The sequence below is a fragment of the Prunus mume genome, linkage group LG2 (assembly GCF_029339155.1).
Source record: "Prunus mume cultivar Tortuosa linkage group LG2, ASM2933915v1, whole genome shotgun sequence".
Taxonomy (NCBI): Eukaryota; Viridiplantae; Streptophyta; class Magnoliopsida; order Rosales; family Rosaceae; genus Prunus; species Prunus mume.
Window position 1 is genome coordinate 38,046,876 of NC_142699.1, and position 70,941 is coordinate 38,117,816.

Here is a 70,941-nt window from a genome sequence, read left to right on the forward strand (position 1 = left end):
AATGTGCACCCAAGAAAAATAACAATTATAGTAAAAAGTTAAGTATATTTGGATTGAAAGAGGAAACAGAACAAAGCTTCCCATTACTACTTGGATTATTTTGTTTTGGTGTGATTAATATCAAACGTTTGTATTGCAATGAGAATTTTTTATTTTTTTATTTGGTGGCATTTTACAAGTCAAAATATGGAGGGCAAACATATAGAATAAGAAAAATGTTTGAGGAAGATTTCAAAAACCTAAAAACAGAAACAGACTCCATGAATCGAAGAAGTCGATTCGGTCTTTCTATGTTCTGATTTTTTTTTCTTTTCTCAAACATGAGTTAACCACGTATGGGCCTGTTAAATCAATAATCACATGCCAACAAATTAGGAAAGAAGACATGGATGGCACGGACAATTTGGGTATTTGACTTGGTAGCTTTCCTTGATCATATAGGAACCCTATTCCTTCTAGCCTAAGGTAAGGGCTTGTGCTGTATATAAAGGCGTGTACCCATTATCAAATTCTATACAATTACTACCTCACAATTACACACACTTGCAGAAACCCTCACTAGCGCTGAAGTCGTCCAGGTTTGATTGCTAGCCAGCCATGTCTTGGACAGGTTGGTTTTGGGTTCAATATTCATACGCTCTCACAAGACTAAGGAATAATAAGAATGACACTCGAGTGTCAGATCAATGGGCAAGTCTTCCCATTCATTTTTTAATTCTGGATAACTTGCGGGATCCCACTGACCATATTCGGGTTGCTGCCGTTTGCAAGCAATGGCGTGTTGCTGCAAAAGAATACAATCGCTTAACGCAGCGTTGGCAGCGTGAGCTTCTTCCTATGCTCCTGGTTCCAACTGCAACAGGATCCAAAGGAAAGCTGGAACTGTACAGCTTTCCTGGAGGAGAAACCTCCGACATTGAGTTATCAGTGCCCTGTAATATGATTAGTACGTGCCATGGCCATGGTTGGTTAGCCACAATGGATGTATTGGAAAAACAACTGATAGTCCGTACATCGAAATTTTTTTGGAACCAACAACTAGAACTGCGCAAACAAGAACTATGGACTATAACTCTGGTGAACCCTTTCAGAAAAGCAGCGGCGCCCATTCGTCTCCCTCACTTGGATTTCTGTTACCACCACACGTATGCGAGTCAAGGTTTGGATGAGTTCCGAAAGTACGGGCTTATACCGAAGCACATCCCGAAGGTTATCTTATCTGAGGATCCCACATTGAATCCAGACAGTTACATGGTTGTAGCAGTTTGCAGACGTCTTTCTACGTTGGCTTTCACCAAAGGAGGAAGAAAATATTGGACTCAATTATTCACACCGCGGCGTGTTATGGATGCTATATTTCATAAAAGTCTAGTCCTTGCAGTTTTAGAGTGCGGAAACATTCTTTCCGTTGATATCAATAGGTGGTCAATGAAAACAAAGTATTTTAACCAGGAAAAACGTCGGTTCCAAAGTGAGGCTGATGAAGCTTATCTCGTGGAATCAACCAAGGGAGACTTGTTGCACGTTCGAAGATTGCCGAAAGATGATCATTGTGATAGTGGAAAGAGATTCATGGTTTACAAGTTGGTGTTCAATGAGAGGGATGGATCCGTGCAGCATGTTGAAATGAAAAGTATTGGAGATGAGGTTATGTTCCTGAGTGAAAATTGTAGTATCTCGGTTTTGGCTAATTTTCCTCAGTGCCAACCCAATTCCATATATTACATGGATTTTCGTTGGCCGACTGAAATAAGCAATTTCAATTTAGAGGATGAAACCATTACACGATATCATTACTCTTCGGACATCTCACAAGCGCTTTGGATTGTGGACATGTTTAATGGGCTCCGCTAGCAGCTTGTTCTAGCTAGTTCATCTAATTACATTTTGTTTCTGCACTTACAGAATTTTCTTTTTCACTCGCATTTTGATTGCCTCATTTGAAATATACGTACTGTGCCTATTTATATAGTGATTGCTCGATGTTTATCAATGGTCAACTTAGAAGCTTAGGTAAGTTCAGGAAACAATCTGGGTATCGACTCACCTTTCTATTTTGACATCTTTGGCCTCCGTCTTCTAGAGGCTTTGTTTTGTAATTTCTATTCTCCGCATTAAAAATAAAATATAATATAAATTTTTTAAAATTTTTTTTTTAAAAAAACTCATTTTCCTTTTGTATTCTTAATTGAAATTCGAAAAAAAAGACAACAAAGTCTAGCCAAGAAAAAAGATCTTTGACTTGCAAATCATGTTTAAAAAACCTCCCTTCCCCATCTGTTATTAAAAATATTTAAAAAATTGAATAAAGAACAGCCCATATTTAGAGTTTTTATTTATTTATTTATTTTTATACAAACGATATTCTACTTTAATCTAATCTAAACTATATAGAGGGGATTCGAACTCCAATACAGAGTGAGAAGCACAACTGCTTCTAGCCAACTTGGTTACGCCAAACTAGATCTATAGTTTTATTTTATTTTATTTAAATGCAGGCATTCAACAAACGGAGTGGAGATTAATGTCATTAAACCAAATGGTGATCTATAATTAGAGTTTAATCATCGCATTAGAAACAACATTCTTCAAGAACAGTCTTAAGTGTGTTAATCACATCAAGTAGTTAACTTAGACACGTCACACATGTATTTAAGAAAGTTGCAATCATGCTCCTAGAGTTTAATTAAGTTTATAATTAAGGAAAATAAATAAATAAAACACTCAACTCAACAAAACTGTATTTAACTCTTTTTATTAACATGAAAACTAGCTGCAGCAACGCGGCATCTTACGATTGGTCCGTCAAGAAGTCAAAGCACACACCTCAGCTCAATCAATATCTCTCTCCGTCTCTGTCAAGCCTGTCTTCCGCTCGGAGACTCGTGGCGAGAAATTAAGAAAGAAGAAGAAGAAGAGGAAGAAACTGCGTCAGCTCAGAAACACACAGGAACCCTAGAAATTCAATCGATTTCTAGAATTTCATGTTTCACTCACCTCAAATGGTGAAGAAACGAGTCCCAGAATGGCTCAACAGCTCGCTCTGGTCTTCTACGCCTTCTCCTTCTCTCGACGACGATCGCGTTCAACCCTACACCTCCAAGCCCACCACAATCACCAGTTCTTCTTCCACCTCTGACTACGAGCCACCGTCCATGGTTGACCCACCAATCCCCGTGCCCCCTCCCAAACCCACCAGGGAAGACAAGCCCCCTCCGCAGCCCCAATCCACAGATTCACTTCCTAATCACGAAGACAAGAACAACACCACTCCTTCCCCCGAAGACATCTCCAGGCAGGCTCAGCTCTTGGTCGAGGTTAGATTTTCTTTTTCTCTCTCCCTCTCTCTCTCTGTGTGCATGTAGAGATGTTGAATTCTGGTTTGTTTTTTTTTTAATTTTTTAATTTTGTGTTTGTAGCTATCAAGAAAGACGATTAATTTGCGCGATTTGCGTAGAATTGCGTCGCAGGGCATACCAGATGGTGCCGGCATACGTTCTACTGTGTGGAAGGTGATTATGATTCGTTTTTGTATTTGATTTCATTTTGTGTTAATGTTGTGTTTGGTTCTAGAGAAAATGCGGTAATAGTTTTAGCTTATTATGGATGGAATGATAATTTGAGGGCCTCAAAAGTTACTAGACTAGCCAATAAAGCTTGACAGTGTGAATAAAGTGTGCAATTTTGAGTTTTCTTGTTGCATTTGAGGGACTTGGTTTAATTTTAAGCGTTGATAATTATTGCTTGCAGCTTTTACTTGGATATCTACCACCAGATCGGGGGCTTTGGTCATCTGAGTTAGCTAAAAAGAGGTCACAGTACAAGCATTTTAAAGATGAGCTTTTGATGAATCCTGTAAGTCATGTTTATTGTTTTCTCTTTCCATTTTTATGTTCATGTTTGGGATTTGAAGATGAAACTGAAAAAACTAGACTAATTATACAGGGTATAAGAACAGCACAGTTTGTTTTGATTTGAAGGACTTCTGCTAACTATTTTCTTTAATGGGCTAACGCTGTTCTCAAAATTTGCTACAAGTTTTAGTCACAATTGTTCAAATCGATGGAGATTTTGAAGAGCAAATAAATTGATGCCATTGAATGATCAGCTGGTAATGCTGATAGTGCAAAGAGTGTTAGCAGACATTTTCTATAGGAAAGAATAGCTCATTGATTTTTATTCCTGAAAATTGAGCGGAGGGTAACCCACAAAATTTTACTGTAGATGTTCCAGCCTTTTCATCCAGTTTAGCAATGCAGTTATCTTCACTTCTCCTTGTAGTGTTTCATATTGGGTGTTGGTCAACAGCTTTAGCCAGCTTTGTAGGGTCTTAATGAAAAGTGAAGATAAAATGAAAAATGAAAGGTTGGCACAATATGCTTATGTGATTCGTGCATTTTTGCAATTCTTAACTTCTGTTAAAGTATGAGTTTCTGAATGTTTCCTTTGGCTAGTCAGTCAGAAATCACAAGGAAGATGGATAACTGTACAAATTGTGACACTGATGAATCAAAAGGTCAAGGCAAAGGGTTGCTATCAAGATCAGAAATAACTCATGGCGAGCATCCATTGAGTCTTGGGCAGTCCAGCGTCTGGAATCAGTTCTTCCAGGTAGTTACTGGGTGAAATTACTTGCTTAACTTATTTAAGGCCCATAGTTGATGCTTTGTTAAATTCTTCCTTAACTCAACTAAGATCTTTTTAAAGAGAAAAAATAATAATAAAAAGAGGACCCCCATAAACTAAATAAATCCTGTTTCAAACTACTTTGCTGTTCAACACTAACTCTTCTTTTGCCACTGGAATATATCGAAGATCATATTTCGCAATGCATCCTTAAAAGTCATGCCTTACCTAATTAGTTCCGATGTACCATGATTTTTTATTTACTTTTTTGCTCTGGGACCCTCCTTCAGCCGGATAAACACAAGACACAGTTGTGATGCAATACAACATCTTCACTCTTAAAGAGAAGAATTCTCCGCTTTGAAAATATTAGTTCCTTGTCCTGTTGTACCATTATAGAATGGTGGTAGCAGTTACTGGCGCAAAAACTTCTTATGAAATATCTAACTCAAACTTTTGATCATGTAGGACACAGAGATCATAGAGCAGATTGACCGAGATGTAAAGCGTACTCATCCAGATTTGCACTTTTTCTCTGGGGACTCTTCAGATGCTAAATCTAATCAGGTTTGCGCTTGACCCTTGGTTCAAACTATGGTACAAGCCATCTGTAAGATTTGCCAAATACTAGAAATCTGGCTGACTTAAATGTATATAACAATTTCAGGATGCTTTGAAGAACATCCTGATTGTATTTGCCAAGCTAAATCCCGGTATAAGATATGTTCAAGGGATGAACGAAATTTTGGCACCACTGTTCTATGTATTCAAGACTGATCCAAATGAGGAAGATGCGGTAAGAATGCCATATATTTTTTGTATTCGATTTCAACTTTTTCTATAAAAATTTAATCTAGAAGCTGTCTTCAGATTTTGATGTTTGTCTTTGGACCATAAGATGTTCTTATATGTTGTTATCTGAATGTGAGGTTCAAAATTTAGGTACTCTGCTGTACTAGGGAGCTGATGTTGACTTTCTGATTGTCCTTAACTTTATTTGAATTGCATGTTCTTCTGGTCAATATCACCATATGATCATGCTTCTTAGGATGTGCAGGCTTAATTATGACCAATAGGGGTGTTAATTGTAACATGCAGAAAAAGAAGGGGCAAATGTTGATCACAACTCACAAGTGGTACAATTTAAGTCACCTGAAAAAAGAATTGAGAGCAATTTGTTACGAAAACTATTCAGCAATGCCTATGTTTTATCTATAACAAAATAAAATGTTTAGTGATTGATTTGGATGTTGGCTTTGAACAAAAAATTGTGTTAATTCATGAAAAGGGATAACAGTAATGGACACAGTGATATAAATCAGTTTATTGTCATTATACTTTTTGTGCGTAACACTTCTTCACTGCCATTTTATTTATTGTTATTGGTTAATTTTGCTCATTGTTTCCTAATGTCAAGTTTTGTAGGCCTCTGCTGAAGCAGACACATTCTTTTGTTTTGTTGAATTATTGAGTGGCTTCCGGGATCATTTCTGTCAGCAACTTGATAATAGTGTTGTGGGAATTCGTTCCACTATAACAAAATTGTCACAGCTTTTGAAGGAACATGATGAAGAGCTATGGCGTCATCTTGAGATCACAACCAAAGTAAGACATTTTTAACATATATCTTTTTTCATATTACATCCTGATGGTTGAGTAAAAGAACTGTAAAATAATATTGAACTGAGTTTTGATGATGGTGAGTAAAAAGAACCTGGTTAAACATATTCTGAAACAAATTTTGTCCAAATAATGATAACAATGTTAACTATAAATTCAGACAAAAGAAGTGTAGATCATAAATCAAATGAAGACAAAAGTCACATTATGACAAGAGAGAGAGAGCATTATGTGAGTAGCAGTGTAGCACACTCATTAAATCTTTATAAATTCACACTAGACTAGACTTCAAGTTTGGCTTTTGCAAACTGTAATAACCAAATGTTTTGATGTGCCCCAATTTTAACTCAATCTGATCTTAAAAATAAATAAATAGAAAACTCAATGGACATGTGGCCTAGTACAACACAAGCCCAATTGAGGCGGGCAGGGGCACAACAGGAACCTGCCTGTGCTAACCACTGTATATTTTACATCTCTACGTGCAGTTCTCATTAGCTTAGCATTCATGATTTGCCAATTCTTTTTAAAATACTATTTAGGTCACAAAATACTTGGTATAAATGTCTGACTGGGTTCTACTTTAAAATGTCAGGTCAATCCCCAATTTTATGCATTTAGGTGGATCACCCTTCTCTTAACCCAGGAATTCAATTTCGCAGACAGCCTTCACATTTGGGATACACTTTTAAGTGACCCAGAAGGTCCTCAGGTAGTGTTATACTCTTTCTGACTTTACATTACTTTTGCTTTCACGGTGTGTTACACCACCCTTTAGATTGTCGGTAATATGCAACTCAATTCAGATAGAATTTTTTGCCTATGGTTTGAGGTTCTGAGGACTAAGCCTGCCTTTGTTGTGTCCAGAAAAGTAGTGCTCTGCACTTTCGGGTTTGCTTTTGGCTTTGTCTTTTGTTTGTTTGTATTTAGGCTAACGACGTAGCTGACTAACAATTGTAGGAAACCCTTCTTCGAGTATGCTGTGCAATGTTGATTCTCATTCGGAGGCGCTTACTAGCAGGTGATTTTACCTCTAATCTCAAACTACTGCAGAACTATCCTCCAACAAACATCAGACATCTGCTGTATGTTGCCAACAAGTTGCGTGTACAATCCTCAGGCTAATTTACCTTACACTGTCATTCCTTTTTCCTTTTTTATCCATTTTGTGATTCGAATGTCCATGTTTGTAAATGACTGGATGTATATGCTCTTAGAGTAACAACTACTAATGCCTTGAATTGATTATCTTTGATAGAATAGACTTCATCCTTTATTTATTTCGCTTTCCCACCAATTCTGGAATGGTGAAATTGTTTACTGAGGGTTATTGTTTCGGAACACTAGTCGTACATGTTGATTCCTTGGTTTGACAAATGGATTGCAGTTATTTAATTATTTTATATAATTCGTTTTAGTTTGGCCCTGTTTGTACTTAGCTCATTGTTTATTTGTTCATATGGCTATAAATCCTTCAACCTATTGAATTGTTAGGCTTGGACATGACTGGTAGCCAAGCTAGTAGGACTTTGATTCTGATGTGGCTATATGGATAATGGGTAGAACAAAAGATTATTGGGGAGGACAAGGGAATAAGAATAACTAGTAGACGAATTTGATAAAAACATGAGATGCCTTGTCTGAATCTCATTAGAGAAAGGAAAGTAGAAGAAAATAAAGACCATGCTAGTTCATTACTGATACTTTACGTTCTTACAGAAATAGACAGCTTTAACTGGGCAATTTTCAAATGTAATGCAGACTATTTAAGTATTAATGTACCATCTTTCCTCCTGTTACGAGGGAATTGAATTTGAACCAGGGAAGGGTATTCTGGAGTAATTTTTTGGTGCGACTCTGATCATATGTGCATGACATGAATTTCATCGTTCACTCATATTTTAATACGTGAATACCTAGAACACTCAAAAATTTAAGTATTTAATTACTGAAAGGTTTTACAAAGCTTATGTTTTGGATTATGTCAAAATATTGAGAAAATACACCAACACCCAGGCCCTGACCAAAACAAAACAAAGAGAATAGGCTCGGGACAAGGAAGCTGAACGTTAAGAAGCGGAAATAAAATCCAAGAAGAAAAGCAACAAAACTACAACAGGCAGCATTAGAACCACTGACAAGACCAGCTGGCCTAAGCAACTACCCAAAAGAGAGGCCAGACAAGAGTAGTAATCACCAACAGCCACAGGCCGAGGGAGCTAACAAAGCACCAAAAACCAGGTACGCCCAAAGGAACACAAACCACATCGATGCAAACAGGCAGCAACAATAGCAAATATATGTTTTCAATAACAAGACTGATTTTCTGGGGAAGAGTAAAATGAAGTAAAATATATGTTGATATTGCAGAAGACACAGAATAAACTGGAGGCTAGGGTCAGATAATTTATTTTTAATTTTTCCCAATCCTTGATTCAAATCGCACATCAGATGCATGTAATGAAGCTACAGTTCATTTACGAGCTCACTCAAAAGTCAAAGTTAGAGCCTTTCAAAATGGATCAAAACCAGAATGAGCTTACCGAGTAATTTAATACTTAATGTAGCATTTTTGTAAGGTAAGACTGAAAATCTTATATGATTAGTCACACATGTGACATGGCAGAAACATATAAGGGAGTCAATCAAATATAATACAATATCACTAATCAGAAGTAAATTTTTAGATCACAGCATAACAAATCTGAAACTATCAACATGGCTTGGCTCATGCGTCCTCCAGCAGTGTCAACTTCTTTTTCGATATACTGAATCACCATGGCGTGAACCCCAAGATAACATGAACCTGCCCCCAATACCCAACATGGATCCTGTCTCAAATCACCACAAGACCAGAGTCACCGAAAAACCATCAACTTGTATGATCAAAAGGAACACGAAATATCCATAAATATCCAAATGATGAATAAAACAATATGGGATTGTTTGTGAAAGAGGACAAGCAAGGAAATTTCTTTATTAAAAAACAAATTAAACACAACAGAAGTACAGATAATGATTACCTGAAGGCAGAGTATTATTATGGAAAGCCATTCCTTGTCAATTACACGGACAGGGATTCATCAGTATTGGCGTGGAACAATCACCCGCTATAAATCCTGAGACTACTTTTCATCTTTCTGCCACAGATATTGTTGAATTTGATTGGGGCACGGATTCCAGGTCATCAGTGGCTTCACCCAACTGGCTGTTAAGAATTTCCAAAACATTATCTGGTGGACATTTATGCACTGGATCCTTTGGAGATGTTAGGCAGAAACATTCGGGCCAAGAATTTGTATAGAAAGAATCAGGCGGAATCCGCTTGTGGGGCCCGCCAAGGTTAGTATTGAGCATGGCTTGCCTAACAGCTTCTTCAAAACCAGTTGTCCGTCCCTTCTCTAGATCAACGAAGATTGGAGCAAGAGCTTTCCTATCGGGTCTAATTGTGGTCCGAAAGCCATAATATAGGCGGTGTCCAAGGAGATTGTTGGCAAAGTTGCTAGGGCCATCATATGTAGGCATAAAAATATCAGAGAGGAGGCAAACCATGTAGTCCACCGCAGACCCTAACAATCCCTGGGCATTTTCTGCTAGCTCGTCTGCAGGATCTACAGAACTGTGGTTCTCAAGGTGAGGGAACAAAGCCCGGAACGGTTTCATGAATCTCTCTCCACCAAATAGTTCACCAGCAGCTAGGTATATCCTGGTAGAATTGTTAAACCCCATTGCACGTAAAATAAGACCAACCTGCATAGAAAGAGGGACATAACTTTGTTAGTGTTTTATATAGGAAATGAGTGTTATCACCTGGTAAGCAAAACATAACAAGATACTGATGCAAGGTAACAGCCATCCAGGGTAATGTCACCATTCACCGGCAGTATAAAACAACACTTTCCAACGACAAATAAAAAAAACATTAACAAGACAGATAATGTTACCTCTTCTGGAGTTAATGGGCATTTTCCAATGGCTCTTCTTTCCTCATACACAAGCTTCTTTGGTGCAAAATTTTCTTTCCGATACTTCTTCAAAATATCTTGCTCTTTGGGGTTGAAAATATCAAAACAGCTGCAGAATAATCATACCAGATTTTAAGAAGTCTTCAGATAACATTACTTTTCAAAATCTTAATCATGAACTATTCCAGTCATGAAACAAACAGATTGTACCCCTTACATAGCTAGTGGCTATGAAATAGGAGAATTCTTGGCATGATATAAAGGAGAACAGTCCAGTCATTCCTCATTTTATATAAGGATTTCACCAAGAAATTAACTCATATTAGAGAGACTATATAGACAGGCCACACTTGTGCTGGGAATCTTAGTTTTGACCAATTGATACTAAAGTTAACAAATTAAGTTCAAGCTGTTGTGTTAAATTACTATCCGAGTTTATATTTTACCTTATTTCTCTCCTTGTTCTACATCAATTAGTATCACACTGATCTACATCCTACGACACTCATGGCATTAGTTATGCTTGAAACTACGGCATTAGTTACCTTATTTCTCTCCTTGTTCCACATCAAATCTTTGATTTAATTTAACCCAATGTATGCATTGTACACAAGTGTCTTTCTCCATGTGACTCTGTGAGGTTTGGTTGGATTTTTCACTCCTATCACATTCTTGTCTTTTAAGCAGATTTTTCCCCATATGCAATGATGTCAACCATTTGTTCTACATCTGACCCTCCACCATCATGCAGATGCAAACGTGAATTTAGAAAAGATAATCAGATAAGAACGTACCCAGCAAATGCCAGCATATCCATTTCAAAACGAAGATGTATGGACATGAAGTGACCTTGTGAGCGAAGCTTATCAACTATTGACTGACTTAGCTTCATTATATTTGTCTTAAATCTCAGAGCATGATAGTTCACTCTGCACCTCAACCGTTGATACTCAGGGTTGTCAATTTCTTCTGCCAAACGATGTGAAAAGGGAGTAAGATAAATAGCACCATGCTCCTTCATTTTCGCAAGAGCATCCGTAGTATACCAACTGATAGGAGCATCTCTAGGGGGGCGAAGCTGAGACAAGGTTTAGAGGAAGGAGTAAATATTTCAAACCTATTGAACAACTCAAATTTTATTTCTGAATGTGATCAAAACAAATACATATGCTTTACCTGTACAGCTTTTATCTTCTTTGTCTTCCCATTTTTGCGAATTTCTGGTATTTTTTCTACAATTTTTACATCATACCTCAATGACATGATAAAATGCTCAACATCATAGATACCGCGGAAACCACTGCACATGTTAAAGATAACATGCTGCAGTTAAAAGCATTTAAAACTTTATAGAGTTTACAGAAACAAGCATTCAACTAATCAACGAGAGCAGTGGACACATTACTCAAAGTTCCACAAAACAAATTCCTTTGTTTTCCGAAGCAAATATAAGATTAATTAAAATATGGAGGGAGATATTCCTATGAAAATATGCAAAAAGATCTACAGAAAAATGCATTCATGCAGTTATCTTAAAGCTGTAACTTTCCTCACAGTTGTTTTTATTAACATATTACTTTCCTATCAATGAGAAAAAGATATCCAAAGCAACAAAGTTGACCTTCCTTAAACTTACTTATCCTAATTCTTAACTAAACCTGTAAGTATAAAAATTGCAGACTCAGAGAATCCTCAATCGGAGGATCCACATGTGTCAACAAAATCAGAAAATTGTTAAATAGAGAAACTCAAGATTGGTCTGTAACTATTGAAACCCTTAAGCAAGTCCCCAAGAGAAGAGTCGTCCTAGATCAGCTAATGAATAAACTTGAAAATTGAAGGCCTTTCCAATGAAATCTCTTATTATGTAGGTTTTAAGTACATGTGATGAAAGAAGAAGAGAAGTAATGTCTTACAGCAACAAGTTCTATCTGAAAACATCTTCCAATTCCTCTGTGTGACACATCTATCATGTAGCTACATGTTTGTCACAATTCTATCTACCCTACCTCGTCTCTCTTGGTTTAATAGCCTCAATCAGAAAATAAAATTTAATAATTCTATATTAAAAGTGAAATTTGAATAGGTGAAAAAAAATCTATATATGTGAAATAAGGGTCAGACAACCATTGAAAATAGATACCTGTCATCATGCCAAAAAGAGTTTGCATCCAATTCAGGCAGCACAAGTGTAGCATTCATGATTCTTGCTGCAAGAACAGCATTACATATCTAAAACATCCAAGAGAGTAACAGAAGGTAAATATTCCCCTCGTAAGATCATGGGTGAAAATATGCAATTACAGATCATACAGAAAAAGAGAAAGTTACGGACCGCTGTACGTTGTTGATTGAGACCACCATTACAGCGCACTCGTAGGTAGCCGTTAGTCTCCCTAGGTGGAGCTGCCACAAAGTAGAAGCACCAGAACAACTTTAAAATGAATTTTACAAAAACCAAAGCACAATTCATTGAGAAAAAAGGAAACACATACGAGGCCAATTAGATCGTGGAGCTGATGATGGTCTCCAACCACCAGAATCAGCACTTCTCCAAAGTTTATCCAAGTTCAACTGCATATGCGTGGTAAGAAAATTCAGAGTCAAAGTTTCAACAAATACATAACAAGCAGTTCCGCTGTTACATTTTTTTGAGCAAGAGACAATTTTATTGTACGAAAACATTAAACTCCACCTCAGCTTCCTTCTTACAACCCTTTTTTTTACTGGGCCATTACAAAATACACCACAGGAAACTCCTAGTGACGTTGAGATGTTGATTCATTATCATCAAAAGCATCTCAGAAGGGTGATTTCGAATGTGCTTTTTTTTCTTTTTAAAAAAAATGTAAAATTGGATATGGCATGAGTACTTTATGCTTGATCGCTTGATGTTTTATACCAATTTTTTTTTTCCCAATAACCAGTCATAGTATCTTCTTCACTGATCATAGACAAAATATCAATTTTCAGTTATTATCAATACCATTTACCTTGGCATTACAAATTTTGAATTTTCAGCGATCTCATTCATATCAAAGATAATGTTCAGTCAATAGGTAGCAACAGAAAAGTAAAGGTATTTAATTTCCAGGGGACATTTGACTGCATCCTAAAATCTTAATTAGCACTAAATCACTGCTACAACCTGATATACATACCCAGTAACCTCCCCGAAGATACTGATTTATTGAGATAAAATTCCTAATTCCAATGTATCCAAGAATCAGTAGCATTTACCTAGTAATTAGCATAGTTGAAGTAAATCATCATTCAAGAGAAAGCGCCTTTTCATCGTTATCACTAATTCGGGCAAACAAATAGAAAGCGAACACTGAACTAATGTGCCAATCTATACTAACTAAAATTGAACAGGATGATTCTAAACCCAGCTTCAGACTAACCTCAGGGCGAGAGCCGGATGGACCACCGCCATTGCTCGTCCACAAAACCAGGAACGAAATGGTGCAGATGACAACCACAACAGCGATCAATAGCCTCCCAATCATGCCCTTCACCGCTCCTGCTTGCTTCGCATGCTGCCGATTATAAAGCCCCGGTCTGCATCAAATCAACCAAAGAAAATTATGACCACTTGTGTTTCGTTATCGGGAAAGTTCTGAATCGGAGCGAGAAAATGGTAGTTGATTTACCTTCGCATTGTTTGAGAAATTGAGCTTCTTTCTTACACAGTCCACTTCAACCGCCACTCTCTTTCTTTAATTCCGGTGATTGAATCTCTCTCTATGTATGAAGGAAAAATACATTGGTGGCCTCTATTTATACCCAACTTTTTTATTAATTAACCAGCTTAATATCTATGCAGGAATGGTGAACATTCAAAATATCATAAAATACTCTTAATCAATTCAAACATTAAGAATTGAATTATTAATTAAATGAGGATAATATGGTAATTTCACATTTTTATATTAAAACATTAAAAATTAAAAACAAAAGCAAATAATATGACCTACTTTTATGGAACATAAATACCCATGTTATCTTTTTTAATTCTAAAAATAAAATATAAAATAAAACCAATTGGCACATGCTCACCGGTTTAGGGGCTAATGGTTTAGAATAGCTCAACTAGTTTAGGGCTGTACGTTGGATTGGAAATTCCGAATTCGATCCTGTAATTTTCAATTTTGGCAAGTTCAAATCAATTTTAATATCCGAAAGTATGAATTTATGTCTCACAAAAATTCTATACAAATAAAAATAAAACAAAAAACAAATATGAAAGAAGCATTTTGAACATGCATATCAGCACAAAAATTATTATTATGGGCTTTTTATCACAAAATGCTTTTTAAGTTAACCAAACTATCATGTTACATCTTATTTTTTTTGTCATTTGTGATCTCAAGATTAATGGTGCTCACAAATAATCCATGCCATAAGTTTGTGTTAAAAAATATGTTAGATTGTTGATGTGACATATTAAGTAGGACTCATATATCTAATGATATCACCAAGTGAATTAAATAAAAAAAATATTCTAAAAATATGATTTATAGCTTTGTCTTTTAGTCATGTTTTGATTTTATTGGATATGCGAGTACCATCTTTGTGCCACGTCAGCAATCTAACATATTTTTGGACGAAAGCTTATGATAGGGCTATTCGTGAGCGCCCATGTTAAACTTTGAAAACCAAAAAAACGCAATCTGATAGTTTCATTAACCTTAGAGACGTTAAAAAGGCTATTATTAAACTTTTTTTTATCAGAGTGGAAAACCCCATGGCATATTAGTTGTGTGTGTGAGAAATTCACTTTCCTTTAGTTTAGACTATCGCTTGTATATCATCTGTATGTATATCTTTTAAATTTACGAGGAATATTTAATTGAGATTTTAAAAAACTTTCCTTTAGTTTAGACTATCGCTTGTATATCATCTGTATGTATATCTTTTAAATTTACGAGGAATATTTAATTGAGATTTTAAAAAACTATTTTGGGATAAATAAGTCATGTGGTATTCAATTAAGACTTTTAAATTATCTAAACAAGTCTTGTAGTTTCCATTAAGGCTATTAGAATTTCTAAAAGATAGTGGCCAAATCTAGTGGTATTCAATCAAGACTTTAAACAAGTAACAAAAAGTTTTATGGTATTCAAAAACTTGAAAATTTTGAAAGATTCTTTTAAATGTGAGATTGTGTGATATTTTTTTTTATGAAAAATATAAATACCAAACCCTATCTCAAATCCCACCTAATCCTTCAGATTTTTCACATGGAATTTTTTTCTCTCTTTCTCTCTACTAGAGAAGATGAACATACTTGCATTTGAGTTCAAAGGCCCTTTCATATTCACGATTTTTTTACGTGGGATTTTTTTTTTCTCTCTCTCTGTTAGAGAAGATGAACACCTTCTGATATTCACGTTTGAGTTCAAAGGCCCAACGAATTATATCGCCAAAGATTTTTTGTGTTTGAATATATGGCCTGCGTGTCAGTATATATAACCAAAGATGAACATACATGATATATGACCTGCCTTTCAAGTTGGTCTGCGTTTGAGTTGAAGTGTCATGATCTCTCATCTACTTATCAATTCAATTCAAGCAAGGCATGTGTGTTTGAATTTGAACAAGACTATATATAATATATATGTAAATAATTAATAGTCTATGGCCTGAATATTATATAGTCATGGCCTGTGTTTCTATATAATATATATATTGAAAGTATAGAAACACACTTTATATAGTCTATGACGTGTGTAAATAATTCGAACAAGGCATGTGCTTGAATTTGAGGAGTTCATCCAACAAAGCATGGGATTATTTTTGTTCATTACTTTAATCAATGTGTATTCTCATCATTTTTCTCAACACTTAACACGTGTCCATAGACATAAAAAAATAATTTCATAAAGTAGGGGAGGTAAAAGGCCTATACAAGGAATTTTTCTTTTCCATTTTGTTGCTATGACGTGTGTAAATAATTCGAACAAAGCATGTGCTTGAATTTGAGGAGTTCATCCAATATAGCAGTTCATCAAATTGAGGGAGAAAAGATATAGACGACAAAGTATGAGATTATTTTTGCTCATCACTTTAATTCAATGTGTACTCTCATCATCCTTCTCAACACTTGACACATGTTCATAGGCATAAAAAATAGTTTCATAAAGCAGGGGAGGTAGAATGCCTATACATGGAATTTTTCTTTTCCATTTTGTTGCTATTGGATTAAATGCGAATGGCTAATCTTCTGTAAATTAAAGAGAGATGATGGATAGTTAAATCTATTCTAAATTTTTTTGTATAAATAACTACCTCATTCTTACATAATTTCTCACAACATCTTCATCATTTTACATATTATCTTTCCTTAATTTCATCCTTTTATATAATTTCTCACAATCTCTTCATTCTTTTATAAACTATCCTTCATATTTTTCATTTAAATTAATTTTTAACTTGCTTTAGAACAAGAAAAAAATATAATCATAAATCTATAGGGCTAATCGCAGAGAATTTAAGAATCAAAGAACTACTGAATCGGTATGGGAAGAATCATTCTCATTAAGTTGTTTACTAAACATATGGAATTAGCAAAGGAATGGGATTGATTCCCAATGTTATTGTTTACTAATTTGCATGGATCAAAATCCAAATTAATTTTAGAATTATGATAAAGTGGTAAGGATATTTTTAGAAGTTATTAAGTGAAAATAGGAATGGGAATCGTATCGACTACTCCCCTCTAGTTGATCTAATACCTAGTTATGAGCAAGGATTAAAATATCGGCACAAATAATATCGGGCATCCAATTTACGGATATTTCGGGGATATATCACTATTGTTTTAGGTATCGGGAAAAAATCAACAAAAATGACAGATATAGACATTGAAACACATAATTTTTGTGTAAAACTTTCATAGATGTTGTTTGCGTTTTGCGTTTACTCCTGTGATTTGAAGGGCAAAGTTCCCCAACTGCCTTGAGAACCATAAACGGTCAACAAGTCGCTTTCTTTGGTGTGCGAGCGTACCGCTGCTAGTAATAAAAGTCTAGCAGACTTAGTTTGGAATGGATAACTTGCGCCTCAAGTTACTGATTTCTGCAAACAAACGATTGTGAATTTGGGTGAGGAATATCTCCCAAGTAAGTTCTTTCTTGCCTCGGTGGTGAGGACTTTAACAATTTATCTCAGATAACGAGGTCATTTCGGCGAGAATGGTTTATGGGATTTAAAGCTGTTTCGAGTGCCTTTACAAAACTATAACAATAAATACTCATGCTAGAGAGATGAAGAATACGATTGGAACTCCATTTACGCGAGATGGAAGGTTACATTACCGGGTCGAAATGCCCGGCTTTAGTTTAGGAGCGCTGGCCGGACTGAACAACTGGATGGACCGTTGACAACTCGATTGCTAAGCTTCAACTATAAATCGATACAAAGGTTGATTCTGGCGAGTTTCAATGTACCTTAAGCTTTTGTGAAGCTTCAGTGGGCGTAATCTGCGGCTTCTTGATCTGAAAGGGCGAGTGGTGCATTCTCGAGGACTTTAGTGGGCTAGAGACTTGCAGTGAAATTTGTTGTGAAATTTGTTGAGGTTTTTGTGTGTTTGTGTTGGTGTCTTGGCTCAATGAACTTTGGTTGTTTCAGTGTTTTGAAGGTTTTTGAGATCAAGTGATCATTTTGAGTTTTTGTTTTGATTAATTTTTTGGTTGTTTTTTGAGTGTCTTTACCCTGTTCACCTTCTTGTATTTATAGTAAACTGCTTTCTTCTGGAGTAGGGTGATTGTGTTTATTTATTAAGGCAAAGATATTTCCTTTTCCTCTTCTTCTTGATTTTGGCAGATAGGCTCTCGGATAGGCAATCACTTCCTGATTTTCTTGAAAAGGAACCTAATCTCTTTCCCAATTTCTACCGCCTTGTGATATTTTACCCGTGATGGTTAGTTTGATTCCTTTTCGACAGCTCCTGCTTTCTGCTTATCCTCTCGAGATTGTAACTTGCTTATCTCCTTGGGAGAATTACCTTCTCTGTAAAGATGTAAGAAAAATCTCACGAATATACATATATAAGGGGATTTAATCTTCAGTTCTTCAGAATCAACTTGATGTCACGAACCCTTCAATCACTTCTTCTATGGCAGTTGTCATTGCTAACTTCCGCCATTGCTGACTTTTTCATCCCAGAGGTTGCCATTCTTGACTTTTTATCCCAGAGGTTGCCACGTGAGATTGTTCCTTCTTCCGGACTCCCTCTTCCTATTATGTTGGGCCTGTGAGGCCCAAATCACCTTGTTTGCTCTGGCCTTTCGACTCTTCGATTTTGGGCTTCCATCTTTTTACTGGATCAGATGTGTCAATTTTGCCCAAATAATACCCCTTAAGTCGAATCGTTTTGGAACGGTTTCACTTAAATGACATGACCATTAAATTAGTGCGTGGTAAATTCCCTGAAATGTTAAAATGTAGTAGAAGTACAACAAAGGGACAAACTCAAAACAAATCTAAAACAAGGGTAATTTTGAAAGGAACTTTTGCCCGTTTATGCCTTCACTCCCGTGATGGAAGGGCAAAGTTCCCAACGCTTTGAGAACCATAAACCGGTCGACAAGTCACTTTCTTTGGTGTGCGAGCATGCCACTTTGCTAGCAATAAAAATTCTAGCAGACTTAGTTTGGAGTAGATAACTTGCGCCAAGTTATTCGATTTCAAACAAACGATTGTGAATTTGGGTGAGGAATATCTTCCAAGTAAGTTCTTTTCTTGCCTCGAGCAGTGAGGACTTTAATAATTTATCTCAAGATATAAGCAGTCGTTTTGCGAATGGTTGATGGAATTTAAATCGTTTCGTGCGAACTGATGGAATTTAAATTTTTTAAGCGTAATCGATGGAATTTAATCGTTTTGTGCGAATCGCCTTTTACAAAACTATAACAATAAATACTCATGCTAGAGAGAAAATACAATTGGAACTCCATTTACCGATGGGAGGCTCTCATCAAATTTAATTTGGGATCGAACCGTGGCCGGATCTGAAACGTGGCCGGATCGGAATGTTGACAACTCGATTGCTAAGTTTCAACTTTAAATCGATACAAAGGTTGAATCGCGTAGCTTCAATGTACTTAAGCTTTGTGAAGCTTGAGTGGGTAATCAGCGCTTCTTCAATCTGTAAGGGCGTATGCGTTCGAGGACTTGTGGGCTAGAGATGATCATGAAATTTGAATGACTTATTTTCTAAGTCCGAACCTTGGGAATTCTAATCTAAAGCTGGTTTTCACTTGGAATTCAAGTGAGCTTCTGGTTGAGTTGTTTGTTTGTGTCTTGGCTCAATGAGCTTTGGTTGCTTCAGTGTTTTGAAGTCATTTTGAGTTTTGTTTTTGATTGATTTTTTGGTTTTTTGAGTGTCCTCTACCCTGTTCACTCCTTCTTGTATTTATAGAAAAACTGTTTCTTCTCTGGAGTAGGGTGATTGTGTTTTTATTGGGCGGCAAAGATATTTTCCCCCCTTTTCCTCTTCTTCTTCAATTTTGCAGATAGGTTCTCGGATAGGCGATCACTTCCCTGCTTTTTCAGTGCCCTTGTGATATTTTACCCGTGATGGTTAGTTTGATTCTTTTCCGACAGCTCCCTCTTTCTGCTTATCCCTCTCTGAGATTTGTAACTTGCTTATCTATCTTGGGAGAATTACCTTCTCTGTAAAGACAGAAAATCTCAGTATATACATATATAAGGGGGATTTAATCTTGATTCTTCTTGATGTCACGAACCCTTCATCACTCCTTCTATAGCGATTGCCATTGTGACTTTTTCATCCAGTAGGCCTTTGCGACTTTTCATCCTCACGACTCGCCATTGCTGACTTTTTATCCAGAGGTTGCCATGTAGGATTGTTCCCTCTTCTCGTGGACTCCCTTTTCCTATTATGTTGGGCTGTGAGGCCCAAATCACCTTGTTTGTTCTGAAGGGCCTTGGGATGTGTCAATTTTTGCCCAAACAATGCCCCCTTAAGTTTGAATCGTTTTGGAACAGTTTGACTTAAATGACATGGCCATTAAATTGGCGTAGTAAATTCCCGTTAACTGAAAAAGTAGAAGTACAACAAAGGGACAAACTCAAAGATGTATAGAAACAAAACACAAACTTTAAAGAGTAGAAACAAGGGACAAACTTTAAAAGACAGTAGAAACAAAGACAAACTTTAAAGAGTATAGAAACAAGGGACAAACTTTAAAGATAGAAGTAGAAACAAGGGTAATTTTGAAAGGAACCAAAAGATTTCTAGTGTAATCTTATGTCTATCCCAGTGGTCTGTTTATGCATGCATCCCACATGGTTGGATAAAACTTTTTTAACCATTTGCCATTGATTGGGGCCGTATGAACTTCTCCATCCCTATCCTGCAACCTGTATGCCCCCATTCCGAGGATCTGGTTGATTATGAAAGGGCCTTCCCATGTAGGCGACCACTTTCCATAACCACACATGGGTTAGGGCGAACGCCTTCAGACTATCTCCCCTTCTTCAAAACTCTTGTCCTGACTCTCTTGTTGTAGGCCCTTGATACACCTGTTTTCCTGCCAGGAGTTTGTTGAGAGGTCAATTCGCTGCATCTAATCCCTCCGGGTTCAGCAAGCATGGCTCGGGAGTAGTTTTCTCCTACTAAGTCATGTTGGTGAGCAATTCTGAGGGACTGAACAGCAATTTCCATAGGCAGAATTGCATCATGACCGTAGGTTAACGATGGAGTCATGCCGCTTCTCTTTTTGAAGTTCTATATGCCCACGAGTTTCGATGACTTCTCATGCCATTGTTTCGATTCTTCTCAAGCATTTTCCGATAATGTTGATGATCACTTTGTTGCTTGATTCGCTGTCCATTGGCTTGGGCATAATAAGGAGTGGATTGAGGCGATCGATTTTGAATGCCTCGCCATGTCCAAGATTTCTCCGGATATGAAGGAGGATCTCTATCGCCAGATTGATTCTGGGATGCCAAATCTATGGATAATGCTTTCTATGAAAGTGATGATCTCTTGAGATGTAGTAGATTTAATTTTGGCTTCCACCCACTTAGTGAAATAGTCTATGGCAACAATGATAAAGCAGTCCTGCCGGGCTGCTGTCGGATAGATCTTACCAATGAGATCCATTGCCCATCCTCTAAAGGGCCATGGTTTTACCACTGGATTCATGGGAACTGATGGAGCCTGCTGGTCTGGACCGTGTCTTTGACAAGTTTCACACCCCTTGGAATAGTTAATGCAATCTTTCATCATGGTTGGCCAGAAGTAGCCATATCTCCTAATTAACCAGCACATTTTTCTCCCACCTTGATGTGCTCCACAGATTCCTTCATGGGTTTCCCCCATAACTTTCATGTATTCTTCCTTTCCGAGGCACCTTAAAAGCACCTCATCCTTGCTCTTTCGGACCAAATCTTCATTCCACATAAGGTAGTTTAAAGCCATGATTCTGACCTTTTCTCAGAGGGCAAAGTTGGATATCGTAGATAGGTCATGATAGGATTTCTCCAATCATCTTCAGTGATTGTGGCAGAATTGACATCTATCTCCATCCCATCGGCCAATGCAGATGGTAGGCTTTTTCCTATCCTCGATGATTCTTTGTACACAATCTTCTGGCATTTGTACACCTGTTGCCACCTGGGCCAATTCATTGGCTGCAAAATTTTCTTCCCTTGGGATATGTTCCCAAGTGGCTTCTCCAATTCGCAGAAGATTCCTAGCTGCCACCAAGTAACACAAAGAAGGGCTTAGGCACTTGTATTCCCCAGCAATTTGTTTCAGAACCAGCATGGAATCTCCCAGAATTTCCACAGATTGGATTCCTAGTTCTACCAGTATTTCTAAGCCAATGATTAAGGCCTCATATTCTGCCCTGTTGTTGGTGCATTGGAAATCCAATTGGAAAGAGTAGCAGTGTCTGATTCCAAGTGGTTCTTCCAAGACACCCTCGCCTTGGTTACATCGCTTTTGATCCATCAAAGTATAACTTCCAAGGTGCAAGATGAACTGAGTAGATAGGATTGTTGAGGCAGGTGTGAGCTCTGGTCAATAGATCTGCATTTGCTATGTCTAAAGAGTCCATATTTTCAATCTCCTCTCCGGGATGATCTGCTAGGAAGTCTGCCATAGCTTGTCCTTTGACGGCTTTACGAGGAACATATCTGAAGGCAAATTCCATGTCAAGGCCAAGGTCCATTTTCCAATTCTGCTTCTCGGCATTGGTCTTGTTAGCATGTATTTGATCAGATCTGTTTTGGCAATGATATAGATGGTGTATGGCAAGCATGTAATGTCGAGCTTTGATGAAGTACAAGGCTAGGCACAGTCTTTCAATTGCAGAATATTTTCTTTCCACTTCGCCGTGAGTTCGCTTAGGTAATAAACCGCTTTGTTCCTTTCCTTCCTTGTTATCACAACCAATAAACTTCCAATGGATACTCATGCGGATATATAGAGCTTGAGTGGTCTGCCTCTCCTTGGTGGGGACAGAACTGGTGGATTTGAGAGGTAATGCTTGATTTCCTCAAAAGCTTGTTGGTGCTTTGTTCTTCCCACTTAAAGGTTTGTTCTGTTTTAATCTTAACAAAGAAGAGAAAGGTTGGATCTTTCTGCGAATTGGATATAAATTTCCTCAAAAAATTAATTTTTCCTAAGAGACTTTGCAATTCCTTCTTGTTCCTAGGTGGCAAAGCTTCTATGATGGATCTTGCTTTGTTTTTGTCGATCTCTATGCCTCTTTGGTGGACCAAGAATCCTAGGAAATTTCCGCTTGAACTCCAAAACGCACTTCTTTGGGTTCATTTTCGCTTATGTTGCCTCATTCTTAGGAATGCTCTTCTTAGATCCGTCATGTGGTTTCCCTCCTCTGGTGATTTAATCACAACATCATCAATATAAACTTCAGGGAATGTCCAATCATATCGTGGAAAACGAATTCATTGCCCTTTGATAGGTAGCCCGCATTTCTCAAGCCAAAGGGATTACAGTGTATTCAAAAGCACCTATATGCCCCGGACACATGAAGGTCGTCTTGTGGATATCTTCTTCACGCCATCATGATCTGATTGTAATCCGCATTGCCATCCATAAAAGATAGCATCTGGTTGTGGGCAGCTCCATCTACTAGCATATACGCCATTGGCATAGGTACTCATTCTTGGGAGAGGCTTCATTCAGGTTTCTGTAATCCACGCAGATTCTGACTGCCCCAGTTTTCCTTTTTAGAACCGGTACAATGTTAGCTAGCCAATGTCAGCATAGATGGCAGGCCTGATGAATCCTGCCTTGAGCAGCCTTTCTATTTCTTCTTTGACTTTCAGCTGGTCCATGGACATCCTTCTTCCGCCTCGTTTGGCCTGTAGGTATCCTTCTTTGATTGGCGACTTGTGTTCTACCAATTCCCTGTCAATCCTGGCATCTCATGATAATGCCAACAAAACAATCTTTGAATTCTTGTAGAAGTGTAACGAGTTCCTTCTTAAGTGGTTCTTTCAATAGTGCGCTGATAAAGGTACGCCTTGGATCCTCCCCTGTTCCTAAGTTTATTTCCTGCAAAGGATCTTCTACCTCTGGCAGAGAGTCATCCAGTGCGGCTGGTGCAAAATCTAGCACTTCCTCCTGTAGTTCTTCTTCCTCCTGGCTTTCCAGTGCTTTCATGAGTGAATTCTGCCATATTGATGGCTGAATTCTGCCAAAAACTTTCTTTCCTCCCAGTATATCAACAATCTTTTTGTAATGGACCGGATTGTTGCAGCTCGATCCTTTTCTTATTGATTGGGACTAGACATTAGTGCTATGGAAATTTAGGACAAAAGGTCTATTCCAATCCTCCAAGGAATTGGTTAGACCTTCTTCAATGAGTCTGCCGTGACACCATGGGGGCGGCGTTACAGTTGACTCAAAAAGGTGAAGGGACCAAGGTCATCATGATAATACCTTGCCTCACAACACATGGCGAGTAGAAATGGCCGTGGATCGGCCTCTATTATCTCCATGTAGCCTTCTTCATTCCATAAAGCTAACTGTTGATGAAGAGTGGAAGGAACACATAGACTCTGGTGAATCCAGTCTCTGCCAAGTAATGCATTGTAAGTGGTAGAGGTAGTTTCTACCACAAAGAATGCAACCTTCAGCTTCTTGCTTCCTACTATAACATCCACATCTAGGATCCCAAGGGTTTTGGTGATGCCTCCTGCGAAATTGGTGACGGTCAGGCGGGTTGGAATTAAGTCCTTTTCTGTTCTGCCCATTTTACTCAGCATTCTGTGAGGCAGAAGGTTGATGGCTGCACCTCCATCTACCATAGTTTTGGGAATAGGAACACCCCCAAAGTTTGCTGTTATAAACAAGGGTCTGAGGTGGTTTGCCATTTCTTTGGTTGGTTTGGAGAAGCAAAGCTGATCTGTAGCCAACTTGTGGGTTGTTCCTTCTCATGGGACTGCTCGCTTTACGCCTCGCATTTCTTCCGCTCGCCAACCTCGCACTCAAAACTTTCTTGGGAAAATACGTCCTCCGTAGTGCTCTCTGTCCTTCACGCCCAAAACTTTTCTGGCGCATGAACACCATATTGATGCCTAGGTCGACCTTAACAAGTCCTCCACCTCGCACCGAAGGACCTCGGTTTCCTACATCCACTCCGTCCAAAATCCATCATTTCTCTCCTCGTACTCTCCGCCCATTCTCCTAGTTCTTCATTCGAGGAGCGATTCTCGTCATCTGCGCAGATGGTTCATAATCCACACTCCTCTTCATACTCCTCAACCCGCCTACTTGCCCTTCTTCCGAATAGGATCGGTTTTCCTCAGTCGGGAGTTTTAAGTAGATTTTCTTAGGCGAGAATGGATAGAAGGTTTCTTCGAGGATTCGCTCTTTCCAACTTCGTGGTTGAGAGATTGCTTGTTCACTGGGAAATATTTCGGCTCTTTCTTTTTGGGCGAATTGACTGAAGCAAGTATGCTTTTCTCGTTATTGAGGAATGTGCGATCGCCTCTCGAACCTCCTCCTTTGGGTTACCTCCATTGTTGGTTCGCCACTTTTCCCGGCTGAATACCACCGCCTTCAATGATGGTGCTGCAAAGGTTTATCATACAGGGCAACCTTATTGATTTTTCTTCCTGGTACGCCTTAGTCATTCTTCTGCTTGATTGACAGGCCTAGGTAGTTTCACTGTCGGCCTTATCCTGGGCGTGGTTCCAATCTGGTCAAAAACACTTGGAGTGGCAGATCCTGTTTTCAGGTTACCTCCTCGACCTCACACTTGCACCAGTTGCAGTACTATTCCAAATGAAATGGTTGCTTTTGGTCTTTCCATAGTCTCTTTTGAAACTATTCCCGTTCACTGGAGTGACCTCAGTGGTTTCGTCTCCTCTTTCGCTTCCTCGCCAATTTAGGTTGACCATATTAATTTGTGGCGGGAAAAGGATATGTGGTGACGGATGGAGGCACTTTTCGCTAGCTTCAGCCTTCCTGCTGTTATTCCTTCTGTATAACATCTCTGAAAACAACACAACTATTGGTAGAATGATTCCAAGAATTGTGCCATCTGCACATACTGTCTGCCCTTGAGTTCTTCGGTTTGGGCATTCTGTGAGGCATCTCTATTGCTTTCAGCAACATCTCATCAAACAAAGCATCTACTTTGGTCAGATCGAAAGAATATACTTTGTTCTGCATGGGTTTGTTTGGAACGAACCCTCCTGTGAATGGTGGCGGCTTTTGATCCCTTGGAGGCTTTGTAAGGGTTTTACACGGTGATGGGATGCTTTAATTTTGCCATTTCCACAGCAACTTCTCTCTCCTCCGATTCCTCTGCATCTTCTTCTGACTCCACTTCAATCATATGTATTGAGGAAGAAGGGGATTTGTAATACGTGCCTTTGGAAGAGTTTCTCTTCTATTTGTTCCTCTCGAGCAATTCCTCGACTTGTTGCTTTATCTGCCGCTTCTGCCAGATCTCCAAACAACATCCCATCAAATCTTTTCCTCAGAGAAATTTTGAGGCGCCTGAGCCATTTGGATGAAGTGTCTTTCTTCGATGGGGATGCGGCACTTCATTTTGAGCTTCTGAACTGTTTATAAAATCTTGGCAGGTTCATCTTCACTGCTTGAGAGCAAAGAAGGTCATGATGGTGACTTCGGTCAATCTGTAATAGTAGTCATGGAAGACGCTCTCCATTTGCTCCCAAGTCTGAGAATTTGCTGGCAGGTTAGTCTACCAAGTGAAAGCTTGTCCAGAGAGAGAGTTCCCAAAAGTCTTAGCTTTAACAGTGGATTACTCTCTATGGCTATGCATTGGGTGGAAAATGCCTACATGTTCAATGATGAACCATGAGGATCCTCTCCGTTGAATAAAGTGAAGTTTGGTACTTTAAAACACAGGGACAAGGGTATTTGGTCGATATAAGGTGGATATGGCTTCCTATAGGTGGGCCTTTCCCCTCACTGGGCTCCATCATTTCCTGATCATCCTCTGCAATGCCCCACGCATTTAGAGCATTGACGGGAGGAGGTTTTGTCCACTGTCCGCCGCGAGCAAATCCTGTTCAGCCGAGCAAATCCTGGGCCGATACAGAAAATCGTGGTTACGCCTTATATGGTCTAAGCGAGAACTTCTTCCTGTGCTCCTCCCGCCTTCCAGTCTGGTGGTTCCTCCGCTTGCCCCTGCACACGTTATTGGCATAAGGATAGTTTCCCCTCTGCCTCTCCTTCCTCTTGCAGTGGAGGAAATGGATTAGGGTCCATCCTACCTGTAGGGTAATATTGCTGCATGTTCAGCAATTGCCATAGGGAGATCTTGTGGGGCAGCTGTCGCGGAACAAGTCTGCTGGCTGATTCTCGGGACTTGTCTGGCGAGAACTTCGGCGTAGGGCCATACGTTCTTTGCCAGAACAACCACTTCCACGTGTCCACTGGATTTCTCCCGTCGCATCCCGCCACCGCACCAGAGGATTCTCTTGACATGGCCATGCCCATCCCGGTGGGGACCATAGGAAGGTCTAGTTCTTGGACCACCTCATTAGGATTGGAAACAGCCATGGCGGCCTCCCGATCCTTCCCGAATGCTGCTGACCTACCATTGCATCATGGGCTGTCATATTATCTAGGGTCTCTTGGCTCCTTTGTGTTGTGACCTCTTGTCGTAACACGAGTCCTCGAGTTCATCCTTCGAGGGTCTGGACCTCCGCTCCTTCTGTCGCCATGTGAATCCGCATCACTTTCTCGATTCCAATCCTTCCCCGAGGGCCACTTGGTTTATTTCCATGTCGTGGTGTGGGTTCCGAGAAGTTCCATTAAGGCGTGCAAATTGTTTGCCCGCTTTGCGTTCCTCGTGATGGAAGGGCAAAGTTCTCCAACGCTTGAGAACCATAAACCGTCGATAAGTCACTTTCTTTGGTGTGCGGCGTGCCAGCGCTAGCAATAAAAATTCTAGCAGACTTAGTTTGGAGTAGATAACTTGCGCCTAAGTTCTTGATTTACGCAAACAAACGATTGTTAATTTGGGTGAGAATATCTCCCAAGTAAGTTCTTTTCTTGCCTCGGACGGGTGAGGACTTTAACAATTTATCTCAAGATAAGCAATGTTTCCGCGAAATGGTTGATGGGATTTAATCGTTGTGCGACGCTTTTACAAAACTATAACAATAAATACTCATGCTAGAGAGATGAAGATACAATTGGAACTCCATTTCACCTGGATGGGAGGCTCTGTTCTATAAATTTGGCCGATCGAAATGTCCGGATCGAATGTTGACAACTCGATTGCTAAGTTTCAACTTTAAATCGATACCAAAGGTTGAATCTGCAGAGCTTCAATGTACTTTAAGCTTTGTGAAGCTTCAGTGGCGAGAATCTGCGCTTCTGATCTGTAGGCAGTGGCATTCTCGAGGACTTTAGTGGGCTAGAGAGCCTGTGAAATTTGAATGACTTATTTTCTAATCTAAAGTTGGTTTTCACTTGGAATTCAAGTGAGCTTCTGGTTGAGTTGTTTGTTTGTGTCTTGGTTCAATGAGCTTTGGTTGCTTCAGTGTTTTGAAGTCATTTTGAGTTTTGTTTTTGATTGATTTTTTGGTTTTTGAGTGTCCTTTACCCTGTTCACTCCTTCTTATATTTATAGAAAACTGCTTTCTTCCGGAGTAGGGTGATTGTGTTTTTTTATTGGCGCAAAGATATTTTCCCCCCTTTTCCTCTTCTTCTTCAATTTTGGCAGTGTATAGGTTCTCGGATAGGCGATCACTTCCCTGTTTTTCAGCTTGCCTTGTGATATTTTACCCGTGATGGTTAGTTTGATTCTTTTCAGACAGCTCCTTCTTTCCTCGCTTATCCTCTCTCGAGATTTGTAACTTGCTTATCTATCTTGGGAGAATTACCTTCTCAGTAAAGACGGAAAAAATCTCAGATATACACATATAAGGAGGATTTAATCTTGTTCTTCTTGATGTCACGAACCCTTCAAATACTCCTTCTATGGCGATTGCCATTCTTGACTTTCATCCTGATCGCCTTTTGCCGACTTTTCATCCTCACGACTTCCGCCATTCTTGACTTTTTATCCAGAGGCTTTGCCATGTAGGATTGTTCCCTCTTTGGACTCCCTTTCCTATTATGTTGGGCGTGAGGCCCAAATCAGCCTTTATTTGTTCCGATGGGCCTTGGGATGTGTCAATTTTGGCCCAAACAGAACCAAAAGATTTCTAGTGTAATCTTGCATCTATCCTAGGTCTGTTTCTGGCGAATCCCATATGGTTGGATAAAACTTTTTAACCATTTGCCATTGATTGAGGCCGTATGAACTTCTCCATCCCTATCCTGCAACATGTATGCCCCCATTCCGAGGATCGATTGATTATGAAAGGGCCTTCCCATGTAGGCGACTATTTTCCATAACCTTGACCACACGGGTTCCGAGAGAAGCCTGCTCGGACTATCTCCCTTCTTCAAAACTCTTGTCCCGACTCTCTTGTTGTAGGCCCTGATACGACTTGTTTTCTGCCGGAGTTTGTTGAGAGTGTCAACCGTGCACTGCATCCAATCCTCCAGTTCCTAGCAGCATGGCACGGGAGTAGTTCTCTCCTACTAAGTCATGTTGGTGAGCACGAGGACATATCTCCATAGGCGTGCATCATGACCGTAGGTTAACGATAGGGAGTCATGCGCGCTTCTCTTTTGAAGTTCTATATGCCCACGAGTTTCGACTTCTCATGCCATTGTTTGATTCTTCTCAAGCATTTTCTGATAATGTTGATGATCACTTTGTTGCTTGATTACGCATCCATTGGCTTAGGCATAATAAGGAGTGGATTGGAGCGGTCGATTTTGAATGCCTCGCCATGTCGATTTCTCGGATATGAAGGAGGATCCTCTATCGATTGTGATTGATTACGGGATGCCAAATCTTTGGATAATCTGCTTCTATGAAAGTGATGATCTCTTGAGATGTAGTAGATTTAACCCTTAGCTTCCACCCACTTAGTGAAATAATCGTGGCAACAATGATAAAGCAAGATCTTCTGTCACGTCGGATAGATCTTACCAATGAGATCCATTGCCCATCCTCTAAAGGGCCATGGTTTTACCACTGATTCATGAGGCCCAACTGATGGAGCCTGCTGGACTGGGCCGTGTCTTTGACAAGATTCACACCCTTGGAATAGTTAATGCAATCTTTCATCATGGTTGGCCAGAAGTAGCCATATCTCCTAATTAACCAGACACATTTTTCTCCCACCTTGATGTGCTCCATAGATTCCTTCATGGGTTTCCCCATAACTTTCATGTATTCTTTCTTTCAGAGGCACCTTAAAGCACCTCATCCTTGCTCTTTCGGACCAAATCTTCATTCCACATAAGGTAGTTTAAAGCCATGATTCTGACTCTCTTCTCAGAGGGCAAAGTTGGATATCGTAGATAGGTCATGATAGGATTTCTCCAATCATCTTCAGTGATTGTGGCAGAGTTGACATCTATCTCCATCCCCGGCGAACAGATGGTAGGCTTTTTTTCCTATCTGATGATTCTTTGTACACGATCTTACGGGCATTTGTACACTGTTGCCACAGGCCAATTCATTGGCTGCAAAATTTTCTTCCCTTGCAGGATATGTTCCCAAGTGGCTTCTCAATTCATGGAAGATTCCTAGCTGCCACCAAGTAGACAGCGTAAAGAAGGGCTTAGGCACTTGTATTCCCGACAATTTGTTTCAAAACCAGGCATGTAATCTCCCAATTTCCTGATTGGATTCCTAGTTCTACGATTTTCTAAGCCAATGATTAAGGCCTCATATTCCTGCCCTGTTGTTGGTGCATTGGAAATCCAATTGGAAAGAGTAGTAGTGTCTGATTCCAAGTGGTTCTTCCAAGACAATTCATGCCTGAAGTTATATCAGTTTTGATCCATCAAAGTATAACTTCCAAGGTGCAAGATGAGTGAGTAGATAGGATTGTTGAAGGTGTGAGCTCTGGTCAATAGATCTGCATTTGCTATGTCTAAAGAGTCCATATTTTCAATCTCCTCTCGGGATGATCGCTAGGAAATGCCTTACAGCTTGTCCTTTGGCGGCTTTACGAGGAACATATCTGAAGGCAAATTCCGTCAAGGCCAAGGTCCATTTTCCAGTGCCTCTTAGCATTGGCCTTGTTAGCATGTATTTGATCAGATCTGTTTTGGCAATGATATAGATGGTGTATGGCAGCATGTAATGCTGAGCTTTACTGATGAAGTACAAGGCTAGGCAAAGTCTTTCAATTGCAGAATATTTCCTTTCCACTTCAGAGTTACGCTTAGGTAATAAACCGCTGTTCCTTTCCTTCCTTGTTATCCTGAACCAATAAACTTCCAATGGATACTTGATGCAGATATATAGAGCTTGAGTGGTCTGCCTCTCCTTGGTGGGGAGGCAGAACTGGTGGATTTGAGAGGTAATGCTTGATTTCCTCAAAAGCTTGTTGGTGCTGTTCTTCCAACTTAAAGGTTTGTTCCTATTTTAATCTTAACAAAGAAGAGAAAGGCTGGATCTTTCCTGCAGAATTGGATATAAATCTCCTCAAAAAATTAATTTTTCCTAAGAGACTTTGCAATTCCTTCTTGTTCCTAGGTGGCAAAGCTTCTATGATGGATCTTGCTTTGTTTTTGTCGATCTCTATGCCTCTTTGGTGGACCAAGAATCCTAGGAAATTTCCCGCTTGAACTCCAAAAACGCACTTCTTTGGGTTCATTTTCAGTTTATGTTGCCTCATTCTTAGGAATGCTCTTCTTAGATCTCATGTGGTTTCCCTCCTCTAGTGATTTAATCACAACATCATCAATATAAACTTCCAGGGAATGTCCAATCATATCGTGGAAAACAGAATTCATTGCCCTTTGATAGGTAGCCCCTGCATTTCTCAAGCCAAAAGGCATTACAGTGTATTCAAAAGCACCTATATGCCATGGACACATGAAGGCTGTCTTGTGGATATCTTCTTCTCCATCATGATCTGATTGTAACCTGCGTTACCATCCATAAAAGATAGCATCCGTTGTGCAGCTCCATCTACTAGCATGTCTGCCATTGGCATAGGGTACTCATCCTTAGGAGAGCTTCATTCAGAGTTTCTATAATCCACATGATTACTGCCCTTTTCCTTTTAGAAGTACAATGTTAGCTAGCCAATCGGCATAGATGGCGGGCTGATGAATCTGCCTTGAGCAGCCTTTCTATTTCTTCTTTGACTTTTAGTTCTGTGTCCATGGACATCCTTCTTCACCTGCTTGGCCAGGTAGGTATCCCTCTTTGATTGGCACTTGTGTTCTACCAATTCCACTGTCTAATCCTGGCATCTCATGATAATGCCAAGCAAAACAATCTTTGAACTCTTGTAGAAGTGTAACGAGTTCATTCTTAAGTGGCTCTCTCAATAGTGCGCTGATAAAGGTAGACCTTGGATCCTCCCACTGTTCCTAAGTTTATTTCTGCAAAGGATCTTCTACCTCGCAGAGTCATCCAGGTCGGTGGTGCAAAATCTAGCACTTCCTCCCGTAGTTCCTCTTCCTCCGGCTTTCCGTGCTTTCATGAGTGAATTACGCCATATTGATGGCTGAATCTGCGCAAAAACTTTCTTTCCTCCCAGTATATCAACAATCTTTTTGTAATGGACCGGATTGTTGCAGGCTCGATCCTTTTCTTGTTGATTGGGACTAGACATTAGTGCTATGGAAATTTAGAACAAAAGGTCTGTTCCAATCCTCCAAGGAATTGGTTAGACCTTCTTCAATGAGCCTCTGGGCCGTGACACCATGGGGCGGCCGTTCTGGTTGACTCCAAAGAAGGTGAAAGGACCAAGGTCATCATGATAATACCTTACCTCACAACACATGGCAGGAAGGTAGAAATGGCCGTGGATCGGCCTCTATTATCTCCATGTAGCCTTCTTCATTCCATAAAGCTAACGTTGATGAAGAGTGTAAGGAACACATAGACTCGGTGAATCCACTACGCCAAGCAATGCATTGTAAGTGGTAGAGTAGTTTCTACCACAAAGAATGCAACCTTGACTTCTTGCTTCCTACTAAAACATCCACATCTAGGATCCCAAGGGTTTTGGTGATGCCTCCTGCGAAATTGGTGACGGTCGGTGGGTTGGAATTAAATCCTTTTACTGCCCATTTTGCTCATTCTGTGAGGCGAGAAGGTTGATGGCTGCACCTCCATCTACCATAGTTTTGGGAATAGGAACACCCCCAAAGTTTGCTTTGTTATAAACAAGGGTCGAGGTGGTTTGCCATTTCTTTGCTTGGTTTGGAGAAGCAAAGTTGATCTGTAGCCAACTTGTGGGTTGTTCCTTCTGTCATGGGTGTCTGTTTGTCTCGCCCTTCTTCCGCCTCGCCAACTTTGCATTCAAAACTTTCTTGGGAAAATCGTCTCGAATCCCGAGTGCTCTTCCTTCTGCCCAAAACTTTTCTCGGCGAATGAACACCATATTGATGCCTAGGTCGACCGTAACAAGTCCTCCAATGCACGCAAAGGCCTCGGTTCGCATCCAATTCTCCGTCATAATCCACTCTTCTTCATATTCCTCAACCCGCTCCTTGCCCTTCTTCGGAATAGGATCGGTTTTTCTCTCAGGTCGGGAGTTTTAAGTAGATTTTCGAGGCGAGGCGAGAATGGATAGAAGGTTTCTTTGAGGATTCGCTTCTTTCAACTTCGTGGTTGAGAGATTGCTTGTTCATGCTGGGAAATATTTACGCTCTTTCCCTTTTTTGAGAATTGGCCTCTGAAGCACTGTATGCGTTTTCTCGTTATTGAGGAATGTGCGATCTTGTCTCGAACCCTCCTCCTTTGGGTTCTTGCGGCTCCATTGTTGATCCGCCACTTTTCCCGGCTGAATACCACACGCTTCAATGATGGCGCCAAAGGTTTATCATACAGGGCAACCTTATTGATTTTTCTTCATTGGTGCCTTAGTCATTATCTCACCGGATTGACAGGGCCTAGGTAGTTTCTCTGTCGGCCTTATCTCGGGCGTGGTTCCAATCCGTCAAAAACACTTGGAGTGGGAGATCCTGTTTTCGGGGTTACTTCCAAACCTTCACACTTGCACTGCTGCAGAGCACTATTCCGGTGAAATGGTTGCTTTTGGTCTTTCCATAGTCTCCTTTGAAACCATTCTCGCTTCTACTAAAGTCACCTCTGTAGCTTTCCCTCTTTCGCTCTGGCCAATTTAGGTTGACCATATTAATTTGTGGCGGAAAAGGATCTGTGGTGACGGATGGAGGCTTTTCTGCTAGCTTCACCTTCCTATTATTCCTTCTCAGTATAACATCTCTGAAAACAACACAACTATTGGTAGAATGATTCCAAGAATTGTGTCATCTGCAATACTGTCTGCCCTTGAGTTCTTCTGGTTTGGGCATTCTGTGAGGCGTCTCTATTGCTTTCTGTAGCAACATTTCATCAAACAAAGCATCTACTTTGGTCAGATCGAAAGAATATACTTTGTTCTGCATGGGTTTGTTTGGAACGAACCCTCCTGTGAATGGTGGCGGCTTTTGATCCCTTGGAGGCTTTGTAAGGGTTTTACAACTGATGGGATGCTTTAATTTTGCCATTTCCGCAACTGCAACCTCTCTCTCCTCCGATTCCTCTGCATCTTCTTCTGGCTCCACTTCAATCATATGTATTGAGGAAGAAGGATTTGTAATACGTGCCTTTGGAAGAGTTTCTCTTCTGTTGTTCCTCTCTGAGCAATTCCTCGTACTTTTTTATCTGCGAGTTCGCGATCTCCAAACAACATCTCATCAAATCTTTTCCTCAAAGAAATTTTGAGGGCAGCCTGAGCCATTTGGATGAAGTGTCTTTCTTGATGGGGATTCACTTCATTTTGAGCTTCTGAACTGTTTATAAAGTCTTGGGCAGTGTTCATCTTCACTCTTGAAAGCGGCAAGGTCACGATGATGACTTCGTGAATCTGTAATAGTAGTCATGGAAGACGCTCTCCATTTGCTCCCAAGTCTGAATAGAATTTGCTGGCAGGTTAGTGTACCAAGTGAAAGCTTGTCCAGAGAGAGAGTTCCCAAAAAGTCTTAGCTTTAACAGTGGGTTATTCTCTATGGCTATGCATTGGGTGGAAAATCTGCCTACATGCTCAACTGATGAAGCATGAGGATCCTCTCCGTTGAATAAAGTGAAGTTTGGTACTTTAAAACCTGGGGACAAGGGTATCTGATCGATATAAGGTGGATATGGCTTCCTATAGGTGGGCCTTTCTCCCCTCCCGGCTTCAGGCTCCATCATTTCCCTGATCATCCTCTCAGTAATGCCCCCACGTCATTTAGAGCATTAACGGGAGAGGGTTTTGTCCCTATTCGCCGAGCAAATCCGCTGCCGAGCAAATCGTGGTTCTCGCCCTATTTGGTCTAGGCGAACTTCTTCCCCGTGCTCCTCCGCTCTTCCAGTCCCGGGTGGTTCCTCCAGTTTGCCCCACCTGCTTTCGCTGTATTGGCATAAGGGTAGTTTCCCTCTGCCTCTCCTTCCTCTTGCAGTGGAGGGAATGGATTGGGGTCCATCCTTACGGGCATGTAGGGCAATATTGCTTTTTGCCTCTGGCAGAATTTCCATAGGGAGATCTTGTGGGCCGCTTGCTGCGAACAAGTTAGGTTACAAGCTACTGCGGGACTTGTCCGGCGCAGAGCTTATGGCCGTATTGGGGTCACACGCTTCTTGGACAGGAACAACCACTTCCTGTGTCGGCTGGATTTCTCCCGCTCGTATTCCGGCTACCAGTGCATCGAGAGGATTCTCTTGATATGGCCATGCCAATCTCGGTGGGGGACCATAGGAAGGTCTAGTTCTTTGGACCACCTCATCGATTGGGAATTCGCCATGGCGGCACCTCCTGGTCCTTCCCGAATTGTTGACTGCCATTGCATCATGGGCATCATATTATTTAGGTATCTTGGCTCCTTTGTGTTGTGACCTCTTGCCAGTAATACGATTCCTCAGACGTTTATCCTTCGAGCCGGCCCCGACCTCCGCTTCTGTGGCCGCCATGTGCTTGAATGCCGGGCATCACTTTCTTCCGATTCCATCCTTCCCGAGGCCACTTGGTTTATGTCCATGTCGTGGTGTGGGTTAAGTTAGAGCTTCCGTATTCATGGGTGGTAAAGAACAATGTATACTTGAGAAGTCCCATTTGGCGTGCCAAATTGTTTAACCGCTTTTGCGTTTACTCCTGTGACGGAAGGGCAAAGTTCTCAACGCTTTGAGAACCATAAATCGGTCAACAAGTCGCTTTCTTTGGTGTCTGCGTGCCATTTGCTAGTAATAAAAAGTCTAGCGGACTTAGTTTGGAATGGATAACTTGCGCCCAAATTACCGATTTCGCAAACAAACGATTGTGAATTTGGGTGAGAAATATCTCCCAAGTAAGTTATTTTCTTGCCTCGGATCGTGAGGACTTTAACAATTTATCTCGATAACGAGACTGCTCGCGAATGGTTGATGGGATTTAAAGCTGCGTAAGCGCCTTTTACAAAACTATAACAATAAATACTCATGCTAGAGAGATGAAGATACAGTTGGAACTCCATTTCGTCGAGATGGAAGGTTCTGCTGGATGAAAATGCGGCCGGATCGAGACGCTTTGGATGGACCGTTGACAACTCGATTGCTAAGCTTCAACTATAAATCGATACCAAAGGTTGATTCTGGCAGAGCTTCAATGTACCTTAAGCTTTTGTGAAGCTTCGAGGGGCGCGGCTTCTTGATCTGAAAGTAAGTGGTGTTCTCGAGGACTTTAGTGGGTTAGAGACTTGCACTGTGAAATTTGTTGTGAAATTTGTTGAGGTTTTTGTGTGTTTGTGTTGGTGTCTTGGCTCAATGAGCTTTGGTTGCTTCAGTGTTTTGAAGGTTTTTTGAGATCAAGTGATCGTTTTGAGTTTTTGTTTTTGATTGATTTTTTTGGTTGTTTTTTCGAGTGTCTTTTACCCTGTTCACCCCTTCTTGTATTTATAGTAAACTGTTTCTTCTTTGTAGTAGGGTGATTGTGTTTATTTATTGGGCGGCAAAGATATTTCCCCCCTTTTCCTCTTCTTCTTCAGTTTTGGCAGATAGGCTCTCGATAGGCAATCACTTCCCTGATTTTCTTGAAAAGGAACCTAATCTCTTTCCCAATTTCTACTGCCCCTTGTGATATTTTACCCGTGATGGTTAGTTTGATTCCTTTTCGGACAGCTCCCGCTTCCTGCTTATCCCTCTCTGAGATTGTAACTTGCTTATCTCCTTGGGAGAATTACCTTCTTTGTAAAAGCAGAAGAAAAATCTCGAATATACATATATAAGGGATTTAATCTTGGTTCTTGAATCAACTTGATGTCACGAACCCTTCAATCACTTCTTCTATGGCATTGCCATTGCGACTCCGTCATTCTTGACTTTTTCATCCCGAGGTTGCCATTGTCGACTTTTTATCCCAGAGGTTGCCACGTGGAATTGTTCCTTCTTCGGACTCCCTCTTCCTATTATGTTGGGCCTGTGAGGCCCAAATCACTGTTTGCTCATGAGCCTTGGCCGGACTCTTACAGTTTTGGGCTTCCATCTTTTAATTTGGATGTGTCAATTTTTGGCCCAAACAGATGTTATGTACATTATCAATGAATGTATTGAACAAATAAAACTCAAAATTTACTAATAATAAGATATACATATGATGAAATATAAGTGGTATGTAATGCGCATTAATGAAAAATTTGAAAATAAAATGTTAATTAGAATGAATAAACCATGCATAAATCCATAGTTTGTTTAAACATTGTATTACAATTTAGATAAGTGTCCATCTACATAAATGAAGAGCTCCAATGAGGTTCAAACAATGAGGAACAACCATCTAGATTTATACAATAGTCATACCAAGTCATGTAACCCAAGCAGTTTGTAAGCCATGTTTGAACATGGTGCACATAGGTCTCTCTTGAGCTCCCTATTGTCCTCTCATATATGGGATAGTTAGGATTAACCAACTAGTAGGTTCATAATTTTTTTTATCATCTTGAGCTCCATAACTAGTTCTACTATAATTAGACATGACATAAACATAGACATCATAAGATTCATTTGAGTTAGTACTAGGTCTAGTTCCTATGTTCATAGATCCAAAACTGATCGCCATGTCCTCTTCAGATGATTGGATGTATATGGGCAGTGGACTGTGCATAGATTCTTCATATTAATAAATTATAGGATTTTGGGTAAGGATTAACTATTTTTGGGTTTCAATTTGCTTCAATTCCCTTCAAAACTTCTGAATTTTTTTGGGGTTTTGTTATGGGTATCGGGAAATATCGGGGATATATCGTTGATACAGAGGAAGATATGGCCTTACCCCCCAGTATTGATGTCGATAGTTGAAAATACTGATATATCGGCAGATTCATTGGTTATGAGAGAATATGATTTCGGATTTTGAGATGGGGCCCACTTATTTTTTCATTCCTGATTGCAAGTAAATGCAGGGGAAGTCAAGAATGAAAATAATTCTCTTTCCTCCCATACCCATTATTGATACGTAAACATGCTCTCTAACCCGTTTATTAAATGGGTCGTGTCACGGGTTGTGTCAACCCGTGAAAAAATAAAGAGAAATGTAGAGTTTAACACGTACACAAGGGGTTTTGAACTTCCACCACCCTCATTCATCTCCAACACTTTATCTACCATGCTATATACTATGCCTTTTGATATTTATAATGTTTCTTGTTCTTCTTTTATTTTCCATCTATCTTCTCCTCTCTTTTTTTTTCTTTTTTTTCCTTCTCTTTAGTTTTCTCTCATCTCTGCTTTTTTACTTTCTTTTCATTCTCTTTAGTTTTCTCTCCTCTGTTTTTATTTATTTTTTATTTCTTTCCTTCTCTCTTCTCTCCTCTCTCTTTGTCTCTAATTTCTTTTTCTTTTCCTTCTCTCTTCTCTCCTCTCTCTATCTTTTTTTTTCTTATATTTTCTCTCCTCTCTCCTTTTTTTTATTAAAATTTTTTCAGTTGTGAGTTTTGTAACATGCATGTTATTATTTATTTGGGGTGGTTGCGGTTGATTACATAATTAGCGATTTAAAACCGCAAGTTCTCAAGCATTCACAAAAATATAAATTCACAACCTAAATAAATAAATACACAATCTCAATTTCTCAAGCATATATAAATTCACAATCTCTTTAACTTCTCAAGCATTCACAACCTAAGAAAATTAAAGTTACAATTCCAAGCATTCCAATTAAAGTTAAACTTCTCAAGCATTCCAATTTCAAATCCTTTAAAGTTACAAACCAAAAGAAAAATGCAAAGCAAAATAAATTAAAGTTACAACCAAAAAGAAAAATCAAATTCAAAGTTAATTAAAGTTACAAACTAAAAGGAAAATGCAATGCACCAATGTTACAAACTCAAGTGTTAGTGGTGAGTGGATTTGAAGAACCCCGTTGTATTGTTTGAGCACTAATGTTATCTACAAATAAAACAACATAGTTTAGTACATTTTATTATAAGAAGAAGCATAAATAACATTAGCATAAATAAACTAATTACTTACAAGTTGTCATATGTTTCATTTCCTTGTAGAATTCAATCTCATCATCCGTGCGGCTATACTTTGCGGTTTGCGGTAACATTAAGTTTTGAAAATCAAATACCACAACCGCAACCGCAAATGCGGTTCGGTTTACCGCGATTACGGTTTCATTGCGGTAAATTGTCGGTTGGTTTTGCGGTTTTCGATTTAAAATGCCACCCCTATTATTTATGAACCCGTTACGACTCGAAACTTCGCACGATAAAAGATGACCCGAACCCGACACGACATGTTTATTAAATGGTTTGAGTTGGTTGAGCATTCTTGACACGTTTATTATTCTTGACATATTTATTATTACGACACGACACGATTCATAGCCAGCTCAGGTGTGTGTATAGATATACTAGGGTTAAGTATTAAGTTGGATGACTTTTTTGTCTTTTTACACAATAATAAAATATACAGCAATGATTTAAGTATTGAGTGAAATAAGAGAAGTATAGGGGGTAAATAAAAAATCTCGGTTTTTATCCCTAAATAATCTTTAAAATCCCAATTGAACATTTCCGTCAAATTCTCCTATTAATCCAGTTTTACAGTGAACCTAGCTGCTCACAGCTTTCGCACTCACGAAAATGGCGACTCGGTTACAGAAGATCGAAGGAGATGAGTCTGTACTGTTGCGCGTAACTCATTCGAACCTCAAGACCTTCTCCGCCGATATCCGCTTCTCCCTCCAGAGCTCTGTGGAGTCCGTCAAGGACAAGCTATGGCGTAAATGCGGCACTTCTGTAGATTCCATGTCGCTCCACCTCTACGACGACTCCAACACCCAAGTCTCCATTTTGGACGACAACTCCAAGCCCCTAGGCTTCTATTCCCCTCACGACGGGTCAGTACACACAAACACAAACACACAAACACACTCTCTCTCTCTCTCTCTCTCTCTCTCTCTCTCTCTTGTGTTATTTGTGAGTTTTGATTTGGTTGAATTTGTGATTTTTGTTGATGATTTGTGTTTGAAATCGAAAGCTACCGGCTACATGTTATAGATCTGGACCCTTCATCAGTGACCTCTGGTGGCTGGCTTGAGGACACATCGTTGGTGGAGAAGTACACTATTTCTCAAGAAGCTTATGAGAAACGAGATGGTAAGTTACGCAATATATTGTTGTGTGTATAGTTCTTGTAAAGTGTATTTAGTTCAATATGTTTTGTCTTTGAAATCACATTTTTGTGGTTTGTTTCAGGGACTTTTAGAAAATTCAAGGACAAATTGGCATCTCATAACCCATCAACTGTTGAGAATAAAGTAAGCATCACCTATGTTATTTATTCCTTTAAGATGCATTTTGACTGTCAAATCAAATGACACGCCATTGCTTCTACCGGTCCATGCTGATCATGAATTAAATTGAGAAACTTTTGTTGTTAGCTTTGCATGTGGAAGTGACTTGAGATGTTCATAAGTTTGTAGACTGAAATTTTGTTTGCAGATACCAGAGAACTATATGGAAGATCTCCATGTGAATATCAAGGTGTGCTTCCTCTTTCCTTTTTCCTATCTTCTTTTGTTTAAGTATTAGTGGTTCTTGGGTCACAAGCATAAACCACAAGGCTCAGTCTGTTATGTTAAACAGTTTTACAGTGGTTTATGTGTACTACTGACTTAGTTAGCATTGTGGCACATACACAGACTACAAGAATGACATAATTATTTGTCTAATCTTTTTATGATCTGAAGGTTTTAAAGTTTGTAGCATTTAAATTTCCACGAAATAATATAGGGTGTTGTGTCATTAAGTGGTGATTGTTCCTTACCTTGTTGGTTTCAAGCATTTAGTTGGATTACTTTCCATTCCAGTTGCAGTTGGCATTTTCTTCAGCATTCATGATGGCACTTGAACTGTAATTTTATATGAATATATGTTGATATCGTTTTTCTTTACTTCCTTGTGTTTTGTGTAGGAGTTGAGAGCATTCTTGGTTTTCCAAATCTTCCTCATATTTGTTAACTAGCATTTTCTTTTCTTGTTTATTGTGAAACAATATTCATGATTGGCTCAGTTCTCCTACTTATATGCTGAAGGTAGGAGATAGATGTGAAGTTCAACCAGGGGATAAAAGAGGTGTTGTTAAATATGTTGGTCGGGCAGAATCTCTGGCTCCTGGTTTCTGGATTGGAGTTCAATATGATGAACCATTGGGAAAGCATGATGGCATGTAAGTGAGCTCCTGACTCATATGATGTTTTTTTGGTATGTCGTGTGCCAATAATAAATTCTTGGTTTTTTTGTTTCTAAGATTGATGAATATTGAATATCCTTCCCTCTGAAATTCTGCATATACAACCTTATATTTCTTGAAATTGGTGTCCATTACAGTGTTGGTGATCTTTGGTATGTTACTAAATCCTATGGAACCAAAATTCTTTCATGTTGTGATTTTGCTATACCATGAGTAGACATTTTGAATTGCCTATTTTAATTTTGCATTCCTGTTTTCTGCATATTATTTGGTTGAGATTCCTCTTCTTCATATTATAGGGTGAAAGGAACACGATATTTCAATTGCCCCCCACTTCATGGTGGAATGGTACGGCCAGACAAAGTAAAGGTTTGTATGCATTTGTATGCTGGAAATACTTCAAAATGTTTTTTTTTTCTTTCTGATTTTCCTATAAAGATGTGGAGTATATTATTGTTTGGTTCCATTGGCTGTTTGACAAGGAACATGAATGTGTTTTTTAAACTTTAGGCAAAAAGTCATGTTTGATCCCTGTAGTTTGCCACTTTAACCACTTTAGTCCCTGTGGTTTCAATTTGATCAATTTTGTCCATGTACTTTCAATTTCGAGCAATTTAAGGACAAAAGTGAGTTTCTGTCAAATGTATGTAACTTCTGTTAGTTTTTTGTCACGTGCCCCCCACGTGGAGGGGCAATTTTGTCCAATTGTGGTATTTCAACCAACAAAACAATAGTTTGTGGCTCACCTTTGAGCCCTGGATAGGCTGAACTGAAAGTTAGCTTATATCCTTGGTAGTTTTGTTTAGAGGGACTCGTAACTTTCATAGTACAGGGACCTGTTGCAAAAGTATGATAAATGAAATCTGTCAATGATTTAAGGTAAAATTCGTTGCATGAACCTCTCTCATATTTGACAATTTAACCTAGGTGTGATTGTATTTCAATAACATTTTTATGACTTATAAGTTATACCGTTATACATAAGAAGAAGAACCCCAGGTTAAAGCGCAGAGTCAGCTTAGGAATTATTCCTCAATGATGACATGGTAAATTGCAAATTGTGGAGTCAGCATTGGCCGTTAAATGCAATTGGATTCCTCTGTATCTTACAAATTGTGATGTACCATTCTGGTGCAAATTCCGTTTCCATCTGAAGCGTTTTATGTTAAATGAAATTGTTTGTGATGACCTAATTGAAAGCGTTTGTTTATGGAGTGGCCATTGTGTATTTCCTGCATGACTTCTTCATGGAGTTGACTAATGTGACTAATTAAATTTCAGGTTGGTGACTATCCTGAACGAGATCCATTCGAGGAGGATGAAATTTAAGCAGGTCTTAGAGAGAGTACGTATGTACTTCATGATTCTACGTAACCTTTTTGGGGAAATCACCCTGAAGTTTCCTTAATTTGTTCAAATTGTAATATTATTGGGAGGGAGTTAAAGAGGAACTGTGTTTGACTATGCTAGCCTTGGTCATATGCTTAGCAGCTAGTTGAGAGGAAACCATGGGAAAAAAGAGAGTGAAGAAACAATGATGATGTTGAGATCCTTCTTATTGGGTTTTGTTCTTATTTTGTTTGTGTCTAGTTATTCCCTTCTACAAGAGAAAGAAGTTAAAGAATCAAGGTGCAGTAATTGAGGTCTTCCTGAAGAAGTGAAATTTGTAACAAAAAAAGTGGAGTAAATTGGACAAGAAACCATTCTATAGGAAATCTATAAAGTGATGGGTAACAAAAGAACTGTACATTATCGAGTCATATATTCGTGTTTGTTCAGTTTGTCACAAATAAATGACTTGCAAGTCACATGACAACTGCTCAATCAATCTAATGTCAACATGTAGTTCTCTAGTTCAACGTATGTGAATGCATTCGAAAAATCATGTGCGCATGGAAGTGGACGTTGTTAGAATTTGATATACATTACTGGCTCATTTCTTAACAATTTAACTCTTCGGACCGGTTGTCTAACACAATAATGAATCACATGTAATCTAACTTACTCGACTTATTTATGCATTTTGTGTTCCAGAACATGTACAAAATGTAAGGGTGGCATTTTAGACCGAAAAATAGAAAAATCGCAAAAATCAACCGACAATTTACCGCAATGGAATTGCAATAACGGGAAACCGAACTGCATTTGTGGTATGAAGAACCGAACCGTATTTGCAGTTGCAGTTATAGTATTTGATTTTCAAAACTTACGGTTATCGCAAACCGCAACTATATTTTTTATTATAAAAAAATTGCATTTTGTAGATAGCATTGGTGCTCAAACAACACAATGGGGTCCTTCAAATCCACTTACCACCATCAACACTTGAATTTGTAACTTTAGTTTGTAACATTGGTGCATTGCATTTTCCTTTTAGTTTGTAACTTTAACTAACTTTGAATTGGATTTTTCCTTTGGGTTGTAACTTTAATTCATTTTGCATCGCATTTTCCTTTTGGTTTGTAACTTTAAAAGATTTGGAATTGGAATGCTTAAGAAGTTAAGGTTGTGAATGCTTGAGAAGTTTAACTTTAATTGAAATGCTTGTAACTTTAATTTTCTTTAGGTTGTAAATACTTGAGAAGTTGAGGAGGTTGTGAATTTATATATACTTGAGAAGTTGAAGTTGTGAATTTATATTTTTGGGTTAAAGTATGCTTGAACTCAAAAGGTTTCAAAAGAAGCATAAAAATTAGGCCTAAATGTAGAAGATTGGATTTTTATGACATAAAAAGATTTGCAATTTTAAACCGCTAATTCAAGGTAACCGACCGCTTTTTGCGGTTTCAAAAATCGTCATACCGCAAATAGTCGATCGGTTTGTGATTTGAGTAAAAAGTTGTGGTTACCGAACCGCAACCACCCCTAATAAAATGTGCAACATGTCTTGAATATTTGCGCATAATTACTGTAGCAAAATATTTCTCCATGGGTGTCTCTAAACACTCAATGCTACTTTGGTCTTTGATGGCAGCAAACCGAAACCAACTTAAAAAAAGGAAAAAATAAACATGCAACTCTTTTTCTGAGCAACTCCACCCATCGCCCTTAGCCATGGCAAGGGGGGAGCTAGGGCAGCCACTATTCACGTGAATAGTGGTTGCCCTTGCAAAATTAAATTTTGTGTTTCCACCCATTGCCCTAGATAAGGCGATTACTATTCACTTTTTTTGTTTTATTCACAATTTTATTTACCTTAATAATTAATGTGGATAATATTTTCGGATAAGATTTACGGGTTCCTACGTGTCAAGACTATTCATAATCGGATAAAATTTCGGGATAAGATTTTTTGGTTCAAATTTCGGATGAATTTCAAAATTCAAATTTCAGATAAATTTTTGGGTTCAAATTTCGAATGAATTTCAAAATTCAAATTTCGGATGAATTTCAAAAATCAAATTTCAGATACATTTGGGTTCAAATTTCGGATGAATTTCAAAATTCAAATTTCAGATAAAATTGGGTTCAAATTTCGGATGAATTTCAAATTTCAGATAAGATTTTCATCCAATCAAATCAAGCCACGTGGCATCTTTATCTTGCCAAATTTTTCTATAAAACCAAAGGCTCACCTCATACCTCTCACACCACATCTTTCAATATTTTCATTTCTTAGAGTTTAGAATTCATACTCCATTCATTCTCAATGGAAGAATATAGGAGATGCTTGGAGAGGCATGAGAGAGAAAGAAAGGAGAGAAACCGTAGAGCCGATGAAATCAATGAGTTGCAGAGGCAAGTTGATGAACAAGTTCTCATAGCAGTGGCAATGGAAGAGGAAGAGAACCAAGGTCGCCGTGGTTCACAAGTCGGCCGTCGCCGGAATGTGGACAGACATAGGCATTCTCGGGGTAAGAATCTTTTGGAAGATTATTTTATCCCAACTGCTTTGTACTCTGATGTTGATTTTCGAAGGCGATTTAGAATGCAACCCCACTTGTTCAATAAAATCATGCATGATATTTGCAATTATGATGCATACTTTGTTCAAAAGTGTGATGCTACTGGGGTTTTGGGCCTTCTGAGCAAAGCTTACAATTATACGCATGTTGGCGTATGGAGCATCTGCTGATCAGTGGATGAGGTTGTCCGAATGGGAAGTCCACTACGTTGGAGGCTTTGGTAAGATTTTGTGATGCAATTGAAAACACAGACACTAGGGACTACTGCGTAGACCTACTCCTAGGGACCTCCAACGGCTTCTACAAAAAGCCGAAGCTCGAGGATTTTCAGGAATGATTGGTAGCATCGACTGCATGCATTGGCAATGGAAGAATTGCCAACTGCCTGGGCAAGGTGATTACGGAAATAGGAAAGGCACAAAAAGTATCATCCTGGAAGCCGTTGCTGGCTTCGACACATGGGTTTGGCATGCTTTCTTTGGAGTTGCCGGAGCCCAAAATGACCTCAACGTCCTGGGTCAATCTCCGGTCTTCAACGATGTTTTGAGCGGCCAAGGCCCCAATATTACCTATGAAGTCAACAATACAGTCTACCAGACGGGGTATTATCTAGCTGACGGTATCTACCCAAGGTGGACCACATTTGTCAAATCCATTCCGAATCCCCGATCCCATAAGCAAAAATTATTTGCTACTTATCAAGAAGGATACAAGAAAGATGTCGAAAGGTGTTTTGGCATCCTTCAAGCTCGATGGTTGATTGTCCGAGGTGCAGCCCGTATGTTTGATGAGGAGATCCTCCGGAGCATTATGATGACTTGCATCATCCTTCATAATATGATTGTGGAGGATGAGTGCGATTATGATCTTTGGAGAGGTCTATGAACCGGATCCAATAAACACGGCCTTGACCGGATTTATGAAAGGCCCATGGGGCCAAATGGAGAACCGTTTGAGCCGGAACCGTTGGTGAGGGACGATCGTATGATGACCCGGATGATAGATCGATATACAGAGATGCAATCTTTGTATATTCATGAAAGCCGTCAACTTGACTTGATAGAGCATTTATGGACGGTGAAAGGAATGAAGATGAATGATGGAACATAGATGCTTTGGTTATGTTTTAGGCCTTATGTTTTGGTTGTGTTGTTTAGTATTGCTTATGGTTTGGTTGTGTTGTTTTTTTATTTATTATTGTGCCTTGTTTGTAGTTTTTGTTTTGATTTTAATTATGTTTTGTTTGATGTATGGAATATGTTGAATAAAATTGTCTTTTATTGAAGGCTTTGTTTATTAAATAAAGAAATCCAATACAAGTCATTAAGAATTACTACTACTAAAATAAAAAACATGAAGTACACCAACTTTAATAGAAAACAAGAAAATTAAAAATACATAAAAGGTATGCCAACTAATTTAATGGTTTTGATCATTTAACCAATCCGTGTTGCTAGGCCCATCATCCTGGAAAAGTCTTCTTCTCATAACATCCCTTCGTTCTAGCTTCCAATATTGTTTTGTATCAGGGGACATATGGCTTGTATCCATCGCCATAGTTTCCCGATCCGTCTTCTCCATATCTTTTTTGCGCAAATACTCCTTTTCTCGTGCACACTCGGCTTGAATTGCCACCTCCATATCTTGGCGTTTTTGCTCCAATTCAATTTTTATGCCGTTTTGCTTTGCAATTTCCTCCAAAAACTTTGAATTATGATTGCTTGAATTACCCGTTTTCTTTGCCTTCGCAGCCTTTCGGCCAATGGGCCTCGGTTCCTTTTGGATGGGTGAGTCTTCACTCATAGGGGAATCGAGAGGTGAATCCGATGTCGTTGCATCACGGAGAGGCGTCTCGTTTAACACAACGTCGGGACCCGTTAGAATAATATTGAAGCGTTCTGATTTCACCACCTCCCAACATTCATGATGGGTGAATTTTTTTTTGCCACCCCCGGTTGCACCGAACCACATCTGTGCTTGGATGAGCTATTTAACAAAAAAATAGAAATGCAATAACTATTTAAAATATATTGGATATGCAAGTAACAAAATAAAAATAATGGAAATGCAATTAACCTTACAAATAAATTGGAAGTGCAAGAAATATGAAGAAACAATTGGAAATGCAATAAATATTAACAACATATTGAAAATGCAAGAAATATTAACAAAATATTTGAAATGCAATAAATATTAACAACATATTGAAAATGCAAGAAATATTAACAAAATATTTCAAATGCAAGAAATATTAACAAAATATTTGAAATGCAAGAAATATTAACAAAATATTGACAATGCAATAAATATTAACAACATATATATATTAGGACATTAAACTTAATGATTACGAAAATTACAAAATACTTACCTCGTTAGTACGATTTTCCCCACTTCTATACAAGTTCATCGCTTTTGCCAAGGCATCTCTCCATTTTGCCATCTCTTTGTTGAGAAGTTTCCACCTACTCGACAATGCCATTTCCGTACGAGTGAGTCGAATTTTTCTAAAATTCGGCATGAATTTTTTTCCACATATGGAAAAATTTCATCTCATTGCCTGACAAGGGACAATGACAAACTCGGAGCCAAGCCTCACACAAAGAAACATCTTACATGGTGCTCCACGCCCCTCCGGTTTCAATAGAAGAAGCCATAAAAATAAAAACTAAAATTACAAGGTGAAAGAGATGAAAATGTTGAGTGAAGAGTGAAAAATATGTTGAGTAATTGTAGAAGTAGAATAAAATGTATGAGAATTGGTGTTGAAAGTGAAGGGTATTTATAGGAAAAAAAATCAAAATTTTTTAGGATTTTTTAGTATTTTTTTAAAAAAAATTTCGATTTTTTTTCATAATTTTATTGTCCAAAAATCGCCATCCGTTGGATTAACATTTGGAATCAAATCGGAGCGCTGGGGGAGTGCCACGTGGCTTCCACCCGTTGTGGTGGCGTCGCTGGCGTCGGCGCCGCGAGTTCAAATTTTACCGTTGGCGCGTGCAGCGCGCCAACATTAAAAATTTGAATACCGCGTGACGACGTCGACTAACGTCGTCATGGCGTCACCCCACCGCGTTTTGGACTTGGGGCGAAAGTTGCCTTGGGCGGCCCGGGTTGGTGGGTCCCACACCCCGGGCTTGGGCCGCCGCTGGAGCGAGTTTTTGTTTTTTCCCCCCTCCCCTCGGGCTGGGCTGCATGGCTGGCGTCGCTCTAACTTCTTTCACCGGCTTAGTGGAAGCCATTACGTTTAAATGTGACAAGTGTCTGGGATAATTACATCTGCTTTCATTGAATACCATTAAATAAAATTTGTTAGGCTCTGATTTCAACAATCCGACCTTAGCTCAGTTGGTAGAGCGGAGGACTGTAGTTGTTTGAAGCAGACATCCTTAGGTCGCTGGTTCGAATCCGGCAGGTCGGATTTTTTTCAATTCCGTTTCTTTTGTTTTATACATTCCTTAAGAAGCACGCGTATTTTAGCACTCATTTCCTCAAAATACACTCCACAAGCGCACAATAGCACTACTCCAAACAAGCTGTTTGCTCTCTCTCTCTCTGTCTCTCGCGATCATTTCCAGCAAAATATCTCCTTCCGGTTTCTGAACCAATTTGTCTGCTCCTAAAATGGTAAACCCATCTGATCTTTGCTCTTTTATACATTTTTAAATCCGCGTATGTGTAATGAGCAGCATCCTTTTTTCTACTTTTTCTACTCTCTCTTTGGTTGCCGAGAAGTCTACGAGTGTCATTTCACATTCTGTTTCTCGGCGACCAAACAGATCCTAAAGAAAATTTGAGATTGCTGAGCCAAATTTACATATCTAGGGCATGGTTTGCTTGACTTCCATTACTTGTGCACTACAATTATTATCGTATTCCCTCGGACTTCTAAGCTTGAATTAAACTCAACTAAGAGTATTTCAGTGATGGGTTGCATTTTTTTTGTTTCCTTTTTGTTTTTTCAGTCGAATACTTTGCGATTGTACTTGACGTGTATAAGGAACACTCTCGATGCCGCAATGTGCCTTCAGGTATTATCAATTTGAGTAATTTTTGGTCTCTTTCTGCAATCTGTACAAGTGCTTTAAAAAATTGTTCATTTTCAATATAGCTTTGAATCTTAAGTATATTGACAAAAAAAAAAAAAAAAGGGGGTATGTTTTTCATGTTGAGCACATCATATATTTATGAATAGAAAAAGTTGGATATATAACACTTGTATCAACTTTCATATGGGACAGTGTACACAAACATATTAAGTGGGTAGATTCATAAATCCTTGCTTCACAGTTTAGCCTTAGTTGAAGATTGTTGTGATGTCTGGTTGCCAGTACAAAGTCGGTTTAAACTATGTCTTGTGATTGTACCGAGAGAAAGAAAGAAAATGTCTCGTGAGGCCTGACCAGTTATTTATTTTTACTTTGGTTGGTGGGCACTGTCAATTCTAGAAAATTTTGTTTTCTGGTTCTTGAAAGCACGCACATGAAATCCTAATGCGTAGACCCCAGTACTAAATTTTCATTGTTTTATGTAAATTATATTTCAAATGCTTATTCTATCAAAGAAAAGAAAAAAAGTCCATTTGCTTATAATGCCTGATTGATTCTCTGTCTTGCATCATATGCTGCTTGCAGAATTTTCCTTGTCAAGAAGTTGAAAGGCATAACAAGCCGGAAGTTGAGCTAAAGTATGTTCATTAGTTGTACTTTGATCTTAATATTACACTTCCTGCTGCCTTAAATTCTTATTTTAATGTTATATAATCAGTACGGAGAAAACAAACAGGTCCTGGTAAGGTGGCCACAATAAAAATGCTTTTCTCAAAGTATATGCTATTAAACTAATTTAGAAATATTGATTGATGTGTTTTTCAATAAAGTTTTAATCTTCTCTTCATATTTTGCAGGACCAGCTCAGAACTTCTGCTAAATCCTGTGAGAACCATCTTGTTGACATGATAAAGAACAGTCGCCCCCCCTCCCTTTTTTTTTTCCCTCTCTCCTTTTTCCTACTCTAATGTTATGTTTAATAAAGTTGGTCGCTTGCATATACGTTTTTCCTAATGCCTTGCACTGTGTGAGGAATCACATTTTTCTTTTCTACACCCAGTTTAAACATTCCAAAAGTTGTAAACTTTGTCGTATGAGTTAGAAATTTTGGCAAGGATAGTTCCCTTTCATGCCTAAACATTATTATAATATAATTACCATTTTCTAGATAAATTCTGGGTCAATGGTTTTTGGTTTTAAGCAAATTGAATATATTAAAAACTGGAGGCTACAGCTAATAATGTGGGCAGCACGCTGGACTCTATGTTTTTCTATCTGCTCTCTTTTTTACTTTATTATCACTACACTTTTAAGTTTCCATGCCATTTGCTAGGAAGGAGCTCTTGCCTCTATATTTTGTGGCTGTTAAAAGTGAAACTTCTAGACTTCATATCTTATGGTTACAAGATGTTAAAGTTGTCATTGATCGCATAGAACTCTGATGAGTCAGATACTCCTAAAAGAATGTGATGGAGATCTTAAGTTTACGTTACCGAGCTTTTTTATTTTCTTTTCAGAAAAGAAAATTAACACTGATTATTTACTATTGCTACCACAGGTTTTGATATGTCGAAATGAGGCTGAAAAATGCTTAATTGAGACATCTATTAATTCCCTTCGCATAAGCCTCAAGGTATTTATATTTACTTGAATATATTTTAGTATATAGTTGGTCCTAACCCGCTTTCTGTTTTTCTATTCTCAATAGTAGCTGTTTTGTAACTTTTTTTTTTAATGGTTTCTATATGGTTTTGTTGTATCTATTTTAGGATAGAGTTGGTTGCAGATTCTGTGTTTCCTTAGAAGTGGACTTGCTGTTCACTTTTCTTGTGCTTTTTTTTTTTTCCGGATAGCTTACAGTTCTCACCTGCAAGAGTTTTTGTTGTATATAATTTTGCAATCAGTATCCCATTTATTTTTTCCTTATATCCTTTTCTTATGGGTGCTCTCTCTTGTATAGGTAAAGCAGGCAGATGAACTTGAAAATATACTAACTAAAAAATTTCTTAGATTTTTATCGATGAGGGCAGAAGCATTCCAGGTATTGAGGAGAAAGCCAGTGCAGGTACATAGATTTCTTGCATGGAGTTCAAATTAGACTTGTGAATTTATACTGTTTGACAAACTAAGTGGGTGCCATGAACTTGACTTGAGGAATCGTTTTTCTGTAGGAAAATGTGAATTTTCAGGTTTTTAAGTCACTATGACAGCATATTTGAAGATGAACTCCCATAAATTAATCTGCCATATTTATTTACTTTGTGTAATGCTTTTCTATGCAGGGTTATGATATTAGTTTTCTTGTAACAAATTACCATTGTGAGGAGATGCAGAAACACAAGCTCATTGATTTTATTGTACAGTTCATGGAGGCAAGCATTTTTCCAAACCCTATAAAATTGCATGTATTAATTGACTGCTGCTTGAAACGATTGCTCAATTTATACCTTTTGTTTTTGAATGGTAGTTGGTCAATTAATATATTTGAGAATACCAATTGACTCTGTTGGGGTAGGGTGGCTTGTTTCTGGAACACAAATTTAATGTGTGAAGTTTCGAAAACCCAAGTTTCCTGTCGTTTTGCATGAATAGTAGCCATTTGACTATGTATAGCTTTGATGCAAACTCATTGTGGAATTCCTTTTGTATGAAGAGGCCTTGGAGCTGGTACTCTGAGAAAACAATTTTCTTTGTGTTTTCCTTTCGTTTTTCTTTTTCTTTTTTTGTTTTCTTTTTGTTTTGGGTTCCATATCAATCAATAGCTACATTCATTGAGGCTTTCACACTCCAATTATTCTTCTCATCTTTTGTGTCCTAAGTCAATGCAACTACAACTACTGTCTTATACAATATGACAAAAGTTACACCTTACATTTTTTCGGTTCAGTGTTTTATGTGGTGGTGCACTACAGCATCATCTACATGCAGAGATAACAATCGAAATGGACTTTGGTGGCCAGGCTCATTGCTAATGTCAGTTTGGTTTATCACAAATCACAAATTGTTAACTTCCCCACCTCCCCTGGTATTTGTTACCAATCCAGCCAAACCATCGTTTTTTTGATTTAATATTAGATTTGAAAATTTACTCACTGGCAGTAATCAGTGTCAAGAGAAGCACATCTGGCTTGCTTCTCTATCTGTCTCTTTGCTTATGTTGCTACTGGTGTTAATCTGTTAGAGGAATGTTTCCATTAAGTGGAAGTCATATAGATATTAGTCAGTAGGATGATTGCATTTTATATGGCCCAAGGCTTATATTGTCGGATATTTTTATGGTCTAGTTGGATCTTTATTGACTGATATGGAATTTCAAGCGCTTAATCTGAAGATGTGTGATATCAATATGTTGGTTCTCTATATTTGCTCTGCTGTTAAGTTTATGCTTTGATTTTCTTACTCCGTTGCTTCTTGGATTACAGGATATTGATAAAGAGATAAGTGAATTAAAGATGTCAGTGAACACACGAGGGAGGCTGGTGGCCACGGAGTTTTTGAAACAATTTATGTAATATTTCTGTTCGTTACCAAGTTGTATATGAATTTGCCTTTTACAGATTCTGTTCGACCATTTGCCATTTTTTATATATTTATTTTGTATCAGACGTCCCACCATGTTTAATGAACCACTAGTGTAATGGCTGAAAGATCAGCATTCTCCTCCTGATGAAGCCTTTCTTCAAAGACTCGTCGTTTCTGAAATTCTTCATAACTCTGTAGGTAGCTTTGGTTTGCAGAAGTGGAGGAAGTTTATAGATGAAAAGTATGGTATATGCACAACTTTGGAAATGAGTTATTCTTCCATAGCCCCTTAACTCAAGTAGCGTGGGAAGGGTGTGGTGATGGTAGAGATACTAGGTTTGAACTTTTGAAATTTATAAAGTTTTTTTTTTTTTCCTGAAGCACCGTATTTTACGTATGTTAAAAATTTGAAGGGAATCTTTTGTTTTGTTTTTTAGTTTTTAGTTTTTTAGTTTTGTTTTTTAACGGAATAAAATGTTTAGTAAATAGGAAGACAATAATTACATTTTCACTATTCAACATTATTCCCTTTCTTTTTATGAAAATTTAAGTATTCCCTTTTTCTTTTGCTACGAAAAAGAATTCCCATAAATTTTAAAAGGGGAAACACCTTATGTATTCTTTTTGGCAAGTCACCCTCTTATGCACATTTACTATATTTGGTTGCCTTTGATACGATTATAATATTTTATTTACCCTCATTCCCTTAAGTTTTGTAATAAAAGTTGACAAGGGGAAAGCTGCACTACCTTATGTTGGCCATTGCATAAAGTCCACATGCTCCACCCACATTACCACTAATGTACGTTCGTGCTCTCTAAGATAGAGGAGCCAACCCACTCCTACTAATAGACGGATAGACGGAGTATGTGTGTTAGTGAGCAGAAGTGCGAGTGCAAACTCAAAGTGTTGGTGAGGGTGTGAGTGTGTGCATATGAAGAGTGCATATTCTGAGCAATACACCCACATAGAGAAAACCTCATATATCTCTCTAAACACTCTTCAAGGCAATTCACCAAGAGCCTTGGTCTTGGATACGTCGAATTCATGAAGTAATTTTTATAGCCAATCTGACCACCTTGGAGACGAAGAACGTGAAGCATCTTCGTGACGTCCAAGCATCTTGGCGGGCTAGTAATTGCAAGCGTTCTTCACATTTGGGATCTTCCGCAAGGTACGCAGTACCTTATACCCGACTATTATGATTAAAATATTTTTCCTTAAATAAAATATCAATTTTACTGTTACACGGCTCAGACACCGCCATTACTGTTTCATTCTCCTATTAGGTTTTTTTTGTTGGCTTATTAGAAAGACCACTATAAAAGTGGAAGTACACTTTGGTTATTGGTTGTTACTCAATTTACACGACTGTCACCGTTCAGTGTTGATCATTAACGAACATTTTGGCAAAATGATTTCGTAGGGACCCCCCCAATCAGCATCATTTTTATTTATCCTTTTTGGGTGGTCTCTCTATTAGCGTTACAAACTTTTCTTTAAGACAAAGGCCTACCAAGAATGTAATCTTTCTCCCATATATTTGAGCTAATTTAGTAACTGGTTGTGTTTGTTTTCCACTTCTGAGTGGTGTTTGTTGTTTTTGGGCAGGAATTTGACTTGACAAGTGAAAGGTTCCTTGTGCCGGACATGATCTTCCATCCTGCTTATTTTGGTTTGTCTTATATTCTGGTTTCAAAGTACACACTTTTGGGGTTTTAGTTCGATTCTTGAAACAAATACGATGTATGATTCTTTTTGTTGATTGAAACATTACAGTATCCTTTTGTGGTTCATGTTCGCTAGGGGTTATTACTTCTGCAACTTGTTGCTTGATTCATGTAGATTAGTTGTTTCTGTAGAATATGACACTATGTGGCATAATAGGAGGTATTTAGAAATTCTATAACTTGTGTGAACACTGTATGTGATTTAGTAATGATTTTTGCTCATTCCTTTGGGAACTCTACGATTTCTTACAAGGCAAAAGAGCTAACTTGGACCTGTTTTGCAAGAATGAATCAGGCTGGGCTAGCGGAGTTCATAGTTTGAGCTGTGAGTTCCTGCCATCTTCATCTTCACCCTGTACTCCATGAAAGTGACCTTCCAAACTCTGCATTTTACTTGAAAGAAAAAAAAAATTATTGTCAGTACTTACCCTTGTGTCTGAATGTGTTGGCCAGCATTATTTTAGCCGGGGGAAGCACACTATTTCCTCGACTTGCTGATAGACTGTATGTACTGATCTCTTTTCCGTTCAATTATGCAATGCCAGACTTAATACTAAATCATCCTTAAGTTTGTATTGATATTTTTCAGAGAGAGGGAGCTGCGGCCTCTTGACATAACTCCTCAACAAGAGTAACTTTTCTCCTGATCTGTAATACTCTGTTTAAGCATACCTACTTCCAGTTCTATTAAAATTGTCCATGTTTTTCCAGCCCCATACTAGGTGTTTGGCAAGGAGGATCTCTGTTTAGGCATTTTTGGCCAGTGACTATATAGCATCAATCAACCGCATGATGTGGAGCCCTGATGGGACACTTTTAGGTAAGCATAGGCATCTTTGTTTAGTGTCTATTTAATTCTATTCTCATATTGTGAAGTAGACACCTGCTAGTTCATCACAAGAAAGTATTATCAAGAAATAGGAAATGAATCTTAAGCTGGTTATGATCACAGGTTCCTACTGCAGGTGTAGCATACTCTAAACATATGTACTCCTATCCCAACAAACAGCTGTGTGGTTGTCCTCTTGTTTTCAGATCGAGGCTCATGCTGGTAGTGTTAATCATCTTGCTTTCTCATATTCCAACAAACAGCTGTGTGTAGTCACGTGTGGGGAGGATAGGGTCATTAAGGTTTGATCTATGACTTAACTAATTCTAAAGTGATTGTGCAGGTTCAAGTTCAATGTCAGTTAAAATTTAACAATATTCTGCAGGTGTGGGATGCAGTCACTAGGACTACTAATTATAGTGATTGAAAAAGAGAAATTCAGAGTATTCAATAGGTATCGCCCCACGGCTATTCTTTTGAGAAATTCGATTTATGGATTATCGCCAGCAACTTTGTCTTTCAAATCACACCAGTAGATTGACAATGCAGAACGCCGTCCTTGCTGTGCCCCAGCAGCTTCACATGCTTACCGGATCCCCAATAAAGCTCCTCATGTATTGCTTGAGTTCCCATCCATTGTGCTCAACAGATGCCTTCATCCAAGAAAACATATGAAAAGGGAAGAAAAATTTCACAAAACTCGGTTAGCAATGATCACAGAGTAATGACTCATTACCTCACTGTGAATTTTTGCAATGTGGCAAGCTAGACCCATCTTCGAAAAAAATTTCTTTGTTTCAACAAAGTATAAGGGCCGTGATTGCTAAAGAGGCCTGGAAAATCAAAGTTCCCATAACTATAGGCGCCACAACGCTAAATGTGGATTGAATAGGGGAGAAGAACAAAGTCCAAAGGGAAAAATAAATTTTCTTTACCCGAATTAAGCAGATAGACAAATGAACTAGGCAATATGTGCTCCCCATTCTTGAAGTATATAGCATGACATACAAGCAATAGGAATATACAAGAATAGATTAAACATACATGATAACAAAATTGAACACAGTTCCTTAACAGGTCCAACCATCTAGTTCAGTGGAGCTATTAGAGCCTTTCCAGCGGTGAAGCCCAGCCCGAGGCTGGGGGAAAGAAAAAGGTGTTCGGCGGATAGCCCAGGGCCCGGGAGGTGTGGGACCCACAAACCCGGGCTGGCCCAAGGCAACTTCGCCGAGGTCCAAAGCGAGGGGTTCTTGTAGCGCTCGATGTCACTCTGATCCCCGCTACTGATATCGCTCTGATTACCTCGATTTAATTTTTTTCCTGTTGCCACGTGGCGTCGTCTGGCTCTCCGATCTGATTTTTTCCTCCAATCCAACGCAGCTAATTTTTTTGCAATAAAATACTGGAAAAAATTCGGAAAATTTTTTAAAAAATACCCAAAATTAATGAATTTTTTTCTATAAATACCAACCTTTTTTTTTTAATTTATCTTAAATTTGAAATTGAAAATTTTATCCGATTATGAGATATGAATAGTATTGACACGTAGGAACCCGAAAATCTTATCCAAATTAATTATTGAGGTAAAAAAAGTTGTGAATAAAACAAAAAAATGAATAGTAACTGCCCTTAGCAAGGGCAACGGGTGGAAACACAAAATTCGGATTTTGCAAGGGCAACCACTATTCACGTGAATAGTGGCTGCCCTAGCTCCCCCCTTGCCATGGCTAAGGGCAAATGGGTGGAGTTGCTCTTATATTAGCGTGGTACCCTAAACTGCTATATTGGCTATTTTAAATGAGTTCAAAGAATAAATTGGTAGACTATCATAAGAAGAAGAAGAAATAAGATTGAAAGGTTGAAGAATGCTAATGGTATTTGGATTGAGGAGGCTAACAGCTTAAAAAACTTGGCTGTGGATCATTTTTCCAGTCTCTTTTCTTCTACTTCTCTTGGTGATTATGCGGTTGATCTCCCTAACCGTTTCCCCCCTATTGATGTGGTTGATTTGCATAGGTTGGTTCAACAATTAATATGGCTGAGGTTAAGACTAGTCTTTTTAATATTGGTGCCTGTTTTTATCAGAGTTAGTGGAATCAATGTGCTGGTGATATTTTCCAAATGGTGGTGAACGCTTTTAAGGAATGTCGAATCCCAGAGAAGCTCAACTATACTCTAATCACCTTGGTCCCTAAAGTTGACAACCCGCAGAATATGGTGCATTTTCGACCCATAAGCCTTTGTTCTACCCTTTATAAAGTTATTTCCAAAGTTTTGGTGGCTAGATTAAGACATATTTTGTCTCACATCATCAGCCCTAACCAGGTAAGTTTTGTGCTTGGTAGGCAAATCACTGATAGCATACTTATTGCTCAGGAGTTGATGCATAAATTTAAGCTGTCTAAGGGGAAGAAAGGCTATATGGCTTGGAAAATTGATTTGTCTAAGGCTTACGACAGATTAAATTGGAAGTTTGTTGAGCATGTGTTAGTGGAGTTGGGGTTACCTTGTCCTATCACTAAATTGATCTTGAGTTGTGTTTCTACTGTGAGGTATCAAATCTGCATGAATGGTGAACTTACTAATCAGTTTCTTCCTAAGAATGGCATTAGACAAGGAGACCCTTTATCTCCTTATCTTTTTGTTATGTGTATTGAGAAATTATCTCATCTTATTTGGGATTCTGTTAAAAAAGGAGTGGAAACCAGTTAAGTCTTCACAATCTGGCCTAGCTGTGTCTCATTTATTCTTTGCAGATGACCTGGTTCTCTTTACTGAAGCTAATTCTACTCAAGCTAGGATGCTAAAGAGTTGTTTGGAGAGGTTTTGCAGTGTTGCTGGGCAAACAGTGAACTATGATAAATCTGTTGTCTTCTGCTCACCAAATACAAGGAAGGAGACAACTAAGGAGGTAAGTCTAATTTGTGGCTCTCCTCTTACTAAGGACCTTGGTAAGTATCTAGGCATGCCTATGTTGCATTCTAGAATTACTAAATTCACATATGGCAGTTTAATTGATAAAGTGCATAAGCGGCTTGCTTCTTGGAAGTCAAAGTTTCTTTCTTTGGCTGGTAGAGCAACTCTTATACAAGCTGTCACTTCTGTTGTTCCTATTTATGCTATGCAGACCTCCAAGTTGCCTGTTAGTATTGGGCAAGAGCTGGACAAATTAAATCGCAATTTCTTTTGGGGTGGCAGTGAGAAAAAGCAGAAGATCCACCTCTGTCAATGGGATTTAGCTTGTCGTCCTAAGAACAAGGGGCAGTTTGGGTTTTAAAAAAACTACTACCATGAATCAGGCCCTTTTGGCTAAGGTCGGGTGGAGATTACATAAAAATGACAAGGGCTTATGGGCTAAGATCTATGAGTTCAAGTATCTTAAAGGGAAATCTGTCTTAGATTCTTCTTTGATGTTTCAACAGGATTGCTTTACCACTTGGAAGGGTGTTATGTATGGGGTGGAGTTGTTAAGGCAGGGAATATGTTAGAGGGTTGGTAAGGGGGATACTACTAAATTTTGGAAAGACAGTTGGCTTATTGATGAGCCTTTGTTGAAGCATGCTGGGGTCTTGCGTATTAAGGATTTAGATTGCTCTGTTTCCATTTTTTTAAAGATGGGTGGTGGGATTTGGATAAATTACGAAGAGCTTTAACGGAAGATCTTGTTCAACATGCTGTTAATTATCCTGTGGGTTTTGCTAGTAATTTGCAGGATTGCCAGATTTGGAAAGGAACTGCCAATTGAGTTTTTTCTGTAAAAACCGCTTACAATCTTTTCTTTAAAGGTCCCTCATGGCCTGATTATAATTTTAGTTCTTTGTGGAGACTAAAGATACCGCCTAAATTGCAGATCTTTGCTTGGCTTACTGCGCAAGGTAAAATTCTGACCAATGAGCAAATGGTTAGAAGACATCTAACTTTTGATGCTTCTTGTGGTGCTTGTGAGTGGCCTATTGAAACTATATTACATATTCTTCGTGATTGGTATAAGGCTAGAGGTATATGGAGTATTGTTTTAATGCCTAGCCATCATGGCCATTTCTTTCAAATGGATTTTCTGCCTTGGTTTCAGACTAATCTTCTCTCCCAGATAGTTTGGTGTAGTAATATCCCTTGGAGTCCGGTGTTTATCTTTACTTGTTGGTATGTGTGGAAATTGAGAAATCACCACGTTTTTCAAGGGGATGAAGATGTGCCTTTTGATCCTAAACAACTTATTGTTCGTGCTGTCCATGAGTGGTTTAAGGCTTCTCATGTCTTGAGTAAGCATAATCATAAAGTCCAGATTGATCTTAAGTGGGAACCTCCTATTTCTGGCCAGTTCAAGTTAAATGTTGATGGGTCTAGGAGGAATGGCTCTGGACATATTGGTGCTGGAGGTGTTATTAGAAATTCCTCTGGAGATTGGATCAGTGGTTTTGCTGTGAACTTGGGGAAGGGGCAAATTCTTGAGGCAGAAATTTGGGGATTATTTTTTGGGTTGAAGCTTGCTGTGGACAAAGAGATTGATAATCTTGTTGTTGAAATGGATTCAGCAATTGCTGTCCAATTGATCCAGAAGCAAGGCCTTACTGATGTTCATCCTCTTGCAGCCTTAGTTGCTAGCTGCTGGGAGTTTATGCATATGATCAATTGCTGCAGTGTTTATCATGTTTACAGAGAGAAAAACTGTGTTGCTGATTGTTTGGCGACCTGGAGCTATAACTTAGACTTGGGTCTTTTTATCTTTGTTGATGCTCCAGCTTGGGTTGGGCCTAGTTTGATCGATGATTTGCTAGGAATTACTAGATCTAGGCTAGTTCCTACTGATTTGCTGGTGTAAGTTGTTTTTGGGGTTTTTGCCCCCTTTTTCATAAAAAAAAAGAGAATAAATTAGTAGATGAAATAATCAAGGGGGTAAGTTCGAAAAGGTTAATAGTTCAAGGGGTAAAATGGATAAAAATTCTTGTCTTAATGAATCAGATGAAGCGAAATGCGAAAAAAATGCACCACCCATTATTCGGATATCTCGACAGATTCTTGCCTAGTCCAAAGAGAGAAAATATCCAATTTCATCTCTATCAAATTTTAATTTTAGAATTTAGAAGAGTGGATATAATTACGATGCAATGGGTTATTGGAGGTCTTTTTTGTGTGGTCGAAGTTCCAATTCATTGCAATCCTCCAGAAAGGCAGAGAACAGTACAAATAAAGACGAGCAAAAACATCGGCCAGAAAATCAACAGGAAACAAATAGGAACAAATATAGCTAAAACCATTACAGTATAGCATGAAGATCATGTCCCGAGCAAAAAAAACTAAAACGGCAAAAGCCAATATAAAGGCATATAGCCCACAAAGAGGCATTATAGCCACATTCGGCATAAAGCCCACATTAAACATAAGATACATAAAATAAAACACAGGAAAGTTAGCCGCCATTACCAAAGAGAAACTCCACAATTGTAGACGGACAAACCACCAATCACCAACATGAAGAACCAAACACCCATATGTTAGCAAACCAAGCCAAATATCCCTCAAAACATAGCCCACCCGAGATTCACCAAACATAACCAAAATTAACCCAACCAATACATCCAAAAGACAACAGCTAGCATAGAAAGAATGAGAAAACTCATTCCACAAACAGGAGAAAAAGAACCAAGAACCTGGAAGGAGGTGGTGCAAGCACCTGAGTTAGAGCTCTAACACACCTTCCAATAAAAAGTGCTAAAACGCATTTGAAATTTGCAGCTACAGACCAAGGATGAGACTAGATCAAAGGAGAGGTGAAGGAATTCGGATGAGCCATGGATTTTGAGTCGGTATGGAGCAAGACTCACAAGGCAAAGATGGTGGTGATATGGGAAATCATGCCCATGGTCTTCATCCCACCAGATTGTAATATAGAGGGAGAAGGAGAAAAGTGTGATTCAAGAGGAGGGGCAGATCACCTCCTCTACCAACACCCACCCCTGAAGGGGTGCGGAGTTTTAATTTTTGGGAGATTCACTATTATACCTAAAATAAGAGCCTAAGTTAGAAAATAAACCCTATATGAAATGGACTTTAGAAACACACCCAAAACATATTTACAACATAACAAAATTTTTTTTAACTTCTTTTAAATTACAAAACTACCATTAATTTCTTAAAACAAACTCAACCTCAAAACCTCATAAAAAAAGTCTAAGACACTCAATAGGGCATCATAATAATTTAATAATCAAAATTAAATTCAATAGAATCAGCTATCGTTTTTTGGGTTTGTTTATGGAAATTAAATGATGTAGGATTTATCTATATTAATAATATTAAGAATGAGTATATGACTAAATTTTATTTATTTTTATTTTTATTTTTTATTTTTTTTGCTAGAGTTGCCTAAGACCTCCTCATTGGAGGGTCTCATTAGCGTGCTTTAGGAATTGTACCTACCCATTCGCCAATTATGAGTTGGACGCTTTAACCAGCCAGCCACAGCTGCTTGCGTTAGCGGGGATCAAAGCCAGCCACAGATGCTTGCGTCAGCGGGGATCCTCGTAGATGGTGAATAGCCAAATTCCAATTGAAATGAAATCTTTAGGATAAATTATATTATATACAGTATAAAAAATTTTATGCAGACTACTGAATATAATCTACTCAGCGTTGACTAGCACTAGATGCCATTGTCATTCCCTTTCAATTTATTGTTTTCCATCTAATAGCCGAAAATAAATTATCTCAAAGCTGGAAGGATATATAAACCTTATTGAGATTCTGAACTTTATTATACTTTACAATGGCAGGTTACATGTGCTCTATCTTTGTCTGCAACGACTTGTCTTGTGCTACGGCTGACGCCTATGGAAAGAAACGGAGAGGTGGTTCTTTTTCAAACTACGTATATACATATACCACTCATAATTTATCTATTATACATATATGGTAACTCAATTCTTCGACGAACCATAAAGAAACCTGCAGAGGGTCTGTACATTGAGGATCTCCGTATCATAGTTATGTTAAATTCCAGCAATCAACCCGACTGGCCTATCGATAGGGTTAAACGCAGCAACTCAACCTGCAGTCATATCAAAAGCATAGCTGCAATTTGGCTATAGTGTTTTTATTGGCTCAATTACACCAAAGCAGATATCACTATGTTCTTGCGTTCTTGTATCTTGGCATGCTAATCAAACCTGGACCTGGTAAACTTTGGATGCAGATGAAAGCCAACTGAAGTCTCAGACCGATGACCAGCCTATCAAGTACCTTTCAGGACAAAAGGAATAATTCGTTCTGTTGCTTAGGCATCATAAGATGCAACTTCAGCTTCCCCAGCATGCACAATTGTACAGGATTCTTGTATACTGAGACCTTTGCAGCATTATTACCCAATAAAATGACATGCAAAATGCTGAAGGCTTCACCTTTATCTACTGCAAATTGCCACTCTCTCATTGATATGTGGAACCAGTCCTTTCTAGGAGACTGGGTTGCTTTAACTTCAATGAACTCTGTACTGTCTTCCTTCTCCCCTACAACTATGTCATAGGGAAGCCCAGTTTCATTGCATTCATTAACCCACTTCACAACTGACTTTCCAGCTTTTGAAATCAAGTATTTGAAAGCAACAAGCTCACCCAGTCTCCCGGTTAGCATTGCATCTCTTCCACTGGATGTACCATATCTAGGCTGGTCTCTCTTGCTAAAATTAGGAAATGAACCCAAATCAGGTAAGTCAGAAACAGAACCTACATTAATAGGATCAAATTCAGTATGCATTCCATTTCCCGTCTCATTGCAAGCATAACCAGAATGTTCTTGCAGATCATCGGAGCCTGGCAAAACTAAAGCTGCAGATGTCATTGCTGAATCATCTTCAATGGTCCAATTAATGTCAACTGAAACAGAATGTGCAACTGGTGCCTGTGTCTTGGAAAGATTTGCATCAGTACAACCAAAACCTGGTGCAGTTTTCCAATCAATAGGTGGCCAGTTAATTACTTTCCTTTTGGATTTCGAACTGTTTTTCTCATTTACTTCGGTAAAAGTAAAACTTTTTGGGAGTGACTTATAATTGTCTGTCAATGAAGTCACAGATGACAGGGACCAAACAGATTCTTCACCAGAAAGCTTCGGTACCTTTTGGCTGTTTAAGATAAAAAATTCTGTCTGCTCCTGAGTTGAACCTGATTCAGCCATTATTGTGATCATATGAAGGAAATTTGCCAAGTGTAATTCTGGATTTCCGTCAAAAAACAAACGAGAAAGCTCCACAAATAACGCGTGTGAATCCGGTTCTTGGGTTGTATACAAATTGCTACCCTGTATTAATAGGACGAAAATATATAAGGTTAGGAAAGAGAGAGGTTTCTATGTCCACATCATGCAAGTATCATAACGGCTTGGTGAAAAATTTTCCGACGTTCCAAAACAATAGTAAACAACATTTTATTAGAAAGAGAATTTGATTAAAGAGGAGATTAGTCTGTATTCTTGGAAGACTGTTTTTATTTACTATTTGTTTTCTGGCCAGAGAAGTAAGACATGTTTGTAACCAAACATGACACGATTTCAAATGCTAATTTGTTAACACTGTAAATATCAGTGTTTTGAAAGGTGAGGCTTAGGCGTGCCTTGAGGAACGAGTCGAGGTGAGGTGGTCAAGAATCTCCTGACCCATGGCTCCGTTGAGCAGTTTCCCAGAAATGAGAACACCGCAGCTAAAGCTTGAGCCCTGATTGTGACCAAATTATTATTACTACCTTAAGATAACTAGCGCCGTTTCAACTTTCACCCAACAGCCCAAATTGTTTGTCTTTCAACAAAAACCATGTATACAACCACTTGGGAAGGTTTTTTTATTTTGTTTTTTTTTTTCAAAAATAAATAATAAAAAAAGAACTCCATACCCCCTTCTGCTCTCCTCCACGAATAGAATCCAGAACAAAATTAACAAACACCAAAATGTCTCCTCTTTTTCTCTGTTCGTTACACCTCCCAATTCTCTCTTTGACACCACCTTCAACATCTCCTTCTCCAACTCAAGGTCATCTCTTCTTCTCTATTCTCCATGTCTCCCTGCCTCTGTTAAGTGTTCTTTGTTATAAGTTAGAGCTCCCAACCTCTGTTCTTGATACTTGATAGCAATAACTTGGAAATTTTATGTTGATGCTAAATGATTGTTAATGTTTCTTAAGCTCCCAGCCTTCATATTAAATGATTCATTCCAGTGGTTAGTTTTAACTATATAATTGTTAATGTTTAAATTAGTAAAATTTCAATTTTAATTAGCTCAGGTCCAAAGGGCACACACCTGAACACTTAAGCTTACGGCTCACCTTGTGAAACACAAGAGGCCTCGCCTTTGAAAACATTGGTAAATATAGGAATCCCAACCAACTTGTAAGTCAGTTTGCATTTTGGTATAAGCATATAAGCATTAGGAAATACACGCACACTCAATGAAAGATAAAAGAGAATACCTGCAGAAGACAGCTACATCTTAGCCTCTTATTGGATTTCCTGCCGGAACTCTTTATAACATTCTGATAAAACAGCTTTTCAACAACAACTACTTGCAAACGATTTAAGATATCAAATCCAGACTGCTTGAGTTGTGTATATTTATCAGGGTGTACACTTTGTAAGTAGCGCTGTGCATATGGAAGAGCCCAATCCATCAATGCAGCTTTTGTGCTACAATCTGCCAGACCATAAAATATTGCCTCACGAGTTACAGCCTGCATATAAATGCACAAAGTGGAAAGATGAGAATTACATTTCTTCTCAGTCGTACAGTTTTATAGTTATTTATTTTCCACATTCATTTTATTGATTAACAATATATGGCATCCTAAATCTTGTAACACCCGATCTTTACAACGCAGAATCTCATAGTGACAATGCATGGGAAAATGTAAAGAATACTATAACCTGTTCAAGTTCATTTTCACTTCAAAGCATGCTGCTGATATTACCAAAGATATCTTACCTCTGAAAGCGCAGGAACCCCTAAAGATTTCAGGAGAATGGAAACTTTTTTAAATAGCATCTCTACATCAGCATTACTTAGTTCACCAAAGTATAGAAAGTCAACTCCATCCAAATGCACAAACTGCTTTCTTAACTCAATATCATCACACCAGAACACATGACCAAAGGAAGGATGTAGGGAAACCCACTTATCTTGAACAGTAGGAAGCACCGTACATTCAATATTTGTAAGAGAATCTTTCAAGTAAACAATATCCTCAGCACTCAATCCTGACTTCAGTCCATCAGTCCATTTCAGGAATACTCGAAAAACCTGCAACAAGGAAGAAACAATTAGATCACTGTGCAGCTTGTCCTACTTATAATATATCTCTAAACTTAATTACTTACGGCATTAGCTGCTTGTGAAGGCAAAGCAATATTTGATAAATCTAGCAGAATCCGAAGGTAGCTACGGAGAGCTGGGATCTCATGTACTCCACACCCACCAACAAAGAAGTCGTGAAGGCCTGGGTAGAAATTACTCAGCATCTTATTTAAGGGAATATGATTAATACCTGTTGAGCTGTACTGAGGACGGATCCCCTTGATATGGTTAACGAAGGAAGTGGAATCATCCCAATATACTTCTTCAGGGGACAAAAATATACCAGACACCACATCCTCATGACTGAAGCTGGATTCATATGGAACAAATATGAAAGGTCCAGGATGGAACTCATCAGTAATTCTCTGATTCGAAGGAGCCATTTCATTCCAGATTAATGAGTAAATTTTGAACATTTGTGCTAGGCTGGGACAGAAGATAAGTGTGATTTAAAATGTGCAGAACCATGCAAAATTAAACAAATAAAATAGGAATGGATCCGCACAAACATGAGAATTTCATATGATCAGGAGCAGATATTGAAACAGTATCAAATAGCATAAAATTTCACAAGTCTACATTGAACATAGAGGTTCGCATGACTACGCTTGAAACAGAATGTGCACTAATTCTGATTTTATTTATTAAGCAAAAGACACCTTATCCCTTCTGACAAAGCTTTTAGAAACTACATTGAGAGAATATGATGACTTGGTAGAGAAAAGCAGAAGGCAAGAAGATAGATAATACACCCCAACATGAACCCAAACAAAGTTTTCATCTATTATAAGGATAAATTGTTCAATCTACCATTTAACTTCACTCACTAAAACTGCTTTCTGTTTCGAAATGCTAAAGTTAAAGCAAAGTTGAGATAAGTTTCCCAAACGACCAAAGGCATGCTTAAGGACAGCCAGCTAGATGCCATTAAGTAAATATGCCAAAATAAAACATAACAAAGGGGATCTTAGACACTCATAAAACAAGTCTCTTTGAAATTGAATACATCCTTTGTCAAGATGGCAAAACTTCATCAAGAGACCACACACATCATCTGCTTTATCAGCCACCTGCATGGCGTCGAATTGCACTTTAACATTAACCCAGTGACATGTGGCTGACATCAGTGACCTCTGCTAAGTAAGTCTATGAAAACATAATGCATGTCTACACAGAGCTGCAAAAACTTTAACTATTCTGTAATAAAATAAAATACATTGATATGAAAGAGAATTTCTGTCTATGAGCAACCAAATGATACTATAGAACAACTGCTTTTGGTTTAAACACTTCATATTTATTTTGATCCAGTTGTATTGATGATATTGGTGAATCCCATTAAGATAGAGACATCCAGTATAAAAAACCAATTGATCTCGCTTCCAGAAAAATGAGGAAGAAAAAAGAAAAGAAATACCTTGCTCTGAATGGGTTCTCACATCTCCATAGTTTCAAATTCTCAAAAACATCACCAAGAGAAACTCTCGTCTTAAACCCAATATCACTTGCGAACTTTCCACTTCTCACCTGTTTCAAAAGGAAAAATGTAGATATGCCAAAAACAAGATTTGAGATTTTCATATAGCTGAAACTATGATGCATAATGGTCAGATGAATAAGGGAAAACTGAAACGTAAATTATCATCACATCATAACAACACACAATCAAACAGTAATATCTAGATCTGAGCATGGTTCAGGCCGTCTCGGTTTTGGGCCCAATGAACAATGCCACGTGTAATATGACATGTAAAAAAAATTTAACTGGCGGTCCAGTTCGATTCTCTGCCAGTTCTGGAGTAATCAAACAGGCCTGAAACCGGTTCAGCCGGTTTTCTTGCCGATTTCCTTTATTTTTTAAGTTTAAAAACCAAACCGCCAGAACCAGTCCAGTTTGGTTGGTTTGATCGGTTTTTCTTTATATTTGTTCGGTCGGTTGTATTGCTGCAGCATGTTACCCTAAACCCTAAACCCTAAACCCTTGTCGAGGACAAGTACATGACCTAATGTTGAGGATATTAAGTCCTACATCAGGCATTCTAATTTCAAAGCATTGCATCACAGCATATAAAATCCCGGGTTCTCCACTCATTACCAATTACTTACAGGTTGGGATTTAAATTCAGACATTTCCATATGCACTATATTAAATACCCTATGTATAATTTTTTTTTTTTAATCATGAAAGAAAAGATAATTTTGAGCATTCCATCTCCAACTAACCTTTGGAACAGAAAATGGAGCAGATGTACCCAGAATCGAGCGCACTGGATCACAGTTGTGATATAAATCCTTGGGGTAGTGAAGTTCATCATCCATTGTTGATACCACCCATTGCACATCACAGATGCAGCTTAAAAATGAAGATCTGAAGGGCTGTCTATCTGCTACAGATTTAGAAGTGCAGTAACCGGTCGTTTTATCGCTATAGCAATCATCCCATAATGTATCAAGAACCTCTAGGAGATATTCACAACCTTTTTTGTTGTTCTCTCTGGACAATAGGGATAATAGTTGGACTAATTCAGGTGACTCCCAATCTGTGGCATTCAGTCCAAGGGAAATGCTGTCCTTGTCCCAAATCAACTTCTTCAAAAAAGAATCAGATAAACTATTAATTCCTTTCTCAACTTGAACTACTTTCACAAAATCCGTGATGCCAATTTTCTGGAAAAACTCCCTCCACTTCATCAGTCCATTTGGGAGTGATCTAGTGGTGGGATGCTTCAAATAGGAGATGTCAACCTCATGCCAAACCATATCCACCCCATTAATTAAATTATTTATGTCCACAGGATTTCCAAATGCTGCACTGAAATGAATTGATGCTTCAGCAGGTCGTTTAAAGCCATTATTTGTTAGTATATAAGCTTTATTTCGTAGTTCTGAGATTATGTATTCCTTTTCAACTCGACAATTATAGCAGCTTGACTGCAGGTGAACCATTACAAAGCAAATATAATCAGTCATCAAATTCTTATCCCTATCTGTAATCCTGCCATCAGATATAGCCGGCAAGATATGCACCTTGATAATTTCATGTGCGGACAACTGTTGGACACCAATTCTACGAAGCATACTTGTGACTTTTTCAACTGTCGTCACATTCATGTATGACACGTCAGCACATGATGCAAAAAGGAAGCTAGGACTGACAATCTGAAGGTTAGCATACAAATCTGGAAAAGACTCAAGTCCATGCTGACCCTCAAACCCAGTCTTTAAGGCATCAAAATGTAACCAAATTGGGCCTTTATCTACTGCAACATATGTACCGTCTGAAAGAGGAATAAATGGAATTTTTCGAAGGTTTTCTATGAATTCCATTTCTACTCCTGAGTCAAATGAAGCTTCCGCAGAAGAATTGAATGACATTGCATAAAGTGAACTTAGCCAAGAGGCAAGCCAACTCAGTCCCATTGATTTGAGGCCATTTTGTGTATGACATAAAGAGTCCACAATTTGAAGCAAAACTTTGGGTCCATAGTCCAAAATACCTAGAACTCTTGCAAGTGGATCCGGCACAACTATATTTTTATCCAAGAACCCAAGTCCAAGATGCTCTTGCAGTAAGTCATCAGGGAGAAGCAAACGAGCCTGTTTATTCCAACCTCTTAGGACCCTGCACGGAGGAACCCATTCATTATTTCCTCCTTCCAGGAGTAAGCAATTCGACACACGTAATTTTGAAATAATCAATCGCGGAAGAGAAGAAAAGAAACCATGCACATCCCCGACAAGCGGAACAAAGGACATATAAGCTGTTACAGCTCTCCCGGGATTCTCTTTAAAGCACGGAAGAGCACAAAAAGATCTCTCTGCATTAACAAACAAACCAGGAAATTCGGACGAAAGCCACTGGTTCCAGGGACTATCTCCATCGACTTCTTCTCTAGACGATGGAAGAACAAATTCACCCTGAAGAATAAACTTCAGCCCATATGTTCTAAGAGGAAGAAATGCAAAAACAGGCTGTGGGGCAATATCAGGACAATAATGGCCATTATCTGATTCCTTCAATGTAAATGCTATTGATATTTCTGTTGTTTGTACATCACCACGAATAAAATCTGCTTGCAATTTCTGAGATACTACAAACCATGTCATTTTCTCTTTCCCATGAGAAATCTTAACGATACCATCTCCCACAATATCCTTTCTCATGACCGTAAGTGTATCATCAAGCAAGTTTCTAAACTTAATACACTGGAGGCGGTGGAGAAAGAGTAGTAAAGAAGGATGAAGATCTGAAAACATATTAATTACACTTTTCATGACAGTTCTATCTGATAAAATAGATCTGAAAGGAAGAACAATGCAAGTGTTCCAGCAGTTCCAATCCGCTTTATCATTGTCACTAGATGCCAGGCTACTAAACAAGTGAATACTGCGAGGAGGTACAACTGTGGGCAAAATTAAACCAATCTGACCCTCACTTATATCAAACTTGATATGAAACCCATTGGAATGAATTTCTGGAGCATCTGTAACCTGCAGCAAGACAATCACATATTAATGAAACCTTATTATCAATAAAACGTATGTTGAATGAAAATTTTCTGGGTAGGGATGGTGGAACGACATTGAGAGAGAGAGAGAGAGAGAGACAGACAGACAGACAGACAGACAGAACGATAACTACAGTATTTTTCACAACCTACCCGAAATACTGATTTGAAACCAATGCCCTTCTGCCCTATATATCCAGCTTTAGATCCTTTCTTGGTTGAATTTCCAACATCACAGAGTGCCCTAATGTTCTGGGCAGAAAAGCCCCGTTCATTGTTTAAAACAACAATACCTGACTCTTGAAGAATGAATGTTAGAGTTGGTTCCACATTTGTTGGGTAAATATTATCATCAGCATTTTGCACCTGAAGCAATAAAGAATAATTAGATGCATTTAAAACATGACAAACTTTTAAGAGGATTATTTTCAAATCCAGACTCTTATTATAGCATCATATCAAGATTTGAAGAAAATTAAAATGGTAGTTTATTGCATCAACAATATATTGCTGATGAGAAACTGCAGATAAAAAGATTCACAAAGGATAAACAGATTTCAAA

General features: G+C 38.6%; 6 protein-coding genes and 1 non-coding gene across 9 annotated transcripts in view; 5 read left to right on the top strand and 2 right to left on the bottom strand.

The window, feature by feature from the left end:
- The first annotated feature begins 597 nt into the window (after positions 1–597).
- On the top strand, positions 598–1,854 carry LOC103322780 (F-box protein At2g26160-like). The gene has a single exon (XM_008224710.2). The coding sequence runs from the start codon at positions 598–600 to the stop codon at positions 1,852–1,854; it is 1,257 nt and encodes a 418-aa protein (XP_008222932.2).
- Positions 1,855–2,858: 1,004 nt separating this feature from the next.
- On the top strand, positions 2,859–7,668 carry LOC103322767 (uncharacterized). Its single transcript, XM_008224695.2, has 9 exons — positions 2,859–3,317; positions 3,420–3,512; positions 3,751–3,855; positions 4,459–4,611; positions 5,095–5,193; positions 5,294–5,422; positions 6,052–6,231; positions 6,842–6,958; positions 7,207–7,668. The coding sequence occupies exons 1-9, from the start codon at positions 2,985–2,987 to the stop codon at positions 7,369–7,371; spliced, it is 1,374 nt and encodes a 457-aa protein (XP_008222917.1). The 5' UTR covers positions 2,859–2,984; the 3' UTR covers positions 7,372–7,668.
- Positions 7,669–8,756: 1,088 nt separating this feature from the next.
- Positions 8,757–13,983, bottom strand: LOC148920246 (O-fucosyltransferase 1-like). Of its 3 annotated transcripts, none has more exons than XM_016791812.2 (10): positions 13,865–13,983; positions 13,616–13,772; positions 12,707–12,785; positions 12,547–12,617; positions 12,355–12,443; positions 11,388–11,511; positions 11,006–11,289; positions 10,191–10,320; positions 9,270–9,996; positions 8,757–9,077 (listed from the first exon to the last, which is right to left on the bottom strand). In XM_016791812.2, the coding sequence occupies exons 1-9, from the start codon at positions 13,870–13,872 to the stop codon at positions 9,379–9,381; spliced, it is 1,560 nt and encodes a 519-aa protein (XP_016647298.2). In that variant the 5' UTR covers positions 13,873–13,983; the 3' UTR covers positions 8,757–9,077; positions 9,270–9,378. The 3 variants fall into 3 exon arrangements, with proteins under 3 accessions (XP_016647298.2, XP_088901533.1, XP_088901534.1); XM_089045407.1 differs by having other exon boundaries at positions 8,757–9,081; XM_089045408.1 differs by having other exon boundaries at positions 8,757–9,122.
- A 25,841-nt stretch (positions 13,984–39,824) lies between these two features.
- Positions 39,825–43,077, top strand: LOC148920247 (tubulin-folding cofactor B-like). The gene is made up of 7 exons (XM_089046174.1): positions 39,825–40,148; positions 40,289–40,407; positions 40,507–40,568; positions 40,753–40,794; positions 41,346–41,479; positions 41,803–41,872; positions 42,785–43,077. Exons 1-7 carry the CDS (start codon positions 39,892–39,894, stop codon positions 42,830–42,832), a joined length of 732 nt encoding a protein of 243 aa, XP_088902300.1. The 5' UTR covers positions 39,825–39,891; the 3' UTR covers positions 42,833–43,077.
- Positions 43,078–48,741: 5,664 nt separating this feature from the next.
- TRNAY-GUA (transfer RNA tyrosine (anticodon GUA)) lies at positions 48,742–48,829 on the top strand. The gene is given in 2 exon segments: positions 48,742–48,778; positions 48,794–48,829. It is a non-coding gene; the product is annotated as a tRNA-Tyr (tRNA).
- A 59-nt stretch (positions 48,830–48,888) lies between these two features.
- LOC103322764 (actin-related protein 2/3 complex subunit 4) lies at positions 48,889–53,141 on the top strand. The gene is made up of 8 exons (XM_008224691.2): positions 48,889–49,035; positions 49,374–49,439; positions 50,043–50,095; positions 50,315–50,342; positions 51,016–51,090; positions 51,418–51,522; positions 51,740–51,829; positions 52,880–53,141. The coding sequence occupies exons 1-8, from the start codon at positions 49,033–49,035 to the stop codon at positions 52,967–52,969; spliced, it is 510 nt and encodes a 169-aa protein (XP_008222913.1). The 5' UTR covers positions 48,889–49,032; the 3' UTR covers positions 52,970–53,141.
- Positions 53,142–62,261: 9,120 nt separating this feature from the next.
- The window catches only part of LOC148920248 (protein NO VEIN-like), a 20,595-nt gene continuing 11,915 nt past the window's right edge, over positions 62,262–70,941 (bottom strand). The window contains 7 exon segments of the mRNA XM_089044574.1: positions 62,262–63,833; positions 64,994–65,251; positions 65,503–65,817; positions 65,895–66,297; positions 67,289–67,398; positions 68,095–70,362; positions 70,533–70,745. Coding sequence (XP_088900700.1) covers positions 62,781–63,833; positions 64,994–65,251; positions 65,503–65,817; positions 65,895–66,297; positions 67,289–67,398; positions 68,095–70,362; positions 70,533–70,745 — 4,620 coding nt within the window. The 3' untranslated portion in view covers positions 62,262–62,780.

Coding starts and splice junctions, on each gene's coding strand:
- LOC103322764 (XM_008224691.2), top strand. Junction 49,440..50,042: donor ATGCCGCAATGTGCCTTCAG/GTATTATCAATT, acceptor TGCTGCTTGCAG/AATTTTCCTTGTCAAGAAGT. Junction 50,343..51,015: donor CAGAACTTCTGCTAAATCCT/GTGAGAACCATC, acceptor TTGCTACCACAG/GTTTTGATATGTCGAAATGA.
- LOC148920246 (XM_016791812.2), bottom strand. Junction 12,786..13,615: donor CATCCGGCTCTCGCCCTGAG/GTTAGTCTGAAG, acceptor ACGCATATGCAG/TTGAACTTGGATAAACTTTG. Junction 11,290..11,387: donor AGAAGATAAAAGCTGTACAG/GTAAAGCATATG, acceptor ACCTTGTCTCAG/CTTCGCCCCCCTAGAGATGC.
- LOC148920247 (XM_089046174.1), top strand. CDS start 39,892: ATGGCGACTCGGTTACAGAAGATCGAAGGAGATGAGTCTGTACTGTTG. Junction 41,480..41,802: donor TTGGGAAAGCATGATGGCAT/GTAAGTGAGCTC, acceptor TTCATATTATAG/GGTGAAAGGAACACGATATT. Junction 41,873..42,784: donor TACGGCCAGACAAAGTAAAG/GTTTGTATGCAT, acceptor ATTAAATTTCAG/GTTGGTGACTATCCTGAACG.
- LOC103322780 (XM_008224710.2), top strand. CDS start 598: ATGTCTTGGACAGGTTGGTTTTGGGTTCAATATTCATACGCTCTCACA.
- LOC103322767 (XM_008224695.2), top strand. CDS start 2,985: ATGTTTCACTCACCTCAAATGGTGAAGAAACGAGTCCCAGAATGGCTC. Junction 4,612..5,094: donor TCTGGAATCAGTTCTTCCAG/GTAGTTACTGGG, acceptor TTGATCATGTAG/GACACAGAGATCATAGAGCA. Junction 6,232..6,841: donor ATCTTGAGATCACAACCAAA/GTAAGACATTTT, acceptor TTAAAATGTCAG/GTCAATCCCCAATTTTATGC.